Source organism: Epinephelus lanceolatus, chromosome 4, assembly GCF_041903045.1.
Source record: "Epinephelus lanceolatus isolate andai-2023 chromosome 4, ASM4190304v1, whole genome shotgun sequence".
NCBI classification, from domain to species: Eukaryota; Metazoa; Chordata; class Actinopteri; order Perciformes; family Serranidae; genus Epinephelus; species Epinephelus lanceolatus.
In genome coordinates this window covers 44,734,782-44,797,885 of record NC_135737.1, presented here as the reverse complement: position 1 = coordinate 44,797,885, position 63,104 = coordinate 44,734,782, and the positions used below count along the sequence as shown (strand labels likewise).

The following is a 63,104-nucleotide window of genomic DNA, read 5'->3' as shown; positions in this document are numbered from 1 at the left end:
AGCCGTCCATGCATGGAAAAGCAGATTTGAAACCACTGTAAAAAATTCTGTTATTAAGACAAAAATCTGAAAATACACATATTGCATCTAGACAGCATGGAGATGTTGGTAATTTGTTTGTAACAATGACTGATTTGCTTCATAAGTGAAAAACTAATGTTTACAATTGCCATTTTTACACTGACTCCAATTGTTCACATTAGAGCAAAATTCAAAATGCTGTCAAAAATTCAGTTTTTGAGATAAAATTCTGAAATTTGCCACACATCATCTACCATGAATGAATTTTGTCATTTTTTCATGAACATTGAAGATTTATTTAGCAAGAATTTGCATGTATATGTTTACAGTACCGTTTACAGTCAAACATTTTGATGCACTGTAGGCTCAATTTTTGATAAATCAAAAATCTGAGAAACATAGTTTGTGTAGGACAGTCTGAAGGTGCTCTGTAGCAAGTTTGGTGTCAATTGAGCAAAAATTGTGGGAGGAGATAGGTTTAAGAGGTTTTACAGTTTTTGAAAAAAAAAACAGAGTGATGAACTTCAGAATTTTTAATAGGTTTAAATGTACAACAGTTTCTTCAGTATTGGGGCTACAGTTTGATGGAAGTTGTGAAGTTGTAGCACGTATGGTTGATTTGTTATGAATTTTCAAAGTTTTGAACTTTAGACGGTTGCTGTAGCGCCACCATCAGGACTATTGGCTTGAGTTTACAGCTGAGGATATCTGGCATGAGACTGGACCTTTGTGCAAAGTTTGGTGAATTTTCACCCATGGGAAGTATGATAGAAGAAGAAGAAGAAGAAGAAGAAGAATACCTAGATTACAATAGTTTAGCTGCCTGGACCCTAATGATATAACAACTACAGATGGTATTACACATGATTGAGAAAATAGATGATCATGATATTCCGTCCATCCATTTTCATCCATTTATCCGAGGCCAGGTCACAGGGGCAGCAGGCCAAGCAAAGTACCCCAGACGTCCCTCTCCCCAACAACCCTTTCCAGCTCCTCCTGGGGGACCTCAAGGCGTTCCCATGCCAGACAAGATATATAATCCCTTCAGCATGTTCTGGGTCTGGGTCCCTCCTATCGGTGGGACGTGCCGGAAACATCTCTAACAGGAGGCATCCTGATCAGATGCCCGAACCACCTCAACTGACGTCTTTCGACATGATGGAGCCGATGTCCATGTTCCTCACCCTATCTCTAAGGCTGAGCCCTCACACTCCATTATATCGTCACTCATGAATAAGACCCGGAGATACTTGAACTCCTTCTCTTGGAGCAGTGACTCTCCCCCTGGACGGGGCAATCCACCAGTTTCCAAACAGCGAACTATGGCCTCAGATTTGGAGGTGCTGACCCTCATCCCAACTGCTGCATGATATGGGAACAAATTGCACAAGAAGAAAAGTAGATCTGTTAAAACCTGGAGTACGTTAAAAAGCAACCAGTTGAAGAAGTGTAGCAGGAAGCTACCAGAGCTGACGCACAGACGGGGGCAGAGGTCGACTGGAAGTTTGCTCAGTATTGCTTTATAGATAAAAATATAGCAGTGCTGTCTGTGAGTGGTCAATGACGTCCATCCCATCAGATAATAAAGAGTGCAGTGATGAGTCAGTGACTTTGTGTTTGTAATAAAGCAGAGAGACGGTAAACTGAATCAAGGCTTTGTAAAATAGAGGAGATTGCATGCGTACACAAAAGGTCACTGTAATCAATCACAGACAGAAAAGTAGCTTCCACAAGTTTCTCACACCACTGAAATTAAACAAGATGGATTTCTAGAAGCACATGTACACATTTGGGGCTCAGCCCGGACCTTTGTCAGAGGATCCTCCCCGGCACATTTTATTTTTAAACTAGCTCTATTTTTGATGCTTTTCAATCCACTCTGGCGCCTTAAGCTGTTTTCACACCGTTGTTCGGTAACTTGCAGCCTCCAGATATTTCAATGACGGGGAGGTATCGTGGGAACCCTATCAGTAAGTAAGTCAAGTTGTGATCAAGTGCTTCAGGTCAAGTCATAAAGTGGGTCGGTGAAATACCAGTTGAACATCAAGTCAACAAAATCTTCAAGCAAACACCTGATAGCACAGAGGTCTGATTTCATTCGGACTTGGCTGATTATCGTTCGTCACCAGGAAACTCAAGAAGTTTGTATGTTGAATTTTGGTGTCTGAATTTGACCAATCCAATTTGCATGACCAGATGAATCTAGGCAAAAATTTAATTGTGGAATTCCATGGCTTTTCCAGGTTTTCCATGACCTTGGGAACTATATATGTCTATACTGAGCATACGACTGGATAAATAAGACTTGCATTGTATTGCTTGGGTTGTGTGAGAGTATGTGAACAGATCTTTTGATAAAATTTTGTAGTTTTTGTTGTATAACTCAGTCCCCTATGACTTACATCTATTTTTTATTTTATCTTTTTATTTACGAAAAGGGACAGTGTGCATTAACCAACATGTTAACACATGTAAATCCACCCAAACTAGATGAAAGGCTCGTTTTCATCGGCAGTCCCTTCACCGGCTATAAAAAGGCATCCTGGAAAAATTAAAAGCAACAGTAAAATACAGAATGTAAAACAGGTCAGAACATATTGTATTATAGCAAAAATCACATCACGTATAAAAATGTGTTCAGGAACGTCAACAACCAACACACCCAGGGTACCTTTTTATGACGTATGTGGATGTGGAAAGTCCATGACCAAACACGATATGTGACGAGGCCGGGTCGTACGTTTGACACCCCTGACCTAAGGGATCTCTCTGGTGTGAACATGATGAGCATGTCAGCAACAAAAGATGGAGCTAAACCATTTAAAAACAATACGGACAGACAAGCGAGGGAGTTCAAGTTTCTCAGGGCCTTGTTCATGAGTGAGGGTAGAATGGAGTGTGAGATGGATCGGCGGTTTGGAGCAGCGCCGGACCGTCGTGGTGGCAAAGACAAAGCTTTCGATTTACTGGTCCATCTACGTCCCAACCCTCACCTGCGGTCATGAGCTCTGGGTAGTGACTGAAAGAATGAGATCGCAGATACAAGCAACCAAAATGAGTTTCCTCTGTGGGGTGTCTGGGCTCAGCCTTAGAGATAGGGTGAGGAGCTCGGAGTAGAGCCGCTGCTCCTTTGTGTTGAAAGGGGTCAGTTGAGGTGGTTCGGGCATCAGATCAGGATCCTCCCAGGCGCCTCCTGTTAGAGGTGTTCCAGGCACGTCCCACTGGTAGGAGGCACCGGGGCAGACCCAGAACATGTTTGAGGGGTTATATATCTCGTCTGGCCTGGGAACACCTTGGGGTCCTCCAGGAGGAGCTGGGAAGCGTTGCTGGGGAGAGGGACGTCTGGGGTGCTTTGCTCGGCCTGCTGCCCCCGTGACCTGGCCCCAGATTAGCAGATAGAAATGGATGGACGGATGGGACAAAATCCCGTTAAAGATAAATATTACATGTAGTGTTATCAAGAATTTTCTCAGTTTTTGAATTTGGCACACCAGAAAAATCGTTTGTAATCGATACATTTGAGTAACCGATATACGGACAACCATTTTTTGGGGTGAATTATTCCTTTAACACTGAAACACAGAATACAAAGGTTTGACCAGACACCAGTTCACACGCACAAACATAACAAAACAAACCACAAACAGCAATTCATCAGTTTATATTTACTTTTCAAATTTATTTTTAAATCTTTAGTATCTTATCTTTTAGTGTGTTTGGTATAATTATACATTGGTTGGGTGCATACAGTAAGTCAGGACTGATAACAGGAGTGCATCTGTAAATCAAAGGACAAACTAAGGATCAGAGGAGTATTCCAGGTAGGAGGTTCAACAAACTCTGAGTCTAACCCTGAACTCTGAGTTGATTTACCCTGAGATGGGAAACTCTGAGTTACCGGTTCCAGAACAGCTGATCTGAGTTAGTTCAGTCAATGCTGAGTATGTTCACTCTGAGTTAAACCGACAATAAAAAGCCATCATCAATGGAGCTCCGACTCCACGATTCACCATGGCAACAGGTAAATAAAAGACAGCGCCTCCATTTTAATTCAGTGGATGTAGAGATATTAATGCATGTGCAGCAGACGGTGCACGTTTATCTTTAAAAGAAGAGCCTGAGTCAGAGCGAGGAAAGTGTCAATAAGTTAACCATAAAGTTAATAAAAAAGTTTTATTCAGAGTTGTCCGTTTATTCATCATTTATCAGACTTACATAATTCTTAATGAAGATAAAGTGATGGAATCTGACTGTGTATCAGGCTGTAGATACATTAGGCTACATTATATTAATTATACACAATAATATATTTGTTCAGATTTAATCTGATGGGGAAAAACACAGGAAGCAGCAACTGAAAAATAGGAAGATCTAAAACATATAGGCTAGGCTATAGATCAGAGACATAAAGACATGACTGTAAACTCACAGTCTGACCCAGTAATAATATGTTTGGTGATTTGTACTTGAAAAGGCGTTGAGGTTAAAATACAGTAGATTTTAAAATGTTGCACATCTATTTGTATCTTGACTCAACAGCATTCAGTGACTTTATTTCAGCTACAAATGTAGTAAATGTAAAGACAGTGAGATGCTGCACCATTGCTCACTCAGAAATATGAACATATAATCCCCAATATTAGGCTTTAGGAATTATGTTCCATCAGTGCGACCAATGACATCAGTGATAGAGATCATTAGTCACTGATACTACGTGTCTATACCGATTTTTAAAATTTAAATAATTAGACCTACACATTATGTGCAATAAACATTTGGAAACTGCTCTAACAGACTGACAGTCTGATCCTTGTGCACAGTGTTATAAAAAAAATAACAAGGTTTGATTCTGAGCTGAGGATGAATTCTCGCTGTGTAATATTTGAATGTAAAGACAAAAACCGATGTCCAAAGAAATGATTGATTTGCATAAATTCAGTAACTTCAGACAGTCCTGAGTAACAAACTAATATGCAGCAGGATTTAGACTGTGACGGACGGTAAATCTCCGCTAATTAACGCGCTTTGATACAAGCTTTGACACGGACTGAATGAATGAGGAAATGAAACAGCGTGTAAGAGGGAGGAGACAGAGAAACTCAGGGTTTATTGTCAGCGAGCAGGTTATGTTCACAGAGTCTGTTACCATGGTGACTGACTCAGAGTTTCAGTTACCTCTCTTTCTAGAACGGATAACTCAGAGTTTCCCTCATCTCAGGGTTAACTTACTCTGAGTTTTCACATAACCCGCTTTCTGGAATACCCCCCAGGTTTGAGTAAAGCTTATACACACAGAGGGAGGAGACCTTTGGGTGCTGCTGGGAAACTTTTAGAAACGGCCCGACGACCGCCGTCCGCCGAGGACTCTGGCAAAGGAGGCATTTCTCTAATAACTCCACATGAATCTGCTGTATTGCTCTCCAACAAGGCACGTGAACAAACAAATACTAGAAGCTTTTTCTCCCCAAATGTTTCACATCATCAAACCTGACTTGGCTTGAATCGCTCATTTATAACACAGAACACAGGCTGTACACACGGACGTCCCTCCTGACAAAACAACATAACATTCATAATAACATCATAAATCATACAAACAGAATCGCTAGAAATCAACAGGGTCTTTGGCTAGTTTATGTGAGGTGCAGTAGCACAGTCCTGTCTGGGCGCAGTGCACCCGCCTCGCCACCCAGAGCCATGCAGGGAAAGAGTTGTGTCATTGAGCCGGGAAAAAGAAACAAGAAGAAAAAAACTTGGAAACATTTTGGAGCTCCTCTCGAAGGTTTTCAATGACACAACTTTTTCAGGATCAGTCTTTGGTCAGAGTTACAGAAACATCATCTGTAGAACTGATGTACGGGAGGCCTGAACCTGAACTGGTGTGATGTTTTATAAGGATGCAGAAATATTTGACCGTTTAAGTTGAATCACAATTGAGGTGCTATTTCAGAAGTTTCCTACCCTGAAAAGTCTCCAGATGGTTATAGTTCCTGGCAATAAAGGAACAGTTCAACGTTTTGGGGAAGTGCACGAATGCACCTTTCTTTGCTGAGAGTTATATTAGAAATTAACACGACTTTCATATCTGTATGAAAAATACGAAACTACAGTCAGGACACGATTAGCTTAGCTTAGCATAAAGACTATGAACAGGAGAAAGAGAAAGTCAAGGCTGCAGTACAGGCAGCTGCTGCTGGAACAATATTCAGTCAGAGGATTTCTATCTACACTTAACTCGACTCATTCTCGCACTGAGTGTCATGGTTTTCATACATCAATATTCAGCTCAACTCATGAATAAATTAGTCAAAGAGAAAGGCACAAGCGCCGGGCGTCACGGCAAAGACCTGCTGCGTGCTCTCAGCAGAACAAACCACAGAGCGACATGAGATCTGGTTCATGTATGACGTTTATAACATGTCTTTGGTCTCACCTTCTGTTTGTTGTCGTCACTGGGCACGTGCAGAACAAACAGGCCGTCGCTGAGGGAGCTGACGGAGATACCTGCAGACGACAGACAGTTTTAATGAGCACCAACACCGTCCACATTAAACAGACACACCCCCCCTTCGCAGATGATGACCAGCTGTTGACCTCTGACCTTTCAGAGCGCCGTAGTCGATGCGCTGTTTGAGTTTTCCCTCCTCTACGATGACGGCGCTGTTGCCGGTGAGCAGCAGCTGGCGGGGCCGAGCCTTGTAGCCTTTCCTGTCGTACTTGGTGACTGGCACTGCGTACTGGGAGCACAAGGATGACGGTCAGAACAGTCCATGAACACACACGCTCACACACGGCTTTTAAAACACTCTTTGTGTTGTGACGCTGCTCCACTAACCTTCATCTTCTCAGTGCCCAGAGCCTGCACCACTTTGGGGTTGATGTCCTCGCCATCTGAACGAGAGGAGACACGCTGCTGTAATCTTTCACACAGTGAGCAACATGAAGCCGGGACAAGTTTCACAACTCATTTGTTGCAGAGGGAAAAAAGTCTTACTGAGTCTGGTGCTGACGAACAGTTTGGGCACGCTCTGTGGGTAGTTGTCCTTCTTGTCCTTGAAGATCTCGCTGGCGATCATCTTCTGCTCCATCTGCTCAAACAGGTTAGATGTCAGTGAAGCAAACAAGAGACAGCCAGCGTACAGAGAGTGTGTGTTGACAGGTGACGGAACAATGGGACAACACTCACCTGGTGTTTCCACTCAGGACTGATCTTCTTGCAGTAGCTCCACACCATGTTCTGCATGCACAGCTTACGCAGATGGTCTGACGCCTAAAGACACAGACAGAGTGTTTTCACTAAAGCTCTGCTGCAGAAACAAAAATCTGTTTCTAGTCACACACACAGTACGTGGAGTTATTAATACATACAGGATATGTGAGTAGCCACTGTAGCAGGTTTATCTGCTATAGACTAATGACAGCTGCCCAAAAATGAAGCCAAACATCTCTGTTGCCCCCTGGTGGCGGGCTGCAGTATAGATCATAAACCCCTTCCCCTCCATGTAAGCAGACAGGACATGAGCCAAACTACAAACCCTTTTTTTGTTTGTAGGTACTTCTCATCACGCTGCTGTTCATTTGTTCATCTGATAGTTTGGTTTTCATTAGTTATTCGATGCTATAAAAAGAGGTTTGACGTCATGATTGACAGCTGTGTGTGCTAATCTGTGCGCTCGAGATTGGTCGAATGGGCGTTTGGGCCGGATGTCGACACCATGGACTGCACAGACTCTGGCTCTAAACGACGTCAATAGCACAAGACGGCAGCAGCTGTATCCAGGATATTTTTGCCTCATTTTTGTTCAGTGGGAGGAAGTGGAAACATGTTGCACAGTTTTTAAATGCAGTCTATGACAGTGGTTCCCAACTGGCTGATCATGGTCCAAAAGTGGGGTGCAACCGTGTCAGGTGTGAAAAACAACGACATTAACGTTTTAGAATTATAGTATCTGTATATATATATATATATATATATATATATATATAGATAATATTTGAAAAGAAATGTGACATATTAATCAGATTTCAAATAATCTATAGTAATATGGTCATAATATTAATGGAATATTTTTATACTAAATTATGATATCCTGCAGTCCTCAAAATATTTTGCCCAGTCTCCAAAATATAAAAGAAGAAATTTTATTTGCAATATAAAAGTAAAATATAATAGTGAATATACCAAAACAAAATATAAGGTTTAATCCATAACTCTCTTCCAGTGGGGGAGGACGTATTACGATCCTTGTCGTAAGTAAAAGAACTAATACCACACTTAAAATACTCTGTTACTGGTGAAAGCTCTGCATTGAAAATGTTACTTTAGTAAAGTATGTGAGTACAATCAGGGAAATGCACTGAGGTATTAGAAAAACTGTAATCAATTTAATTAAAAAAAAAAAAAAACTGAACTAATTAAAAGGAAAAGCAATAAGTGCTCATATTTATGAAGCTGGAACCAAACGTGTTGCATGAAAAATGAGTTAAATGATAATCAAAATTAATATTATTAGAAATCACTAATGTCACTAGTAGCTAAAGTTATTAAATAATTGCAGTGAAGTAAAAAGTACAATATTTCCTTCTGAAGTTTGGTGGAGTAGAAATAGAACGTGGCATGAGATTAAAATAATCCAATCAAGTTAAACCAGCACTAAGTAACTTTTCAACCTTCATAAAATATTTTCATAACTTTTGTGATGATACATCGACTTACAACTAGTTGAAAGACACCTCTGTCATGGCCTGAGGGGTCTGTATCGCTTTCACTGGCACTAAGCAACTTCGAGGAGGGTGGCTGTAACCCTGCCACACAAAAAACTACAAATGTGCTGACTGCTTTACGGCATACGTCACTTCCCCCTTTCCCCATTCGTTACAAAGACGGAAGTCGATGCGAACGCCTACGCGCAATTACTGCTATCATGGCAGAAGCTGCAAAACAACCAAAGAAACGAAAAGTTTTGTCTGAGGAGACAAAAAAAAAGAAAAAGCAACAAACTCAAAAGTACTGTTTAAAGAAAAAACAATGCGATGACTGACTGAAAATATGTAGGTTCCTACTGTGGAAAGATCAGTCACACTGAATCATTGTGGTATTATCGTGTCAGTTTGTATGTACGTGACAGCAGTTTCTGATGATTGTTATGTAATAGTTTCAGAGAAAACGTGATTCTTGTCGTGTTTTTGTTGAGTTGACTACAGTGATTGCAAAAGAAGTCAAACCGCATTGCTTGCTCTAAATAATCAGTAAAACAAAACCCGTGTGTGCAGTGTGCATTGAGTCATGACTTTTCATAGTCCTGCTTATCAATAGCACCTTGCGCTGAGTGTAGCTAAAATTACAGGGGTTGTTGCATGTTTAAAATTCTACATGTAACGTTTATTTAGTCAGTCCTGAAGGGTCTGTGTGTAGCTCACTTCAGTAGCACCAAGCACCTAACTTTGAAGGTTACAATCTCAGTTAGCCAGTAAACTTGACATCTTCAAGTCAGTCTGATAACAAGATATTTTTGTTACTGTTATGTGTGTCTATTGGACATTGTGTTGTGTACGCTGTTGTTCCATATTTATTTTTTTCATGTTATTGTCTTTTTATATTTGATGTTGTATTGCTAATTATTGTTATTCTTATCTTATAATTCTCTAGTATAACATAGAAGATGCATTTTATTACATTGTGTGATGTTTATATGGTGCCTTTATTTCCAGTGTGTATACTTTTGTGTTTCTCTTGCATTACTCTTGATCCATATAAATTTCTTACATGTTATTTCTCTACAGCTATCAAAAGAAGCAAGTAACTTCTACTCCCCACAAGCAACACCTCCAACCGCTACAGCCTATAGTTTCCAGCTTTACAGAAGAGTCGGACCATGTTAGGTACTTTGTGTTTCCCAGGGCCTGCATTTGTTTGTTTTGGGCAGCGTTTAGTATTTTTCAACATGTCCTATTTTCTGTTTTGACTCAGGGGAGAACCGATAGAGGGGGTCCAAATGCTGGAAGAAGGCGCTGGGGCAGAAGAAGTTGGTGTATTAGAGGCCAGGTGAGATCTTGTGAGCATGAGCCACTGGGTGATGATACCCAGGAAAAACCATGGATAAAACAAGGTAATTCTAATCTATTTTCAGGGGGTGTTTATGTTGCTTTGCATGCAATTTTATCCATCTCACAATTAGATGTGTGATTACAGGTTCAGCAGCTCACCAGGCTCTTGTAGCCATCGTCGTCGACAAGTGATTTGATTTGATTTGATTTCTTATTTATTTCGAACGTGTAAACAGAAATGTCATCAGAAAAAAATGCAAACAAAAGATTCTCAACACAATTTCGCAATTCGGTTTACATTTCCGAAAAGGAGTGGGAGGAAGTACATACTTATTTAATCCCACCCCCTATCCATAAATCCATTTTTTGTTAATTAAATACCTTCCCATTACAATAATTAACAACATAAACTTTTCCCTTCAATTAACAAAGTTTTACAAAATATTTCAAAAACATAAATTCACAGTCAACATATACTAAAATACAATTTTACAAAAGAAATGTGAGGTAATCTAAGAAAATAACTAGCACCATAAATAAATAAGGCAAACAATATACAAATATACTGCTAAGGATTGTCGTGACTGTACCCTTTGAAAATCATTTCTTTATATCTTTTTTTAAATTGCTTCATGTTTGGACATTTCTCGAGCTCCCCATCAAGACTGTTCCATAACTTTACTCCCCAAACAGAAATACAAAAACTTTTCCTGGTAGTACAAAAACTTGGGGTTTTAAAATTGAATAGCCCTCTTAAATTATAAATTCCCTCTTTTTGTGTAAACATGTTTTGAATATTTGCTGCTAGTAAATGATTTTTTGCCCTAAACATTATTTGTGCTATTTGATAATTGATCAGGTCTTCCAGTTTTAATATATGTGCCTGTAAGAATAATGGGTTTGTATGATCCTGATATCCAGCTTTGTGAATGCAGCGTATTGCTCTTTTTTGAAGAATGATTAATGGCTGTAGTGTAGTTTTGTAAGTGCTGCCCCAGACCTCTGCACAGTAACTTAGATATGGTAAAACCAGTGAACAGTACAGAATGTGGAGTGATTTGTGATCTAAAACCTGTTTTGCTTTGTTTAATACTGCAATGCTTCTTGATATTTTGGAGTGGATATGTTTGATGTGTGATTTCCAGCTGAGTTTTTCATCTATTGTAACACCAAGAAACTTATATACAGAAACTTGCTCAATCTTAATCCCATCTACCACAATATTTATTTGGGTACCTTTTCCCAAGTTCCCCAATAACATGCATTTTGTTTTGGTTAAGTTTAATGATAGCTTGTTTTTATCAAACCATGTTTTTAATTTGCACATTTCTGAAGTAATATGTTTTTGTAACTGACAAACATCATCTCCGGAACAAAAAATGTTTGTGTCATCAGCAAATAAAACAAGTTTAAGTGTTTCAGACACACTGCATAAATCATTAATATATAGAATAAACAATTTAGGGCCCAAAACTGACCCCTGGGGGACACCACAGGTAATGTCCAAACATGAGGAGCAACAATCACCCACCTTCACAAACTGCTGCCTGCTAGACAAATAACTTTTAAGCCAGTTTAGCACAACCCCCCTGATGCCGTACCTTTCCAACTTTTTGATTAATATGCCATGGTGTATGGTGTCAAATGCTTTTTTTAAATCTATGAATAACCCAACTGCATACTGTTTATTGTCTATGGAGTTTGTGATGTCCTCTATTGAATCAGTTAATGCTAGTGATGTAGATCTATTTGCCCTGAATCCATATTGACTGTCACTGAGTAAGTTATGCTTGTCTATGAATTTTTCCACACGATCATTGAAGAGTTTTTCGAGTATTTTGGAAAGTTGAGGGAGTAGCGAAACAGGTCTGTAGTTTGTGAAGTGGTGACTGCTGCCAGATTTGTACACAGGTATGACTTTGGCTATTTTCATTTTGTTTGGAAATGTACCGGTTTGAAATGATAAGTTACAGATATGTGTGAATGGTTTTGAAATTCCCCCAATGACCTTCTTGATCACCGTCATATCAATATCATTATAGTCTGCAGACCTTTTATTCTTACATTTTTTCACAGTATCTTCAATTTCTCTTTCATCCACAGCAGTGAGGAACATTGAGGAAGGATTTCTTTTTATCCGTTTTTCAACATCAACATCAGAAGGCCCATGATCAGGGATTGTCTTTGCAAGTTCAGGTCGATGGTTGAAGAATGTGAGGAAGTTCATCAACTTCAGGTATGCACTTTTCCTTTTATCAACACTAATGTCAGTGTGTTTGACTAAAAACATTATAATGAAAATGCTAAAGCTGGTATAACTTTTGCTTTTATATCAAATGTCAATATCTATCTAATAAATTGTACTCTGGTCTGTATACAATGATTTGTATATGTTTGTTCTCATACTCTACAGGACGACATCGGATCTGGAAAACTTCCAGAATCACATACTCATGTATGCAGGGAAGCGGTTCTCCTACACTCCAGCAGTGTATCGCACGCGGACTCTGCTTGCTGCGATAGACTACAGCTGTCACAATGGCCGCGCCCCAGCACGAAACCAAGATGGACACAAGATGTAAGTTGTTAGCATATCTAAGGACAACTCCTGAATGGAATCTCATAGTGTTTGCCTGATAGTTGTAAAACAAGAGTGTTGCAGTATTTGTGCTTCCTTTCAGTTACAGGCGATACTACAATAAGAAGTCCAAATCCTGGAGTGTCTACACAGTGAAGGAAAAGAAGGATTACTCCTACGTTCCAGACCTGCAGAGAGGCATTCTTAGGAAGAGGCTGCAAAGTGGAGGTGGCCTTCCCAAGAAACAGACCCTTAGGCCAGATGACCCCCGGAATTTAGGGGTTCTGGCTTCAGTACAGCCGCCCCCAACAGCTGAGCTAGTTAGGACGCATGTGAAACGTGGTGAAGGTGTTCCCCAAAGTGAACGCTGAGGATCCTGCCTTGTCTGTTTACATAAATGCACATGCATACATCATATCACTCTGACTGGCTAACTACAGACACATAATCACAGCTTTACCTGGACCCCCACCCACACTGTCTGCTGCTACTGCACTCATTGTAATTATTCTCAGTAACGTCTAACATTGTCACACAGATTATTCAGTGTTTCTTATTTTAACTGTCATAGTTTATTTTTATCCTGCTCTATTTATCCATGTACATGCATCACACTCCTTTTGTTTTGTTTTTTATTCACAGTAATTTTTTTCAACTGTCATTGTCGTTCATTTACTACTACTGTAATACAGTGTTGTTGTGCTATTTATTTATTCAAATCATACACATATCCCGTCATTGCAATAATACACATTGCATTTATGCCACTCTTTTTTTTCATGATATTTCTTGCGTAACACTGCATGTGCCTGGAAATGTTTTTCTTTTTTCTCTAGGTCCTATGTTTTATTCGTTACTTGCTTTACTGTGAAGGGACAAGTGGCAAAATAACAATTTGAATGTGCTGAATGTGACAAAGTACTTGAATTTTGAAAACTGTGAAAGAGGGTGTATAAATAAAAGTTTGTCTTGTTTTGCACAAATGTATTTATTTTCAAACACACACAAACAAGTGAACAAGTGAAAGGTAAATTCTGAACAAAATAACAAACTGTCAAAACTATTTACAGTACACTCAAACAATGACATGCTACATTAGTCTGCGGACCTGGAAACCGGTGTACTGTCCCCTTGGGTCTGGAAAAGTGTCCCTTATTTTCCAGACACAACAACTCGGTATTACTACCCTATTTCCTACGCCCAGGCGGCCATGCTGCCAGAGCACAAACTGGCGATAGGCTGTATGCTAGTGATGGGCAGATGAAGCTTCATGAAGCATTGAAGCTTTTCATCCAATTGGTTCAGTCAAGGGCAAAGCTTCTTGATGCTTCATTTGCTCTACTAGGCCATCTACTGGACAAAAAAAGCTATTACAATGAGTGGTTTGTATATATACTTTAACTGAATTGTATAAATCTACTCTCCATTATATTATATGTACTGTTACTATAATGGAGAGTAGATTTATACAATATACTCTCCATTATATGTACTGTTACTATAATGGAGAGTATATTGTATAAATCTACTCTCCATTATAGTAACAGTACATATATGATGCACCTATATTAATATAGTGTGTGTTTTTTACACACTATATTATATTTGTATTATTGTATTTTGTAGATTTACACCTTAACGTTTTTGATATTACAATGGTCACAAGGGAAAGTAGAAATCATAAAATAGGGGGTGAGGACAGTGGATGTGCTTTTGTAACTTGGGGTTGGGGAAACACTTTTATTCATTTTTGTTGAGAAATAATTTTTCTACAGTTGTAGGACTTAGGTGATTTCTTTTTTTAGAAATTATTTCGCCTGCTTTTGAGAACACCCTTTCACAAGGCACAGAGGATGCAGGGGTGCTCAAGAAGGCCAGTGCAAGCTTGTGCAAGTGTGGGTACAGGTGTTTTTGTCTGTCCCAGTACTCCAGAGGGTCTTCTCGTCTTCCAATATTTGGTTCCATCATGTACCGCTGTACCTCGACTGTGGCATCAGCTGTGACATTTTGTCCTCTGGCTTGCATCACTGTGTCATCAAGATGACGCCACAGTTTGTTGCCTAAAACAGAAACAGAGGCTGTAAGTTACAGTTGTTAATTTAAATGTCATTATATATATATGTGCAGTACAAAAAAAATATATATATATATACACACACACACATTACCTTGGGTCACAGGCTGAGAAACTTCTGATGTGGATGGTTGTGGTGGTGGTGGTGATGATGAGGAGGATGAGCTGCTGTTTCGAATGACAGCAGCACATTCGGTTGTGAGCCTATTCACTGCCTCAGCTGCTTTGCTGGGGCTGAAAAAGCCAATGCTTTTGAACCGAGGGTCAAGCAGTGTGGACAGTGACATGATGCTCATTGATTGTAGCTGATAAAGCCTTTCTCTTAACTGCCTCCTCAGATGGTTCACAATTGAAGTGCTGTGTGGAGTTTGAGCATTTCCCACTTCTTCTTCCAGTGAGTGGTCCAACATCGAAAGAAGTGGAATCACCTTGGAGCCAGAAACCCTCTTCTCCTCGGAGAGCTCCACAGTGGCATCGTTAAATGGAGCAAGCACCCGCAGACACCCAGCAATAATGCCATACTCCTCTGATGAGAGTGGGGTGATGTCGGTGCTTAGGTTGGCCAAAGCTGCTCCCACGGGTTCTCTTAGTTCAAAGACTCTTTGTAACATGTGGTAGGTGCTGTTCCACCGAGTCTCCACCTCTTGTGTGAGTTTGAGTTTTGGCCTCCCCATTTGCTCCTGTACCTGTGTGAGCCTCTCCTTTAAAAACAACAACAAAAACAATTAACTGAACTGCCGCAGCAGCAGCAGCAGCTCAAACAAAGCAGCATAATTAAAGAAACTGTAATGAAGTCAAGGAACATACCTTTGCAGTGGTGCTGCTCCTGAAATAGCCCACCATTTTCCGCAATTTGGCCCGGATGTCACACACCACTGGGTCGTGGTCAAGGGCCTTTTTCACCATCAAATTCATGGTATGGGCTACACAAATGGTGTGACGCAGATGCATCTCCCTGGCACATGCACCCATGTTTGCTGCACCATCTGTGACAAGGCATGTTACCTTGTCGTTGATCCCCCACTCTACCTGTAACAATTGAATTTTTCTTAATGGGTGATGCTGCTGGTTACACTTGAATTTCCTCATCTGAGGATTAATAAAGTACATCTTATCTTACCATGAGGGAAGTTTTTACCCTCGCCAAATTTTCTGCTGTATGGGCCTGAGGGAAATGCAGTACCCCCAAAACAACTGCATTTAGGGAGCTACCATCCACAAAATGGCAGGTGACAGCAAGGTACACATCCGTGTTTATGGAGGTCCACATATCAGATGTGAGGCTGACTGCGGATGCCTTCTGCAAGCTGGCTTTGGCCTTCTCCTTTGTTTCCTTATACTTGGCCTCCACCATGGCTTTCAAAGTCTAATGGAAAGAAAACACAGTTATGGGGGGAACAAAAAAACAAAACAAAAAAAAGCTTCATATGCTTACATACACACCTTCCTTGTGGGGAGAACATAGTTAGGGTTCAGTGCCTTGACAAACTTCTGAAAGCCTTGGTCCTCCACAATGCTGAAGGGCTGAGTGTCCTGGAGGATCATGTTAACCAAGTGCTCATCGATTTCATTCTTGTCTCCTGAAAAATGACACATTAGTATTGAATGACACTTGTATCATTAACCACACAATAAAATGTTCAATGTCGATAATACCATTATCATAACAATTTAATTCTATTATTTTATGCTATGTTATCATTGCATTTTCAAATGGCTCACCCGAGCTTGGTCCACATCCGTTGTCCTTGTTCTCATGCAGGGCTCGGTAATGCCTCAGCATAGATGAGGTGTTGTTACTATATCCCAACTCCTTGGAACATAGCAAACACTTCACCTTTGAATAAAAGAAGAAATAGTGACAAATAGGCCTACAGTTATTGATAAGCAAACTTAATGCATCTGTAGTAATGTTAGAATTAGCTTACCTTATTGGGAGTGACCAAATCGAAGTGTTCCCAAACAGGGGAAATCCTCCTCTTCCTCGCTGGCTCCATCCTACCAAACTCTCCAAGCTGTCCTACTCTCCTAACTCTCCAAACTATCCAAACTATCAAAAGCTCTCCTCTATCACAACCACAAATTTTGAATGAAATCTATGGGGTTTATATAGCTGTCAAATACTCGCGCCAAGATCTGAACCACTTCCCGAACCAGTCACATGGTAGAGCCGGCCAGCGAGGCTTCGGACGTCACCAATGACGTCACTCGTCTGAAACGACACAAGCCTCGACGCGCGCATCGCGGAAACACTTCCTGAATTACTTGACACACGCTTCGAAGCCTCGGCACAGCAAGTCACATCACTACTGTATGCCTGTTTTGTCTTTGCTCCGCTCCAGGCTCTTGTTCATCTTCTATTGCAAAGATGTCATTCCAGGCAGCCCTTGCCATTCGCAACACCCCTTCATCCAGTATGTATAGCTCCATGTGGGCCATGTTGCTGACACAGTTCTCAGGGGTTTGCCCACAGCAGAGTCTCTCCAGGTCAGTGTTCATTTCCTTACAGTTTGTGCAGGAGCACCAATGTAGGTCCCCTCCACCTGGGACTCTCTGACGATCAGGGTCCTCCAGCAGGTCCAAAATGTCAAACATCAGGCCAGGTAGTCTTGTAAGGACCATTTGTAGGAGCTCATCCCTTTGATTATGGTCCAATGCTTGTATTCTGGCCTGCATCTCTGCGTTTCTGCGTTCGTGCAGATCCTGAACCCTCTGCTGGGTCTCGGGGTTCAAGTCCTCTGGTGTCCTACTTCTTCCCCTCCCTCTCCCTCTGCCTGCACCTACTCCCCTCCCCCCTCTGCCCCTGCCTCTGCCAGCACTAGTGTGTGGGGGCTCAAACTCAGAAGAGGTGGAGGTAGTGTCCGGGACAGCAAATTCCTGATAAAACAACAGACAGAAATGTTACGTTACAAATGTAAAAAAAATTTGATGTTCAATAAGCATCAGAATCATATTGAACTTTATTGCCAAGGACATACAGGAATTCATCTTGGCTTTTAGTAATTCAAAAATGACAGTGACAATAACAGACTCGCATGGAGTAATTTTAGTAATAAATGTATGTATAATTCTCCATATAGAATCCTAATAACAGAATTATAACAGTAGAGGAAACAATACAATGTGAAGAAACTGTTTAGAATGAACAGTAGTACTTTCCCTGAGAGACTGAACTGTATATTCGTGCAAATTGTGCAGGGTTGATATTCAGGCAATGCGGCACCTTCCTCCCGAGATCTGTACGTGTGTTTACTGTGAAATTATCCAACATAACGTTTTATTTATCTGTTTCAAGGCTCTAAACTCGTCAGCGCGGACTGACGAGTCGGGTGAGGGGGGCGGTGGGGGAATACGGTACAAAACCAAAGTTAAACGTTTCTTATTTTCAACATCGTCATATGATATTGTTTAGCCACAATTAGATTCATTACCTCATCGCTATTCATCCTTCACACAGCCACTGGAAACAGAAATGTAGTTCAATCCAAACGCTGAACGCAGAGCGGAGTCGGTGTGATTTAAACACGACACCAAAACAATCTAGTTGATAAACAGGTCTACAGATAAGAGGGAAAAAGGTGTAGATTTGATTTTAGGGTGAACTGTCCCTTTAAATTCTGGACTAAACAATGGAGGCAGGTGGGGGTGAGAGTGTGGACGCTGAGGGAGAGAAGAAACTGGTGTCTGACCGTGATGCCTTCGGCCTCGTACTCCTCCTGCTCTGACTTGAGGGTGAGCTCGATGAAGAGCTGCTGCAGCTTCTCGTTACAGTAGTTGATGCAGAACTGTTCAAAGCTGCAACAAACAACGACACACACAACAACACACACAACCACTGAGTGAAAAAAGCCATCAACATGTTATTGGTGTTCTTACTAACTCACATTACGCTGGTGGTGAGTAAATAACTACCCATAATTCATAGCATGTATGAATACAGGTTACATAAACACTGTGTAGGTTCAGACTGGAGGTTAACTATTAACCAAGCTCCACTTACTGGTTATTTTCTGGAGCTTTAAGCTACATCTCAGCATATGCCAGAACAAACGTGCTGGTTGGCCGCCAGCTGAAGTCTTTGCAGTGTGTTAATGTGCAACTTTTTGGCCGAGACATGGCGATTAAGGCGACGCAGCGGGGGGCGTTCATCACCACTAATTGTGGTGTCGGGGCTTTTAGGTTGCTCAATAACCAACTGAGGAAACTTCAGCAGGCGATGAAGGCCATGAGATGCAGCTGAAAGCTCCAGAAAATTCCAGAAAGTCGACCTTGTGCAGATTTTTTTTTTTCAAATCAAATTGTGTTTTATTTCATTACCTACAGATTTAGAGGGACATTTTAACTTTTGGTTACATTTAAATAAGCGAAGGTTTAAATGCAGCATTAACATAAATCCTGAACACTGTACCTGTTGTTCTGGAAGACCTCAAAGCCGTAGATGTCCAGCAGGCCGATGACTGAGCAGTTCTTGTAGGAGTCATCCTGTTAGAGAAGCACAACAAAACTTCAGATCTATGCTCACAAATTTTAATCAGGATTAAATAAAATGTGCATTAAAACAAAATTAAATTTCACTCCAACTTTTGCAAATTGACATTGACAATAACATTAGTATACAGCCTGTATATTGGTCTAACCTGGCATGTAATAACTGACACAGTAATTATACTGTTTGAAAGTGAAGTGTGTACAATTTAGGGGGATTTGGTGCTTCGCAGCCAGCTAAAACTTCTTCTGGTTAGAATTCCTTCACTGTTCATTGTTCAGGAGGTTTGTATCAGGAGCTGAATGATCCACAGAGGTCTCCTCGCAAAAATAAACAGAGCAATCAATGTTTCTTTTACACTTTTTGGCATCTTGGAGACGAGCGGCTCGCCCACCACATGCTTGTCTGCTCACCCCTTTTTTCTCTGACAACTTAATGTATCATCACCTTTTTCTGATCCAGACATTTGGGAGGTTTTTACCGTGAGGCAAATTATCCACAGAGGTCTCTTCTTCTCCAAAACAAATGGAACCTGTGCTTTAAACAGCGTTAAACACTGAATAAAGCAGTTTCACGATACACATCAGTGCATCTCTGAAGGTGTTTGGCAGGTCGGTGTTGGCAGCTTGTCCACCACCTGTTAATGTGAGATCACTTTTTAGCAGGAGCCGAATTAGGCCTCTTCCTCTCAGAATGAAACAGACCAGGTGATTTAAACTGGTAAAAACACTGAACAGTGATCACAGCCTGGCCACAGAGACTGACAGACACAGGCAGACCTGGCTGCCGAGAGAAGACAGAACACTGACGCTGCTCGCTGCGGAGAGACTTCTTACTATGGTGGCCCTAAAAGGCCAGTATTTGTTTGTCTGTTCTGGGCTACTGTAGAAACATGTAGGTGCAACATGGTGATCTTCATAAACAGAGACCTGCTCGCTATGTAGATATAAACAGCTCATTCTAAGGTGACAACAACACACAACAGTTCTTATTTTAAACACTAAAGGAAACACACTGATTATATTACATTCCCTTTCTGACAATATTTCCCCCTAAATCCTGCAAACTGGACGTTTAATGTTGAGTTATGTTCATGATGTGGATTTGTAAGCGTCCACAAGGTGGAGCTGTACTGTAACAGAATAAAGAGGAGACGTCAACATGCTCTGAACTACAGTGTTGGATAGTGTCTGGATCTAGTTTGAAAAATGTAGTGAGTGATTTAACATCAGAAAAAATACAGTAAGTGGAAATGTTTCAGACTTTACATCCTTCAATAGAAGTTTTTCAGGGTCCCTGCTATGTGTGTGTGTGTGTGTGTGTGTGTGTGTGTGTGTGTGTGTGTGAGTACCATGTATGCCAGTGAACTGTTGATCTTGTTAACCAGCCACGTGAAGGTGTGTCCGTACACCGCCTTGGACAAAGCATCCCAAGCCGATGACGCCTGTTCCAGGTTCAGTGGGCTCACCAGCTGATGAGGACACACACACACACACACACACACAGAGTCAGGAGGAGTCGAGACAGACAGACGGACAATAACAGTGTTACACAATGGATAAATGGCTGAACAGTTGGCTAAAGATAACAGCTGAAATATTAACTGAAAATGATGGATAATTGTCTGAGACAGATCAAAATAATCAATAAATTATTAAAATAGTACTGTAAAAGTAGTGGATAAATGGTTAAAATTTTTAGCTATGAGTAATAGATAAACTGCAGCTAAAGATAATGGGTTAACAGCTCAAATGGTGGTGCAGCAACTGTCAGAGGAACTCCAACACACCATCATAATTTCTACTTTACTGCTGAGAATGTTAAATGTTGTTAATGCTAAAAGTGATCCCTCCTCTCGCTTAAAGTAAGTGAAGGAAGCTTCATAAATAACTCAGCTTTCAGTGCTAGTGTGAGAGGAACTGTGAGATGCTTGATAAATACCAGCCTGGGCTTTATATATAAAACAAATATCCCATCTCCCTCCAGGCCTGTTAGGGGTGTTCATGAGCCTGCTCGGGACTGCATCTTACCCTGGTCAGGTACTTTATCTGTGTGTCAGAGGTGATGCAGACGGTGCCTTCCTCTCCGCCGTACTGCACATTCCCCAGGTGGAGCACGCTGGCAATTATGTTCAACAGCTCCTGCAGGGAGAGAAGATGGAGGGAAGGAGGGAGGGGTGGAAGAAATAAGGATAAGGGAAGGAAAATGAAAGATAAAGTGTGACAAAGAGGCGGAGAGAGAGAGAGAACAAAGGTGAAGAGATGAGAGGCCGCAGCACGATAAGATTACACAGGTCTGTAGTTGCTGCCTATCTTTACGACTGTGACCGACTTCTGGGCAGATAAAGGTGGCTCTGATTAAAATAAAGTTAAGACTGGAGCAGGACACGAATGTGCACCGACGATCAGAGCAGGGCCGCAACACTCTCACACCTGCTCCGCACTTTATGAGCAGTGTGAGATCTACAAGGCTCTGGATGCAAGCCCAGACTCATGAGCGTGTAGGAAGACTCCCACGCTGAGCACAAATAAGTTCTCACCATATAATAACACACACACACACACACACTGAGCTCTGTCCAACAAACACTTTCAAACACAAACATCCACAGTGTCAGTCTGAAGCAGAAACAGCTCGGCCCCCTCAGGCACATGGAGTACTTCACTGTTCATGGTGCAACCTGTGGTGTTGGGACACTTACACACATACTGGGAGAGCTGGAATGTTTGTTCAAGTTTATCTGAGGTAAACTTCAACTTTTTAAAAGAATGTAGTAGTCGTCAGATGAGTGTAAATGCAACATATTTCATATATAAGCTTCATAAAATGTAGCTGAAAGTAGGGCTGGGCGATACGGACAAAAATGTATATCTTGGTATTTCCTGTGCAATGGACTACATGTTTTCAGCTGCAAGTCAAAGCCTCATTTGAGACGTCACAAGCACTTTTATAAAAACAGATCAAAATCAAAATAAAATGCAAAGAGAGATTTTATTCACCTGTTTGAAAATATGCAGCTGCACCTCTAAAACACGAGGATACAACATGCTAACATTATTAGCACAAGCCTATGGCATTTTACATTGTATTAATTAGCCTAGCAGCTAGCAGAGATTTCCTCTGCTCATATGAAGCCAGCATAAATCACACACAAGACTTAAAATGCTATTTTAGTGGAGGCTTTATTGTCTTCACAATTTATTGTTTCTTATCTGTGAAATTAAAGTAAATCAGTTTTGTTTCCACTGAGGGAAATGGTTTCAGCTCACAGAAACAGACAGGAGGTCTGCGTCACTGCGGCGTGTAGTTACATTTCTGGGGAGGTGCACATCAGGATACGGCTCTGAGAGGTGTTGCAGGAGAACTTGTGAGTGAGAGATGCACACTGGCATGTGTCATGTAACGCAACTCGACCCTATATCGATATAACTGGTGTATAAATTTATATCTTGCTTGAAAATATAGCGATACATCGTACATGGTCTTTATATCACCCGGCCCTGGTGGAAAGGTTTCAAAGCTTCCACCTCCTCTGTCTTCTTCAGGGAGAAAGAGACTCGTGCTCCAAGTTTCTCAAGTTTATGCATCGATAATTGTTTTATAATTGAACCCCGAATCGTAATTGAATCAAACCGTGAGGTGCCTGGAGATCTGTGCTACTCTGAGTGACAAACAAACATGTCAGGCGTGATTTACGCAGCTCACACTTGGTCCTCACCTCCACCTCTTCCTCGCTGAAGTTACCCTGTGGAAAACACACACACACACACACACACACACACACACACATAATATGTTTATCACCTACATCAGTGCTTCCAGTGCGTTTCAAGCGTCTTTGAAGCATCCGCATCTCTAGCGTCTCATTTCTGGAACCAAAGACTTCCAAAACAGCTCCGGTCATTATGAACTCTATTAAAGGTCTGGTGTGCAGGATTCAGTGGCATCTAGTGGTGAGGTTGCAATACTGAAACTTCTTTAATGTGCCAAGCAACTACGGTGGCAGAGATGCTAATGGTCTGATCTAGAGCTAGTTTGGTTTGTGCGTTCAAAACAACATAGTGCTTGGTATGTAGATAAAAGCAGCTCATTCTAAGGTAACTAAAAGACATCAGTTCTTATTTTCCAGTGATTATACACTAAAGAAAACATTATATGCCCCTAAACTCTACACACTGACTCTTTAAAGTAGCAGACGCTTACTTTGACCAGGTACTGGTACTGCTGAGGGTTCCTCTCCAGGCCCAGGTGTCTCAGCAGGTCCTCCTCTCCTCCCTCGATCAGCTGATAGAAAATGTGGAAGTTCCGCTCCCCGTGGTTCTGGTGCACCACGCGGGACTTCTCCAGCAGGTAGTTGATGATGTGGCCTCCAACTGGGGCGCCCTGTCGACGGGATAAAGGCCAGGGAGGGAAGGGAGGGGGGGAGGAGGAGGAGGAGAGGGTAAGGCTGGGGTACTGAAGTGTGACGTAGGTTTGATATCGCATGCAGGGATTTGGTGGTCCATAACATAATTTGTGTATCCACAGAAAAGGGATACAGGAGGGAGGAGTGATTAAATACACTCAATTAATATCTCCATGCAGCACAACAGAGCAGAGAGCTTCTTACAGTTTTGTTTTCACTATGTTGAGGTGACAATATTTTTGGTTATTGCAACAACCTCCTGCTGACAGGAGACTTATTAGACAGTGTTAACCCTACTGTAAAGTAGCTGCCACTGTGAATCAGACTGTCCCACTCACCTTGAAGTCAAACTGAATGTCCATGTACTTGCCAAAGCGGCTCGAGTTATCGTTACGCAACGTCTTGGCATTGCCGAAGGCCTGCAGAGAGGATAGAGAGCAGAGAGGAGTGATGATTGACGGATTAGGAGGTGGACAGATAACAGGACAGAGAGGAAGAGTGTGATAAAGACAGGAGGGCAGATGAAGAGGGAGCAGCAAAGAGGAAGCCACAGGCGTTAGAGTCCCTGCAGTGTGTGTCTGGGACAGTAGCACAGATTACAGGGCACAGTGTACACACACACACACACCTACACACATCTGGAACACATCTGGCAGAGACATGCCAGACTTCTAAACAGGCGCTTCTGCACCTCTGTATCACCTTCACTCTCCAAACATGCTGGCCTTTAACCACAGAGACATTCATCACTCTCTGCTTTACAGTTTTGCGCTAATGTCCCAAAAATATTTCAACTGTATGTGTGAGCGAGGAGTGCTCATGATGCTCATGATGCTCATGATGCTCAAATGTTCCTATGTGAGTATCAAAATACATCTGTCTGCATGTGTTAAATCAAAGTTGGTTTTTGAGAGCCATAACAGTACGAATATGGAAAGCATTCCCATGTAAACTGAGCCACGTATACCAAAAAGATACAAAAGTTTTAGTGCTGTTTTTGTGTGGCTGTCGTTGTGGCGGGAGGATTCAGACTGTGGGACATTCATACGCTTTAATGAACTCCAGCATCATCAAAATAACTACACTGTATCTGACAGTAGAGGTGACAAATACTGACCGCAAGCTCCACTATCTGACTCAGGGTTCGCACATCTTCATGGACAACATTTCAAAACTTTTCCATGACCTTTCAGCACCCATAATAAAGTTTTCATGCACTTGACCCTCAGTAGTCCGACTGAAATAGTTCTACATCTAATTTCTCAAGGTTGGACCAACACACCCAGATAATGTGACTCCTGCATGTCATACAGTCAATCAGACCCAAACTGGCCGAGGCGCTCTGAGCATGCTCCACAGTTTCCACCTCAGGCTTTGACCCCGAAGTTGAGTAGCATTGAATGTGTAACAGAAGAAGAAGACGGTAACAACATGGAGAAATCTACATCCAGAGCTGTGCACTTTTTGGACGGACAGCAGGATGATGCTTGACTGTTTGGTCTGTGATGTAATTGGTCAACTGGAAAAGGTCCAATACTAACAAGCTGAAAGGGGGCATATCTCCACCTATCGTTGTGGACTCGATGTGGAGTGGGTTTCGATTCCAACCCTGGCCTTTTTCTGCATCTGTCATCCCCCCTCTCTCACGATATATTTTGAAAACTTTTAATGATTTCTACTAATTCCATGAGCTTTCCGGGTTTTCCATGACAGTGGGAACCCTGTTTAGTTCTGTCTTTGCTGACTCTTCTTACGTCAGACTGATTCAGACTGCAGGATAGGGATGTCACGATTACTTGATTTCACTATTAACCGTGATTTTAAACGCCATGGTTAATTATTCGTAAAGATTCCTCAACACTGTCACTCTCCAAAGATTATGCCGGGACACGGAACCATATACAGTAGGCAGATCAGCGCAACTCTCACGGAACGAAAACAAAGTTACACAAGCAGTACAGTTGAATAGGCGTCTCCGAGTGATGAAGTATGGATTATTTATGTCTCAAAGGGCAGCTATAAGTCAAAAGCTAGCTAGATGGGTTGTTTTCCTGTTTAAAAATTCTCTTCTCAGGTCCAAAAGAAATGTTCAGAAACATTTTTGTAATATAGTTAACAGAAAGTCTGTAAAGAAATACATGTAGCATTTGAAACCTTTTTTCCCAAAAGGGAAATCGTGCTGTGGATGTTTAACACAGAGGTGATTTTTGTTTAATTCCAGTGGGAAACTAAATCTTGTACTTTTTGGTTACTTTTCTTTGTTGTTAAATTATTTTTGTTATGTTGGCAATAAATGAAACTTAAAGATCTGTAAGAAGTGTTCATGTGATTTTATACATTTATTGTGTGAAATTAATTAATGCATAATAATCGTGACATCCCTACTGCAGGACATTCATACGCTTTTATAAAATCCAGCATCATAATCAATGAATGTAACTAAAAACACTAGTTATTAATCTGTTTTTAAGGCCTGTGGGCACTCATTCTGACTGTAAGTGAAATCAAAGTAAAACAATGCCTCTTTAACAAACTGGCTACTTTTGAGTAGCTGCTGGTTATACTGATATCTGAGACCATGAAGACAGGATTGATAGGATGATAGATTTCTGTTCTGCATTATTCATGGTGAAGACATTTAAAATATTTGCCTCAGCAGCCCATCACTCAAATGCAATATGCTGAAACACTCTCTGTCTCTCTGTGTGGTCAACAGACCGAGCTTCACACAGATTAATGAAGTGCCGTGGCATCTCACCTCCAGCACGGGATTGGACTGCAGCAGTCGGTCTTTGACAGTCTGCACGTGCTCGCTGGCCGGACAGGTGACGGCGTAGTACTGCAGGATCTTCTTGGACGCCTCTGTCTTCCCGGCGCCGCTCTCCCCAGAGATCAGGATGCACTGGTCCTTTCTCTCTGTCCTCATGGAGCGGTACGAGTTGTCCGCCACTGCGTAGCTGGAGGAGTGGAAGGAGACACGTGGTCAGGCAGATGTTCAGCAGCAAGAAGAAGAGTTTGGAAAACTGAACAACAAACGTGTCACTGAAACAGGCCTCGGACTGCAGATCGGAAAACAAATTAAAGGGAAACTGATTTTTTTTTTAACCTGGACCCTATTTTCCCACGTTTGTGTGTCTGAATGACTCGTGGGAACGAGTTTTTAAATTGGTCCAGTATTGAGAGAGAGGGTCACAGACAAAACGGGTCAAACTGTGTCAATTTACGTCCACTAAAAAGTGCTTGTTTTTGCCACCAAACAGTTCAGGTTTATCATTATGAGTGTCTTACAACAGGGAGCTTGTTCTGGTCTGTTTTGTGTCCAAGTCTTTCTAAAGCACAGGTCTCATTCTAGTATCTCAGGTGACTTGTTGCAGAAAGAATACAGTGGAAACATTAGTGAGAATTGGAGAGAGGAGTGCTGGTAATTGTGTGTTGTGTTGTGAGTATAGAAAGCATATTTATCTAAATTATTTTTAACATCACGGCTGGCGACATTTCAGAATGAGACGACTCCTTTAGTGAGACTTGGACACAAAACAGACCAGAAAAGTAAAAGGTAAGGAAAACATTTCATTTCTCTGTAGGGTCCATTTTTGTAATGCTGTAACACACTCATAATAACAATCTGAGCTTGTCAGTGTCAAAAACGAGCAACTTTAATGGACGTAAATTGATGGGCTGCCTCGAGTGGTTCAGTACAGTCTATTAGGCTGCTACTGGCTAGAGAGGTCTTTCCCAATATTAGAACAGTTTGAAAGACTAATGGAAGCAATGGTTATTGAAACGGGACGTGTTTTGTGAGGTCATCACGACCTTGACCTTTGACCTTTGACCTTTGACCATCAAATTCTAATCTGGTCCCTGGTTTGTGTTAAATTTAAAGAAATTCCCTTGAGGTGTTCTTGAGATATCGCGTTCATGAGAATGAGACGGATTTAAGGACCTTTGACCACCAAAATCTGATCAGTTTATTGTTGAGTCCAAGTGGACGTTTTTGCCAAATGTGAAGAAATTTCCTCAAGGCTGCAGAACATTATGATGTCACAGTGAATTTGACCTTTGACCTTTTGGTATAAAATGTCATCACATCATCATTTTAGTTAGACATTAGTGTGAAATATAATCTATATAATGATATAATGATCAATGATCAATATAATGATTAGCATAATGAATTCTTGAGTTATAGGCAAACACATGTTTTGTGAGGTCGCAATGACCTTTGACCTTCAACCACCAAAATCTGATAAGTTCATTCTAAGGCCCTGTTCAGACCAACGATTCACGATGAACAAACACGCCGTCTGTGGTCATTTTGACTTGACCATCTGACTTCACTACGAGCTGATTGGCTGTTGAAACAGGTGACGTGAGTTAAAATCAGCTGCCGGCGATTTGACCAGCTGAGTTGAAGGTGACACCATCACCCGGCTTGAGCCGAGCTCAGACAGTCATTTCACACTGCTGCAACTTTTCTCTTCAACGTTATAAAACAGTTTCATCTCATTCTGAATCTTTGCTCTGAACTGGCCTTAAAATACAAGTGAACGTTTGTGCCAAATTTGAGGAAATTGACACAAGGCCTTCATGAGATATCACATTCATGGGATGAGATGGACCTTTAACCACCAAACTCTAATCAGTTTATTCTTAAGTCCAAGAGGACATTTGTGCCAAATTTGAGGAAATTTCCTCAAGGTGACATTGAAATATTTGACGAGAAATGGAACGGACTGGTAGACGGACACCTTGAAAACATGCCACAGCTATCACCGATGCAGAGGCATAAAGGGAGGGGGGGGGTCCACACTCAGGTCAGAGGAATTCCCTCTCATGGGAGGAAACAAGGAAACCTCTCGCCTGGTACCATCATTTGCTTACATTTCTCTCCACCTCTCCCTCCTGTTTCTCTCTCCAACCCTCCGCCTCGACGTGCCAATATACATCTTTCTTTCCACTCGGAGGGAGAGAAACATTTGGCCCTTCGCTCAAGTGTTGAAGTAAAGAGAGAAAAAAAACCCACCAGTGGTTAGAGAGCGGAGAGAAAGAGCTAGTGAGAGGATCTGAAATGCTTCGATGACGCCACTTCACTTCTACATAATGCTCCTGATTGTGTTGGAGCTGTCCTGTGGGGTCTGGGGGGATTTAACTGGGAATTCTCTGACCATACCTGTGGCAACCTTTCAAACAAACAGTCTGCCTCGAGCCATGACGTCTCGCAAACAGTCTGACTGACAGAGAAAAGGACGGTCAGAGCATGAGAGCATTACGTAGCCGGCTGACTGTGAGAGCAGCGTTCAGAGCAAATATTCCCATGTGCTTTAAACATACAGACTGTGACAGCATTTTAGGGCTGTCAAAAAAAATTTGAAGTTCTAAATCTATTCGAATATATATAGTTTTTATAAGTTAGAACCTACATTTGATAATTCGAATATCATTAATAATTCATACTATTAATAACGTCGTATATCACGGCAAATCCCGTTCGGGCAGAAATGGCTCGCACACAAGCCGGGCCAGAGAGGGACGCAGACCCCCAAATTCCACCAGATGCGTGTTGGTTGCGTCTGTGCACGCAGTGGATAACTAGCGCAGCCGTTCCGCAACGGACCCATATCCAGTGGCATTCCTGCGAGAGACGGAGGGAGAGGCACGGACGGAGGACCCACTGCGCCAACACCACCCACTGCGCTGTCCGCGATGTGTAACCTGTTCAGGGAGACATACAGAGAGAGTGGTGCACCTGCTGCCTCCCTGCCTACCCTTTTTGAAGAAGAGATGAAACGTTTCCAGAATGAGACACCACTACGAGACGACCAGGATCCACTCTTGTGGTGGAAAACTACAGGTGCACGTAAGTATCCAAACATTGTGGTCAGAACAGGTGTTTTCATCCGAGTGTCACGTTCATATTGCACTAGAAATATGCATCTTATTTATATTTGTGTTTTTTTTTAATAAAAAAAAAATATATAATTATAATAATAATAATAATAATAGCAATTAATAAAAAAAGTTATAGTAAATTCGAATATTATTCAAACTCTACTAAATTAATTCCAAAATATTCAAACTCAATTTCATGGTGCTTTTGACAGCCCTACAGCATTTAGAGGGCAGGTGCAACAAATGTTATGTCATCCTCGTGTAAAACGCTTCATGAAGCATCAACAGACTCCTTCTTTTAGAGCGCTGGAGCAAAAACAAGGCAACAGTAAACATGTGGTCACCATGAATGATGCAGGTAATGTTTGGGCCAATCAGGAAAACCTGTTTCACCTGTAACAGCACAGCGGTGCAATGAATCATTTCTCCCAGCTTTGACTCATCTGTATAGTGATGCATTCATGGTCAGGCACAAAAAGAACGACACGGCAGGTTGTTTTTAATGACTGTATGTTCTGGAGATGGGTGATCTGCCGAAACCAGCTTCCTTCTATCCATGCATCCATTTTCATCTGCTTAAACAGGGCCGGGTCCTGGGGGCAGCAGGCCAAGCAAAGCACCCCAGACGTCTCTCTCCCCAGCAACACTTTCCAGCTCCTTTTGGGGACCCTGACGTGTTCCCATAACACCTCTAATGGGAGGCATCCTAATCATCCCTGGGTGCCTCAGATGACCCCTTTTGACGTGAAGGAGCAGCCGCTCTACTCCGAGCTCCCTCCGGATGTCCGAGCTCCTCACCCTATCTCTAAGGCTGACCCTGGCCACCCCACAGAGGAAACTCATTTTGGCCGGTTGTATTCGCAATCTCATTCTTTCAGTCACTACCCAGAGCTCATGACCACAGGTGAGGGGTGGGACGTAGATGGACCAGTAAATCAACGGCCGGCACCTGCATCACTGCAGACGAAGTGCCAAACCACAAATCCATCTCACGCTCCATTCTACCCTCGTGAACAAGACCCTGAGATACTTGAACTCCCTCGCTTGAGGCAGTAACTTTCTCCCAACCCACAGGGGGCAATCCATGGCCTCAGATTTGGAGGTGCTGACTCTCGTCTCAGCCACTTCTCACTCCACTGCTAACCGCCCCAGTGCATGCTGGAGGACACGGTGTGATGAAGCCAACAGAACCACAATTCCAAGGTCCCCAGACCGGACCCCTTCCTCCCACGGCTGCGCCTCGAGATCTTGTCCATGAATAACACAAACAGGATCTGTGAAAAGGGACAACCCTGGTAGAGGCCAACACCCACAGGGACCTCATGGCTTGTCTCAACGACCACAGTACCCCGTAATCCCGCACCAGTCCAGTTGTACTTGTAATGCACAGCATCTGACCAAATGTCTCCCCTTTTATTCCTGAGATATGAAGTTGAGTAATGGCCAGAAAAGGGTTTCTGCCGAACATTATGATGTCACAGTGGCCTTGACCTTTGACCTCCAAAATCTTATCAGTTCATCATGAGTACAAGTGGACGCTCAGCACCAGATGTGAAGAAATTGCTTCAAGGTGTCGCACTCACAAGAAGGGAACAGAAATATTGACTCTGGCCACAGCTATCTCCGGTGCAGAGGACGAAGGGGGTACATTACTGAAAAAGGTTTGAGAAGGACAGGTGTGAGGTGTGCAGAGGTCGTGTACTCACATGTGTGGTGAGACCTCGTAAAAGTTGACTCCACGGTATCGCTCCATGTGGTTCTTGGTGTAGATCTCCAGCTCTCTGTACGGGTTGACTGACACCAGCACTGAGCCGATCTACGTCTGACAGAGAGGGAACACACAGTCACATCACCTGACCAAGACTCTGCTGTCGTGGTGTAATCACTGTTAGACAGGACCGAGGCCTCTGATACAGATTCTACAGATTATCATCTTTACTCCATACCTTACTGGCTCTATCACCTTTTTACTGGTCCAGTGTGTGTTTGTGTTCATCAGTATCATGTGAGTGTTTCTTTCAAACTTCACCGCCTGTGCTTTTGTTGAGTAACTTTGCAGTGAGTACGTTCACATTCAGATGAGACCAAACATCTGTCTGCATCATCTACTCCTCTAAGTGAAACATAAAACTGCTTATTGTCGTAAAAATAGAAATAATCCTGATCAAATGCAGTAAACCATTTAAAAATCAGAGGTTACAATGGATTAAAGAGAAGCTTATATGTCAGTCTGTTGTGTTTAACTGCTAATGGACGACACAGACGTCACTTTCAGACAAATCTCTCACCAAGACAAACAGCATTTATGAGCATATATATTTCCCTTTCTGTGTGTGTGTGTGTTCTGGTTTTAAAGCTTTGGTCCACTTTAAATGTTACAGTGTGTATTTAAATGAACCAAGTCGGCATAAAAGGCAGATTTGTCACTGTAACTCTGGACAAAGGAAACAAACTGTAGGTGTGATTTTGTGACAAATTATTACTGTTTCTCTGAATTAATCTGTCTTGTTTAAGCTAACCACTTTATCTTGACAGGAGGAAACACTGGTTCATATGTCAGCCAATAAATAACAAGAAATCGCAGTAGAGAAATACAAAAGATATGTTTACGGTTATTTAGAAGCAGAGTCTCCACTACATGTGGCATCAAAGAGCAGTGACACGTTGATTTTTAAAAATATTTTGACCAAAAATCCTTAATAATCAAATTTAAGGTAATTTTTATGTTAGAAGAAAAATGAAAAGGAAAAATATTTAAATTGTAGTTCTGTATGTTTTGCACTTATCCTTCAATAGAAAACATCAAGAAAAAAAAATAAAAATAAAATATTTATGTTGTAAAAATTATTATCAGCCGATGTTTTTCTCTCAAATATCAATATCATTTTTCTTGTTAACATTTTTGTGTCTTTCAATAGCCTTTTTATTACTTATCAATTATGGACAAAACGGTACAAGGAATTTGTACATTAATATAACGTGTACTTAGATTGAAGTGTATTGTGTTGCACTGACACGACCCTCAACCTGTAATTTATAATTTTCTTTCCCCGTTTTTATTAATTTGCTATTGATTTTTCTGATTTATTAATGTACAATTATTATGATTATATATTAATTTATTAACTAATTTATTCATCTTTAAATTCATACTTTTAGTGTGGGGGTGGATTAAATGTGTGTTAAATACTTGTACCGAGATTTTGTTCTGGCATGTTTGTGGACAAACATATGTAATCATACTGGATGTGTATGTCTTTGTTTATTGTTGTTGAAATCAATAAAGATACTGCTGGAGAAAAAAAACATCAATATCAACCAGATAAATCCATCATTAGTGGAGCCAGACAGTTAAAGCCCCGCCCTCCTTGCCACACCCACTCACATAGATGAGGTTCTCTTTGAAGCGTTTGCGCAGGTTCTCTATGAAGGCCGCCTCGCTGGTGTAGTTCTCCAGCAGGACAAAGTCCTGCACGCCCACCCGGTCTCTGGCTGTCAGGGCCGACTCCATCATAGCCCGCACCCCGTCACTAGCCACCACCTGGAGGAGGACAGGCAGAGAGTGGGCGGGGTTAGTGACTGAACAACATAACCTAGAGTACATAACACTTCATCAGTCAGAATGCTCGTCACATGTGAGGAGGAATTAGAGAGATGAAGAAGGGAGGCACCAATGATGAGTAAAGGTTACACATTACACACACATAATCCATCCTTATTAGGGAGGAAGGAGTGAGACAACAAGGAGAGACCAGAAATTAAAATCATAAATCAGTGCTGCATCGAATACGAGACAAATGACGGGTAAAAAACATTGAAGGCTGTGTTTCCCCTTCTTTAACACTCCACCAATGAAAGAGGCAGGTACACAGAAACATAACAGGTAGATGCAGGGAAAATGTGCCTGAGTTGTCCGTCTCACTCACGTCTGACAGGACAGGTTTGCTTCTATTCTAACCAGCCCAGCTCTCTGCACAGGCTGCACAGCATCTTGCATTTTCCTCAAGCTCTACTTGTGTAAATGTGACCCGAACATTATCTTTATGATTCAAGTCTATTTTCTGCGCATAACTGCAGTGATTACGTAATTCGCTCTGAGTGCTGCCAAAACCCACTGACCTACAGTCAATACTGAGCCTGAAGGCATCCTGAGGAGATACAGATGGAGAACTGAAGCTGCAGGGCCTTGAAATAAACTCAGAAGATATTAAAGGGACACTTCACCCCAGAATAAAAAAATATATATTTTCCATTTTACCTGTGGTGCTACTGATTAAGATTGTTTTGGAGTTGCAGAGCGTTGGAGATATCGGCCTTAGAGATGTCTGCCTTCTCTTAGCTTGTGTTGCTCAAAGCGCCAAAATCATACATTTGAAAAAAACTCAACATCAATGTCTCTTTGTAGAAATCATGTCGGAACCATTTTCTTTCTACCAAACTACACCTGCTAACCATATCCCTGCGCAGAAGGAAGCGTGCATCTACTCATGGACGAAAGACTCTTGCTCATAAGAGTGCAAATGCAAACATTAATGGCCTCCTCCTCGGCTGAGCTGTAATGTTTTCTAGCTTAGTGGTGCTAGAAGAGCTAGCAGTAGATACACAGCAGTGCAGTGGTTAGTATTGTCGCCTCACAGCAAGAGGGTTCCTAGTTCGAAGACCCAAAACATTTCCTTCGGGTCGAAGGTGAAGTCTTCAGATGTCTTCAGATGTCTTGTTTGTCTGACCAGCAGTTGAAAACCCAAATATATTTAGTTTACACTGATACAAAACAAAGAACGGCAAATCCTCAGAAAGTGGAACATGAGAACAAATGTTTTAGCTTGAAAAAAAAAGTTGCCGATCACTTTTCTGCCAGGTGACTGATGGTTTCAGATCTAAATGTGAGGCCAAATTATCAGCTGTCATCATCTTCCAAAAATAAGCTGCATCCTGGAACCAAATGTGTGCCGGTGTAACTATGAGTTTGCACATCATTAAGTCCTTCCTGTCTCATAAGTTCTCACACCTTTCAGGACTCACAGAAAGTCCCAACAGCTTTTAACCCTACAATGGAGCACATTCAGACTAATGCCAAGAGGCACAGTTTGAAGACTACAAGTCAGTCACAGACTACACATTCATTCAAACACATACGACTAAAAAAAGAAGAAATTTAAGTTTTCTTTAAAACAGCTCAAAGTTATCTAACCACCTCTAAACGCTGAGCCAAACCAGATGTGGGGGAAATTTATCACTTAAACCGAAGTGCCCCACCCACGATGCACATATCTGAAAATATACAGCACATATTTAGAGGCAGAAGTTAAATTGCAACACTTATATCTCTGAGCCCATCGACACATTTGTCCAGGAAGCCGTGCTCTAAAATAGAGACTTGGGTTTTACGCATTAGGTTGCGAATGTCGGCCACATCCATGTTTAACATGTACAGAGTTGGACAGAACTAAGACCAGCTCGACTTTGTGCTGAGGGTAGAGGCAGGGACACTGAGTACAGCAGGTGTTGTTGTTGCACTGAGCGGTACAGTAGCCTGGGTCTCTCAGGGGACAATAAAGAAGAGACGCAGAAACAGAAGAGAAAGCTTGAGGGACGAGAGGACATATTAATTAGTGCTGGGTGAGACAGTGGGGAAAAATACAGAGGAGAGAGGTGTCAGAGCAGGCAGAGAAAATAAGTGGAGAGGAGAGAGGAGGTGATGGATGATGCCAGGTTGTGATTCAAGTCTGGCACTGGACTGGAAACTTAACAATACTCCCTGAAATTCCACACAGCAGCGAACTCAACAACACTGAGCCCATTAAATCACTGCATCGCCTGTCTTTGCACTGCAGAACACACGTGCACGACATCTTGATCGGATTTAACACAAGCGTGCGTGAATACGTTGAATCCTGGGAGAATTCGTCACACATTAGGAGAAGCTATGGGACACTGGTGTGGATCTTGGACACCGCAGCACTTAATGATCCTAATAACGTTAGCTAACGCAGCCCGTTCTGTTTATGCTCTTTAATTAACTGAACTGCCCCTGCACTTTATCTTTACTGCCTTTCAGAGAGGAGCGTGGCCCGGCTAAGAGGGAGGCTGTTAGAGCTGTCTCACCTCTCATCTTTATGACCTGTCCATGACTCCAGCTTTCATCTGCGCCCCACTTTCACTTCTTGACCCAGGCTGAGCTCATGTGTTGGTGTGGACACGTCCTCACAGGGACATAATAGTGGCACAAATCCAAAGTGGGGTCAGTTTGATGTCAGCTCTTGAGAAGAGAAGCCTTTTGCTGATTTTACAAGACACTAAAATATACAACTCCAACATTCCCCCCACACAGAATTTCAGAGTTTGATCAGTGTGACCGTGACACTCGTATAATATGCTAAAGAAGCTAACAATGCTAACAGTGGATCGTAAATGTGAGAAAGTCAGCGGTTAGAATCGTCAGTCAGGTAGGAGGGAATAATAAATAATAAAGAATAAAGTTTTTGCCAGCGTTGGTCTGTTTGTCTGTTTGTTTGTCTGCAAAATAGTTATGAACAGATTTTGATGAAATTTTCTATCGTCTGACAGCCTCAGCAGCAATTCCAATTTCTAAAGACGGTGAAAATAGCGCCATCTGGTGGCCGGACAGCACAACTTGTTCTACTTGCTAAATATTGTTGTAATTCTAAAGTTGAAATAAATGTTCTATGTGAAAAATACAAAAAACATATTATATTCTGTGTTGGTACAAAATAGGTAAAACAATAGCGATATCTATCGCGATAGACACGTGATCAGTATCAACAGAAAATACGTTCGATAAAACGTCTGACAAAACAGGAAGAAAATCCCGGTCCTGAACCGCAAGACATTCTGGGGGATGCAGTTCCAGCAAGGGCTTCAGCCTCTCCTGGCGCTCCCGCCCCAGCTAAGCAAGTTTAGTTGCATGAACAAACTCACTCACTCCCTGCTGGTAACGTATGTAACGTTCCAATAACCGGTTGAGTGAGACACAGACTAGCAGTTTCATGTTTGGTTGTGCCTTCGTGACTCGTGTCTACAACTCATAATAAAGCAGTGAAAGGAGAAAATGAGTGTGTCAGAGCATGAGGAAATGAGGAATGGTCAGTTTTCCAGTTTGGCAGAACTTCGGATTTTATAAATCCGACAAAAGTCAGACCAATGTTGTTTGCAAACTGTGCATGGTCGCCGTCCCTGCCAAGACTGGGAATACAACGAACCTTTTTTATCACCTCAGCTGCTCTCACCCGTTGGAGTACAGCAGTATCAAACCACCATCAACTGCTGGTACAAGTGAAACACCACAGAAGCGGCAGCAGACTACCATGGAGAGGTACTCGGCAGCAGTGCCTTATGACAAAACCTCCAAACGTTACAAAGAAATAACGGAGGCAGTTGCTTATCACTTAGCTAAGGACATGCTACTGCAAAGCACGGTTGAGAAGCCTGGGTACAAGAATCTTATCCAAGTTCTTGACCGCCGATATATTCTACCAGGCTGAAAGCACTTTTCCAATACGGCTGTTCCTCACCTTTACCTGATGTGCAGGGAATCTGTAGAAAAGGAGATGATGACAGCAAAGTATTTTGTCGGACATGTGGTCAAGCCGTACTTGTGAACCATACCTTAGCTTGACTACTCATGTCATCAACCATGACTGGGTTTTGAAAACACATATTTTCCCGAAGACCACACAGGGGAGATAATAGCAGATGGCTTGAAGGAGGCTCTGTTGTCCTGGAGTCTGACTGAGGAAAAAATGGTGTGCATCACCACAGACAGCGGTGCAAGTGTAGTGAAGGCTACTTCACTTAACAACTGGACACGGCTGCAGTGCTTCGGCCATCGTTTGCACGCAGCAATCGGTGAGTACTATGTTAATAACAATAATGTATAGCACCTTTCATACAAGAAATGCAACTGAAAGCACTTAACAACAGAGTTACATGCACCAAGTGCTTCACGATGAATAAAAACATGTTAAAAATCTTTCTTTCTGTATCACTGTTTATTTCCTAACTTTTGGAATTGGTGGTAACTAGTATTATCTTTTGAAAATTAATGACTATGATTTCATGTTAATGTTTAACTTTATTAGCCAAACAACTTTACTTTTTACTTACACTGGTGTTGTTGTATTTCTGCAGGTGCTGCAGGGAAGGATAAAAGAGTGGAAAGAGCTGTTGGTGTGTGCAAGAAAGTGGTCTCTGCCTTCTCCTACTCGTGGAAGAAAAAGAGGGAGCTCTCTAAAGCTCAGGAACGCCTCCATCTCCCAAAACACCAGCTGGTCACAGAGTCATTAACCAGGTGGGGCTCAAGACAGAAGGTGGTGTCAAGGGTCCTGGAACAACAAAAGGCAATCGCTGAAGTTTTGTCTGCAGACAAAAACAGCAGGCACCTGATCCCAATGTGGCAGGACATTGACGTTCTCGAGTCACTTAACTCCTCTTCTGGAGTTTACAGACCCCCTTTCTGGGGAGTCATATGTGACGGTCTCCTTCGTGAAGCCAGTGCTCCACCTGTTCCGAACAAATTTGCTAAAAATAAATGAACAGGACACCCAACTCATCAAAGACCTGAAGACCAAGATAATGACCTATCTTGATAAGAAATATGCCGACTCTGCAACAGATGATCTCCTTGACATGGCTGCCTTGGTGGACCCTAGGTTCAAGGCACAATACATCAGACCAGAGAGGGTAGTGGACATTAAAGAAAGAGCAGTGTCTGAGATGATGGATGAAGACCCAGGCCAATCACAGGCAGGGGCTCCAGAGGGAACAGCAGACCAGGGTGCAGAAGGAGGAGCTGCCGCTGAATCACCTCTGCCACTGGGTGTGAAGAAGCAGCGGAAATCGTTAGGCAGTTTCTTCAAAAAACAAAGTCAAGAAGATGAAGATGATGCCTCACCTCTCACTGGTGGGTAAAACGTTGAAAGTGAGCTGGAAAGCTACATGATGTGCCTTGATGCAGACAGTGAGTCTGACCCCCTGGAGTGGTGGAGGTTACACAAGCGCAACTTTCCAAGAGTGTCCCAACTTGCCAAAAATACTTGTGCATCCAAGCCACCAGCACCCCTTCTGAAAGAATTTTTAACACTGGGGATAATATTGTCACCTGTACCAGGGCAGCCTTAAAGCCTGAGAAGGTGAACATGCAGTTTTCCTTGCTCAAAATCTGCAGTGAAGCCAAGGTTGAACGGTGCTTGCTTGAGTTATTTTTTTCATGTACATGCTGGTTTGATATTGCCATAATAACTGGACTGGTTAACAGGTTTGTGTCATGTCAGATGTTCAGACAGTGACTACCTCAAGTTTATTCTAATTTCTATGTTTACAAAATACTTTGCACTGTGCACAAGATAATTTGTTAGAATTTATTTGTGTATATTGTTACATGTACTTGTATGGCCTTAAAGCCTGAGAAGGTGAAACAGTTTACCTGGCCAAAAACTGGAGTGAAACCATGCTTGAGTTGTTTTTGAGTTATTTTTTATATTTTTATGCTGGTTCTGACTGTTTGTTACAGGTCAATTATGTTAATCTCTGTTAATTTCTTTTTTTCCAAAGTACTTTGCACATTTCTTTTTTTAAAGAAGTTTAAGTATTTATTTAATGTTTACATTTGCACATTAACCAGTACATTTATTTATTTGACTGTTTTTCATGGTTATGTTGACCTCTTTTTCCCCATGTTCATTTGTTCATTACTGAGGAAAGGTTACATTTAAAATAAAAGTGTTTAAATTTAACATTTTTGTCTCCTGGTCCTAAAATTCAATAATTATCGACATCGACTGATATGAAACACTTACATTGTGATACATTTTTCAGCCATATCGCCCAGCCCTAGTACAAAATAAAAACAAAATAAACACACCACAGTGTCTCCATAGTGAAAGCATATATAACCTAATAATGATAGTGATGCAAATAACCTTAATTGTGATGCAGGCTGCAAAATCTGATGCAGGGGGGGAGGGAATATCACCTACTTGGAGGAGGTCTGCACTCTCTGAGTGCTTTTCTAGTTTTAAATCAGCTCATTTTAGGCTTTTTAAATTGTTCTCTCTTCTAAATGTGTTACAAATCCTCAAATTAAATACTTCGCAATCTATTCAAATGTAATCAATTGTTATATTAGTGTTCATTATTATTATTTGGCACACTATTTTCCCAGGTCAAGAAAGTTCATCAGCTCCCCTGTTCACCTAAACTAACCTTACCAGATGACACATGCATCTGACTATTTCAATTTGCTTATTTATGTTTTTCTTTGCCTGCATCAAGGTGGACTATTATTGAGCTCTGTCTTTTAACACTTCCTCGTATACGGAATCAGAAAAGGAGCTACATGGGGAATATTTCATATTTGTCTGTTGTGGGCTAGATATGTCTCAGATGCGCACATTCACATGTGTGCAGACATGAATAGCTGAATTCCATAATAATAACGAAAAAACAGCTACAAGTTAGAGGGAACAGTGATAAAGTGGTAAAACTTGGCATTGATCCACAGCCTCAGACGGATGCGCTCAAGCGTGCCGTGCGCACAAGCTCAGTTGGTAGGCGATACTATATTTTCACATTTTTAACAATGCAATTTAAAAGTTTTGATTTTTATTGATAACCTACATTTACCAACAACATAAAGACTACATTTAGCACCAAAAAATATGTAAAAAAATAAATAAAATAATAATAATAAAAATAAATACATTAATAAGTAAATAAAAAAACGAATATCTAATACCAAATTTTCATAACGAATACCTACCATAGAAACGAATATTCGAATATCCGAATATTTGGGTACAGCCCTAATAGTCTATTGTTTTTCTTTTGAAACAGAACCTTGCTACAAAGGGTGATATTAAAAAAGCATAGTTCAAGTATCAAAAGCAAACTTTCATGCTAAAAAACTGCTTTTCACATTAAAAAGAAACAAAAGATCAGTCTTTTCTCTGTATTTTCTACACAAAACCTTTAACCTGAGTGAAACTGAATCAACAGAAGTTCAGCCTGACTTGAATATTTACAGCTATGTCAGATAATGACAAGAGACATAAGATCAATTTTGTTATTTTTAATTTGTGTAGTTGTGATCGAATTGTATAACATGAAACCAATTAGCTTTTGCTGCATGGCTTGAAAAAAAAAAACAAAAAAAAACGGGCGAACCGGAGCACCCGGAGAAAACCCGTACCACGTAGGTAGACTACACACAAACTCACAAAGGCTCAGGACTGGGAATCGAACCCTCAACTGTGAGATTGTGCTGCTGACTACCAAGGTGGTCCTAAGAGCTCTGCACCAGCTCCACTACTTCCTGAAAGGAAGTAGGCATGAGTATTTCCTGTCCTATACTATTGGATTAAGTGATTAATCAGGTGTGCGGTACACCCAGCACACAGCTGATTAATCACTTAATCCAATAGTATAGGACAGGAAATACTCATGCTGGTGCACAGCACCCATTGCATTCATGCTGGAGGAAAAAGGCCTCACGCCAATTTTTTCCTCCAGCATGAATCCTGTCACCTAAATGGGAGTGACTCTGGCCCAGGTCGAAGTGAAGGGCCTAGAGATAGCTTGGCCCAGACTGGAAAAGAGTCTGCAGATGGCACTTCGTTGCTTCGGTGGCTTCATCAGATGATGTTTGAAGGTGCTGGCTACGTGATTGATTTCTTGTTCTCCTCGGTTCATTCTCAGAAGAACAAGCTCAGCACAGCCCCAGGATTTACACAAATCCTTGAAAACAGCCTTGTCGAGTCTTTCAAAAGTTGCTGGGGAGACTTCAAAATCAGCTTCCTCAACCTCTGCCCATATCCTACTGGAAAGGTGGTCAACGATGACATAGAGGTCTTCAGATCTGACGTGGATCTTAGCCTTTTTACAGACTCTGGTGACAAGCTTGTTAACAAGTAATCTGACAGAGAGTCTGTTTATCTCTGAATCCTGGTCTGGTGGTAAGTGGAGCACCGGTTCAGCACCTGTCTCAGGTACTGTGACTGCGGGTGCTGGTGAGGTTGGCTCAGTGGCATTTAAAGCCGTCATGACATTGTCACAATGGATGCCAGCCTGATATGTCAGCCACCACCTCAGCAGTACCTGGAAACGCCACACTGTGCTGCAAGTAGCCCTCCTGATGGCCTGTGTATTTCTGAATGGCCCAAGCTGACAAAATGACTCTGGAGTCATCCCGTCAATGGTGTATTCAGAAAGGAGGCTCCTCAGTGCCTCTGTAAAGACCAGGTCTCTACCCTCTGCGATATGTTGCAGTTTTTCTAACTGCCTCTCTTCATCAGCTGGGTGTTTCTCACCACCCTCTGGTTGGAGCAGTTCACATACAGAGTCAGCAAAGGATTGCAGTGATTCTCTGCTTTTCACTTTGCTGTTTGGCGAGAAAATTTTCTTCAGATTTCTCGCAGCTCGATGTATCAACTGTTTGGCATACTGTTTAGCCAACAGAAGAGTTATCTTGGGGTTATCTGCCCTGACTGCTGCACCAGCAGACTCGCTGATGTCACTCACGACACTATCACTCTCCTGGTAGGTGTCACGCAGCAAGACATCTCGCTCAGCGTCAGAGGCATCGTCCAGTAAAATGTCTAGGATATCTCCCAGCTCCTTAGACACTATTTTCTGGGCCTGAGATTTTCTACTTTCTGAGCTGTCCGCCGATTGCTTTGAGTCAGTCTCAGAGCTTCCTACCTGCACAGGTAATGAACTGCAGCTCTCATCATGATCATCATCCTCTACGTCCACAACCTCTAGATCTCCAGGTGAAGATTTTCGACACAGGCAAGCAAATGATGTAGTTTTCCTGATGAATGACTGCATCATGGATCGAGCGTACTCAACCATGTCATTAAGTCTACGGGAGGGAGTCACGTGAGACATAAACCGACTCTCTGCATCTCTGCTCGTCGTGATGGCGGAGTTGACGCTTTTAGATACCTCCTCGGACATGATTTTAATCAAGCTCTGTGAGCTGATGTCAGGGTCTGCAGTGTCTGTTCCCAGAGCTTGAGCAAAAGCTTCTGGGACTGCGTTGCCCATCGTGGACGCAACATGTTCCTCAGATATCTTTGTATTAGCTGTCAAATTGGCAGAATGGGAGTCTATAAGATATACCACCATATCTAACAGTAGCTCCGCCAGCCTAAGTGTGATGGCATTATCTGGTCTACCATCCCTAATCACTAGAAGCTGAGTTCCTGACAGCTGCTGCAAAAATCTATCCACAAAAGGACGAAATTGGTCCACTCCAAACTGGGATGTCTCTGCCATTTTATCTAAAACGCCAATGACGGTCTAGAACAGCACGTGCAATGCGATGCACGTCTTATAAAATTCAGATCTGCACCCCTATTTACCAAGTCACAGTCGAGTGTAACGTGATGTCACAAAGGCATATTTCAGAAAGACATTCTAAAAGCTGATGACATCACCAAGCAAATCTGCTTAACTCCTCCCCCTAAACAAATGACTGCAGCTTAGCAACCGTTGCTAAGCACCGGCAGCACACTGTGTGACATTAAAAACAGGTGGAGATTCACACCAGCTGGCTCCTGATGATCAAACATCCCAGAGACTGTCATTCTGCTGCAACAGCTGACTAAAAATGAGGAGTTTTTGTCTTCTGTTCTGACAGTGAAACATGTTCAAAAAATGCTCACTGTGATAATTAACTGTACAAGTGGTTCTGGCTTTTGGATGACAACAACAGAGCACCAGCAGCATACAAGTTACATAGCTAACACGCTAGCTTGGCACAAGTTATAGCTCATTAATTGTTTCTCATGGATGATATTAATGGAAAAATGTTCTTAACATTTCTTGCTGCTTTTTTTACCTGCTCTCTCCGTTTGACTCTGGTGACGGCCTTTTGTAGCGTCAATTCCGGGTCCATTTGCAACCGTTCAGATAGGCGTTTGTCCCGCAGACTCAGCACAAGTCTGTCCCTCACCATCTCATCACGTAGAGCCCTGTAACAGCAGTGCTCCGCCAGGCAGTGCAGCGCTGTAATCAAACTGTCGGCCGTCTCGCCCGTTTCTTGAAGCCGCTGATTAAACTTTACTGTCTCAAAGATCACATTCCTGCCATTCTCTTCTGCTTGCGTCTCCAATCCAGAAGCAACGCGGAATCTGTCGAAGCGTTTAATCCATTTAGGCCAGTCTTCAGCCTTCAAGGTGAACTTTACCAGCGGGGAGACTTGAAACCCGGCCATGTCGCCGCTTTGTTTCGCTAACTGTGGCTAGGCTAGGTAGCTCCGTAGATAGTCTTCCGGTACTGCGAACTTTAGCCTGACAGGCTGGGACCTTTATACAGTCTATGGCTGGGACCTGTCACTACAGTTGACCCACGTCTTCCGAAGCTGCTGGAGCATCCGTGGGCGGTGTTGTTGTCTCGCTAATGTTTGTTTAGCAGCAGGCTAACCTGGGGCCTGTATCACAAAGCAGGATTAATGTCTCAGCGAGGTAACTTCAGGGTTAACCCTGGGTTTTCGGTCTCACGAAGCCGGTTCAGTTCTTATCGGGGTAGATCACCATGGTAACTGAGGCCCAATTCCAATCCGATCCCTTACAGCCTCACTGACTTAGAGGCGCGTTCATGTGAAGTGCGTGAGTGTGTGAGGGCTGTCCCACTGTCAAATCATCAAGTCAGTGACTCAGTGAGTGAGCCCTTTATGCCCCCTTACCGTAGGTCAGCATCGATGCGGACTTACGGTAAGGAAATTACCCACAGTTCATAGTGTTGTGATGTCAAATACAGCCCTGCGTTCCAAATCGCATACTTCTACTATATACTTTTAGTATGTACTGCAGCTGCCCTTAAAAAGTATGTAGTGTAGTATGCAGTATGCATACTATTGGGACACACTACATCCGCCATCACATCGCTCCCTGAACTCCGACCCTCTTGCTCACTTCCGCCGCCGTCCGTAGCGCCACATTTGAATATTTTATGTTGTTGTACTTCGGAGATGCAGCAAATCTCTTCTCGTCAAGCTCGCCAGAGCTGTGCATACCGTTGGAGGTGCCAGAGAGCTCTGTTGCTGTTATGTTGTCATGTATGTTGTTGTTTCTAATAAACAGTCCCAAGCCTATTATTAGTGACCGGTCTATTGAACTAGTCACCAGTAGGCACATTAACCCCCTTCACACACAGCTCTCTGTTGCTGGCAGATGTTTGTTGTTAAATATATTTACAGCTATGCAGCTGCTGGCACTATATTCTGTCTGCACGTGAAGCAGCCTTACATTCACATTACTTTTATTTGTAGTTTAACATACCTGCACATTCTTACTACATTACTTAATATGTGTTTGACTTTTACTATTCATATATTTACTAGTCTATACTGCTCATACCTGGCCCATAGTGTATTCATATTTAGTCATATGCATTCATTATTTATACCACACTTACCCCACTGCCTATACTGGTAGAATCTTCTATATTGTAGTCATAGTTGAACCCTAACACTGATTATACTATAATCACAGTAAAGTTGAATGTTGTAACCGTGTTCTTGCAAAACTGTATGATATGTGACAGTATATAATCAGATCATTGCAGTCCTAATATGTAGTGTCTTAGTATCTCAAATTAAATAAACCATGTATGAAAGGAAGTGTGGGCGTTGGTTGTACGCGCAGCTCAGTGTGACGTAACTTCCGCTGCGCAAAGGATTGTGGGTCAGAATGGCCAAAGAAGCATGCTGACATGCATACTGCGAAATGTGACCGGATGTAGTAGAACATCCTGGTACTTTTGGCATACTGCATCTGACATACTATGTATTGGGACACACTAATTCTTTTTCTGGCATACTAAATAGTATGGTAGTATGGGTATTGGAACGCAGGGCAGGAGTTGCCCTCGGAACACCGGAAGTGTTATAAAAACAAACGAAAACACGGTTGGCAGATATGCAAATGGTAACGTTATGGAAGGAGAGCGAAAAAAACAGATAGCCTAGATAAACAATGAAACATTACATTAACAAGGATTTAGGATGGTACATAAACACACATGAAGTCATATCTATCTATCTATCTATCTATATATATATATACATATATATATATATATATATATATATAGAGAGAGAGAGAGAGAGAGAGAGATATTCTTTGTGTGTGGAATATATGCTGACAATAACCAATGAATGATCACGCCCAGAGCCGCCAATGTTAACAACATTTTGTAGAGAGGGGGATAAGTGCTGTCCCATTCCTATTTGTAGCATCCGGAGCCCTTTCAGACTCTCACACTCAATCACTTACAGCTGACGTCAGTTAAGTCAGTGAGGGTTCAGGGCTTGAGTCTTTAGGGGCCGGATTGGAATTGGGCCTTACTCTGAACGGCTATCCTGCTCCGGAGCAGGGTAAATTCAGGGTTGAATCTGATCCTATAAAAAGCACCACCCACTGGCCAATCAGCTGTTCGGAAAAAAATGACTCCGCTGACAGAAATGCAGCCCAGTCATGACGGGAAGTTTAAAGTCCGTGTAAAGTGAGAATAAATATGTCATCTGAGTTTGACATACCACAGAAAAAGTTGTTGTAAGCTACCCTGTCAAATTTGAACGATTAAAAAAATCGCCAAATGTATGAAATTAGGCTTCAAAGTTGTGTAAAAATCAGCCTCTGTCTCTGCTCTCAAACGCTGTGGGCGTGTCTGCCGAATGCGCGGAAACCCCGCCCCCTACCACGTGTCACCTGTCAATCAAAGTCACCACCACTACCAGGAAAATGGATGCATCTCCGAACTTTCTTCTCCAACCGCAGCCTTACATGTTTGAGCCACCAGAGCCAGAATGCAGCTCTGAGCCAGAGGACACTAACCCCCTTGAGAGTGGACCTCGGTCCTCTCAGTCTGCAACAGAGTGGTAATTTTATTTCTCCCCATTATAATTAGCAATGTGTGTAACTGTCTATTATAACCCAACGATAGCTTAATTAAGCTAGGCTATGGAATTTAATTTAATTTAGTTTATTTGATAGGGACAATGCTGGTTAACATAGTAACACTTCCACTCGTTACAAACAAGTCAATGTGACTGATGTTCTGCATACAGAGATTATAGCTAATGCTAGTTTCCAACTCCCGTCCCTAGTTAGGCTTTTAGTAAAAGAAAAAAGATAAGAAAAAAGACATCAAAATTACATACCAATACAATAAAATGTACAGTACGTCTGAAATCATACCAAGTCATGACCCATTAAAAGTGCATGCAGCTCTGATTTTGTTTCAGCCAGACTTTAACATTTTTATTAAAAATCCTGATGTCTCGGGTTAGTTTTATTGCGGTCGGTAGTGAGTTCCACATCTGGGGGCCCTTTATAGAGAAGGCTGATTGCCCAAAGGAGGTCTTACGGCGCAAGATTTTACAGTTACCACTTGCTGTACCCCTGGTGATCCTATCACTATTTTGTCTGCTAAAAAGACTGCACAGAACATCTGGTGCCGAGTTCTGCAAACACTTAAAAACCAGTTTAACAGAGGAACATTTTAGGAAATTACCAAAACTAAGCAAATTGTACTGCTTCAAAATGTGACAGTGATGCCACCTTATAGGTTTCTTGGCCATTATTTTTAAGGTTTGATTATACAGAGATGCAATTAACTTAATTGTAGTTGGAGAGGCCTGACTCCACACTGTAACACAATACGAGATATGAGAAAAAATCATGGCATGCATATAAAGCTGTGCCGCTTTGATTGGTATATGATGTCTAATTAGTTTGAAGCAATTTAAATTGTTTTTTATTGTTTTTGATATCTTTTTGACATGTTTGTCAAATCTGAGTCTGGAATCCAGAACTACACCCAAATATTTAAAATCCTTTACCATCTCAATTTCCTCTCCCTGCAATGTTATGCAAACTTTTTCTGATTGTGGTATGTTTTTGATGGAGAAGCACATGGAAACTGTCTTTTTCTTATTTAGGGTGAGCTTGTTATCATAAAGCCAATGACATACCCTGCTCAAAAATGAAGATAATATCTCCGCTGCCTCACCTGATGTCTTAGCTGACGCGTATATGACTGTGTCGTCTGCATAAAGCTGACAACCAGCTGACAACCAGCTCCCAGACAGCTTTCAGACAGGTCGTTAATGTAAAGACGGAATAAAACGTCTTCTGTCACTTTAGCACACTGTGCTTAGCTTAGCTTAGCCTAGCCTCTACAGCCAAGCATCAATCTAGCAGGCATCATCATTTTTGGCATGTTAATGAATATGAGGCCCCACCATCATCAATATTAGACTAAAGTAAAAATTTAGCTCATGTATTATTAGGCCTACACATACCTGCAGGTCTTTAAACTTTTTATGAGGATTGCTTACTGTCATGGCAACACACAACCTTAGTATCAGACTATCCTGTAATCTGCTCAGATAACTGTATGATTGTTCGTAACACAGAATTCACATCTATTAAAATTCAGCTTAGTCACATTGTGAATGATACTGTCCTTACACAGGTGCACCTGTGAAGAATGCATTACGATGCCCACGGAGGAGCAGAATGTTTGCTGCAAAGAATTGAATGCAGTAAGTCAATAACACATATGAATACACAACCAGTAGAGTACTGGATATCTAGCACTAAGACAGCACATATCACATATGCCAACAGGTTCAGAATAGATGTGGAGAGCTGCCCGAGGAGCCGAGGTGCATGACCCTTCATCCAGGCCTTGAACCCGTGTGCCTGAACCCCTACTCCCTTCAGAATGCACTGAATGTGTACCAGGCAGACCATGGGCCTCTGGACATAAAGGAAAGAGCTGCGTAAGTTAGACAATAAAATATATTTTATTGACTTTAAATGTGTAGAAATCACATTTGCATTGATCAAATGGCAGACCTTTCAAATGCAAAGTTTTAGGACTCTAGTGCTAAGTTGCACAAGTTATGCTTTCATTAGTGATGTTGATTAATGTACTCCACTGGGAAATATAAGTATGTATATTTTATGTATATAAAATGTAAGTATGGCACTATAATAAAAATGTGGAATGAGGATCAATGTAGACTAATATAAGTTTCTGTTATATACAGACCATGTCTATTATGTGATATTACACTTAAAATAAACCAGCTCTATGATAATAATGCACAGATTGCTTTCATGTGGTGCTTTTATATATAACATCGGACAGCGATCTGGAATGTAATAAAACAGATGTTTTAATAAAGACTGGTAGAAACAGGCATGTTTCAACACTAAACCATCATACGTGAGTACACTCCTCCCATTTCTGCAAATATTTCGTTATATCTTTTCATGGGACAACACTATAGTAATGACACTTTGATATAACTTAAAATTCATGTTTCCCTAAATGAACCGAGCTCCCCAGAGCTTTTTTTAGAGCTGTTTTAGGGAAACATGAATTCCAAGCAGAGCATGATCGCCCCTCTTTGGAAACTGAGCCGCAATGCAGTTTTCCAACATGATAATACCCCAAAACACACCTAGTAGATGACAACTGCCTTGCTGAGGAAGCTGAAGGTGAAGGTGATGGACTGGCAAGTATGTATCCAGCCCTAAAATCACCTGTGGGCCATCCTCAAGCTGAAGGTGGGGTAGCGCAAGGTGTCTTCACATCCATCTGCTCCATGATGTCATCATGGAGGAGTGGGAGAGGATTCCTGAAGCAACCTGTGAGCTCTGGGGAATTCCATGCCCAAAAGGGTTAAGGCAGTGCTAGATAATAATGGTTGGCACACAAAATATTGACACTTTAGGCACAATTTGGACATGTTCACTGTGGGGTGTACTCACTTATATTGTCAGCTGTTTAGATGTTGTTGGCTGTGTTTTGAGTAATTTTCAGAGGAAGGTAAATCTATACTACTACACAAGCTGTACACTGACTACTTTAAGTTATATCAAAGTGTCATTTCTATAGTGTTGTCCCATGAAAAAATGGGAGGGGTGTACTCACTTATGTGAGATACTGTATATGATGGTGAAAAAGATCAATAAGGAAATTTATCTGAACACAAACAATAACCTGTAATTATAGGTCAGTACTTGAGACATCCTGTTATGATGGTCCCCTCTTCTACCCATTGTTTGTACAGTGCTTTTTTATCAATGTCACCAGAAACCAATGGATGATAAGTCACTTGGACAATTACATGAAATTTTAAAGAGTAAAAAACTATCCATTTCATCACACATCCATACAGGCTACATGATGACACATGCTGCAGGTTGATGAATCAGAATGTCATCTTCTGGGATCCTGTTCTGTAAGACATTATAAAAAATGGAGAGAAAATTAAGACATGTAGAATTCTCATGTGGCTTTACTTTTTCTTTTTCATCACAGCCGTGCTAGATACCTGGCCTATCGAAGTTTTGTGTCCTGGTGCTGGGGATACCTGGGCAAAAATAACCGTGTGGTCATACCCTCCTGTGTTGTGCGCCGCATTCATGAAGAGTACCCTGATGAAGATGGGGAATACACAGGTTTCAAACCACCAATATAAATATAAAACAATAATAAATAAATATCATATTGTATTGTGTGCTTGATATTTCATGAAAGCATTGAACAATTATTTTTTTTAGTAATGATATGTTTGTAAGTGTGTCATAGCTGACTACAATTGAGGCTAGTGGGGCTGTAGTGCAGGAATGGGCTGGAGCAGGAAGAGGTTTAACAAAGCCCAAACAAGTAATTATATAATAAACAATAGGAAAGAGTCATCATAAGAGTCATCATAACATGAACCCATGACCCACACTAACCCTAATGGGTAATGATCCGACCCTCTTCTCTATCAGTAACTGCCACATCTGCTGCACAGTCCGATGGTGGGCCACCTGGTGCTGGAGCTGCTCCCACCCCACCTGGACAGCTGATCCTGGACACATGTCTGGCAATTGCATCTGCCTTCTCAGGCCGCTCATACTGTGAGCACAGGAATCCAGGAACAGCCACTGCTCTCAGCTCAGCTGCAAAGGTCCCAGGTTCATGGATGACCTTGTTAAAGAGGAGGTCCATAAGCTCTGAGACATATTCTAAAACACAGAAGACAGCACAAAGCATTTATAGTTCGTTAATTCATGTGGGCTCAACTGTTGACAATCTATTACCAAAGTAACTGCAATTACATTTTTTTTACTTTGAATTCTTGTTTACAATTTTGACATGCTGGCAAATGTAGTCCAACACCATGTCATTCAGGTGGTGCATAAATCTCGTAGTAGTAGTAGTATGTTTTGAATCGTTCACAGATGAAACAGACAATTGATAATTAACTAACCAGTAGCGTATTTGGTTTTCACCATGGACACAACATGTCCCCCTCTCTTGGCCTTTGGAAATTTGATTTGGAACCAGAGTTCTCCTGCTGCAGTCCTTGCTTGTGAACGCCCAGAATTTTCATTGAAATGAAACGCAGCCAGGTAAAGCCTGAAATGAGAAGCATTTGGATGGGATTATTTAATTCAAATAGTTACTAAAGGGTTGAAAACTAAAATTTTACAATGTTTGTACCATAAGTCCTATGTAAAGCAGACTTCTGAATACAAATTTCTATGTGTAATAGTACCACTCTAGAGCACAGTTAATACAAAATAAAGGAGAGACCAGGGCTGCACTCCAGTATTACATTTTTATATTGCCACAGAAACAAATACCCAGCGTCAATGGTCTAGTTGTGAGCACATGTTGAGTGTTATGTACTGCATAATATTGACAATATGAGTATATACAATTTACCTGCAGAGCATCCCTAAGTAGGAGAATGCCACATTTTTTGGTGCAAACCGCAGAATGAGACTGTGGAATCCCTCCAAAGTCGACGTCTGATACAGAGGACTCAGCTTTTTAACATCACCAAGGATGCGCTTGTTGAACAGGATTTTCTCAATCTTGTAGGTGGCCTTTGTCGCTAGAGCTGGAAAGATAATATTAAATAAATAATAGCTTAAGAGTGCATAGCAGCTGAAAGTATAATATGTAAATCTAATGAACTGCTTTAACATAGTGCCATACCCGGATTCAGCCACTTGTTTTTATCAGTGGAAGGTGGGTGGAGACACTTGGGGAACAGTGGATTTTCGTGGACATGGACATCCTGGATGTAGTTTAGAAGGGATGTCCATTTTGCCACCGTTTCCTCTCCACTGGATGAACTGGATGCTGACCAGTAGAGGTGATTTGACACACTCTTTTGCCATTGTTGGATCTTCTTGCAGTCCTTTTCTTTTGCAAGTGCATCCATTTTCTTGTTAAGTGCTGAGAACAGTTTGAAAAGATGAGATGCGATATTAACGTTGCACAGTATTAGCTTTGCTAAATTTATTTCTATAGACGATATTTTTTAAATGATCTTACCTTTACATAAATGCCAAACATCACAGAATTGCTGAATTTCTGGTTTATGCTCCCGGAGAAATTTTTGAACTTGTGTGTGTCGGTCCGTCACCAATGAGGTGACTTTGACACCAGCACTTTCAAGGAATCCAAGACTCCGGATCAGCCCCTCTTTCTCCATCCGTACACTGCCTCCAACTTCATTGCTCTGTGGATCAAAGGTCAGCGTGCACTAGAGTTGCCTCCGATAATGCCTCCGATACTGCCTAAAATGCGGCATCAGGCATCGTCGAGTACACCCTGTGACCAATCCAATACCACGTCATTACGCATACGTACGCTATCGTTTGAACATCACGATATGCGCATGTGCGATAGTCACATAGCAGGACATGCGATGTTTTCTCTTTTTTTTAGAACATGTAAACTTTTGTTTTGCTTCAGAAAAGCAGCTCTGAAGCTGCGCTCGTTGCTCCGCTCTGCTCGCCTCTCTCTGTCTCCCTGAGCACGCAGCAGCCCCTCCCCTCTCATGCACGCGCTGCAGTCACACACTGAAAATGAGCGACATGCAGGAGGGAGAAACGGTAAAGGAGGATTTATGCCTGGTTCACACTACACGACTTTTCTGCCCGTTCTGAAAGTCACTATGTCACATTACACGGTTGTGGAGTCATAAAATCGTGCCGTGACTTGGCCGACAGACATGACAAACTACACGATGGTACTCACCAATTATCCCCGGTTGTCTTTCACGACATGTGTGATGTCATCGGGTTATTCTTGTCCTATTTTTATTACTTTTACTATTATTTGAGTCACTGTGTGTGTTCATGTGCCAGCCGACATGTTGTTGTAGTCACCTAAAAGTGTCAGCAGATGGCAGGAGCTACATTTGAAGCGCCATACGTAAACTGTCAAGTTACTGTATCTTCCACAGGAAGTTCTGACAAATGTTTCAGAATAAAAGCCTGTTTAGAAAATGGAGGGATTCTCTCAGCCAAGGTTATAAGGGGCTTTTAATCTGAAACGAGTTCAGGAAGTGTTGAGTTTGAAATAACGGCGTCATGCATTAACTTTATCAAGGCAATGGGAGTGGATAAATAGTAAATACATAAACACACAAAGGAATTAATAAATAACGTACCGTCTATAATGTAGTCTGTTTCAAATGAAGCTGGTAGCCTCTGCAGTTGTGGTGAGTTAAAGCCCCTCCACTATTTTTTAATTTTCTTACTTTAAGTCATCTGGTGGAAATTCTTGTATTTTTTAATATCGCAATATGGATTGCAAAAAAAGAAATATATATATATTGCGATGTCAGTTTTTTTCCAATATCGTGCAGCCCTACATTCTACTGTAGCCTTTAAAATGTCTTTTTTTACCAAATTGTGTGGCTGCACTTTAACCTGTGTCTTGATCTGTGTCAACACTGGATAATAATAAAAATAATAAAAAGTTTTGTGGCATTCATTCTACTATTATGTATTTATTTCTTAATATTTTACATAGAGTTTTAGGAGTTGAGACATACAACAATTCATTTAACACCACTCTACATGCCAGAAGTTTCCATCCAAATTGGCTCAAAGAGAATGTACCATATGGACAGTTCCAAAGAGTAAGGAGAATTTGTGACCAAGACGAGGTTTTTGAAAGTGAATCTAAAGAAATGATATCAAGGTTTGTGGAACGGGGTATAAAAACATCACTCTCCAAAAGGCCTACACTAGAGCTAAACACACTGATAGGTCATCACTACTGAAAAGAAAGACTAATAAACAGACAAAAGACAGACCAGTATTTGTCACTATGTACAGTACAGAGGCTGAACAAATTAAGCAAATCATAAGAAAGAATTGGGGTATCATTGAGAGTGATGATCTTCTGAGCCAGGTTTTTCCTGAACCACCTTTGCTAAGTTTTAGAAGATGCCCTACCCTGCGAGACAAACTGGTCCACAGCTACCTCAAACCAGATCTAGTGGTTGTTACAAATGCCACCACTGTAATCACTGTGCTAATGTAATGCAAACCAAAACATTTCAGGATGTTGTATCCCAAAAACAACTCACCATTAACCAATTTGTAAACTGTAAAACCTCATTTGTCATTTATAGATTGGTATGCCCTATGTGCAAAGTTTTCTAACTAAACGACGCTTACAAGACTGACTGGCTGAACACAAATATGCAATCCGCACAGGCAACATAAACTATCCCATGGCAAGACACTATATGGAACATCATAACAGTGACCCATCCACCTTACAGGCTTGTGGGATTGATCACATTCCACTGTCCTTGAGGAAAGGGGGTAGACTGAGACAGTTAAATCAGAGGGAAACCTTTTGGATTTATAAACTACAGGCCACTAAATATCCAGGCCTGAATGAGGATCTTGACTTTAGTGTGTTTATTTGATTGTCTGCTTTATGTTGTTTGAGTTTACTCTCTGCATGGTTTATTTTTTAACCTGACTGTAATGTGTTTTGCTTGTTGACCTTCTATATTCATGTTTGACCTTCTTGAGAAATGTATGATACTTATCTCTGACTGTGTTGTAAGGATGACATCTGCTGGATGCTTTTATGTAATGGCAATTGTCACCTGACCAGCACTCCTGCCAGGTGGAGGTTTCTGATAGGTGGACTTATGCTTTAAGAAACTCTGCTTCCTGTTGAGAACTGTTTGACTCCCTGATGAAGGCTTAATTGCAGAAACGCGTCAGAGTTTTTTTAAAGGGAAATGTTACCAAGCCATTAAAATAAAGGCTTTTTAACTTTGTTCAACTGAGAGTGCCTTGGAGTCTTCCTTGTTTTCTCAGTCTAAAGATTCCCTTCCAAAGAACACCTCAACAAAACTTGTCTTGAGTCCAGGAAGCGTTCCTAGACTGACATTTTGTGAATTCATATCCCATCCATTTTTATTTTACGCACAGGTATCGGACAGGTACTCGGTATCAGCAGATACCTAAGGTTCAGGGATCAGAATTGGTATCGGGAAGGAAAAAGTGGTATCGGTACACCTCTAGTGTGCACAAGACATTTGGTTGCTCAGATTAATATTTTTGGTTCAAAATATGTAGTATGTGCAGTCCCACAGCAAGTTCAACAATGTGGTACAAAAATCAAATTTGTCAGAACATTTTACTTCTTGCAGTGTTTTATACTAAAAAAAAAAAGTTTTTGGACACAACATGGTCCCTAGTAACATACAGTAGTTGTGCTGATACAATCAAGAGAGTATTTTTTTATAATATATTTACCTGTACAAGCTGGATATCAACTATTTTGTTTGAGCAAAGATCCACCATAGACTATGAGCCATACTTCGCACAGTGGCCTGGACTGTCAGCCCTCATATCACCACCAAGGGACACAGTGTCTCTTTCTTTCAGTCCTTCAAGCAGGTCAGTCTGATGTGATCGCCATTTATGTAGGACGGATGGCAGAATGAAGTGGCGCACATGATTTTGATGGGTCATCCTTGTGAAGGTTTTCACATGCATTGCACTGAGCACCTGAAAGTAACATTAGAGTGTTCATGTACGTAGTGTTCATGAGTGCATATTTCCCACTGCAGCACCATGGAGTACACTATGTCACAGAGTAAAATAAGATTTTACGTGGGAGCAGGTGGACAAAAAAGATGAAGCTGTTGGAGAAGGCACACTTTTTTAGATAAAGTCATTATATCTACTAACCTTATTAGTCTGCACAAATGATGAGCCTGTGTAATAGACAGCAGCTGACAATTGTAGATTCCCCGCAGGATAGCTGCCCAGAAGTGGCTGACTCCTCCATACTCTTCTGTAGAGGCAACTCTCATACAGGCACTTCTGAGTAACAGAGAGGAAGGTTCCTTTTTCAGCTGTGTCTATCTTGCATGCTCTTGAGCAGGTGGGACAGTTTTTAAACAGCTCAAGCAGGCAATCTTCATACACCAGGTACTTTGTGATGTCCTGTGGTGTCTTTGTTGGTGCTCTTTTGACAAACAAAAACCACAAGAACAATTAATATTTGTTACAAAGTTATTATTTATATTTTCATATATTATTTCTCACTTTCACAGTTAATTTACAAAAAAAGAAGCAAAGTTAACTTACTGGTCACTGATGGTGTCATCCAGTGATGATATGCTGGGGAGATAGCTGGAATCATCAGGATCTGCACTGACTGAGGTTACGTCAGATTCCTGAAGAGAGGGACATTCCAGGAGACAGCGTTTTGCTTGTGGGCCATCATCTCGACCAGCTCTGCGCTTCTGTGGTGTTGAAGAGCAGAGTGGGGGAAACTGGGATGTGTTGTTGCCCACAGCAACACTCCTTGTTGCCACTGTGGCTTGAGAGCCTGGAAAATATACACTGCATTATTTCATAAACCATCCATGACATTTTCTAGTTTTAATATTAATGATAACATGTGTAACTTGCTGCCTGTCTTCAATGACTAGGCTCTAGGTTCTTAAATCAGCATTAACAGCATGAGGTGTAGTCCATGAGTGTTTTCTTTCAACAAATATATTGTGCATACCTGTTATCTGTCCGTTAACATCATAGACATTTCAACACACCTGTAGTCTTTCTGTTGTACAGTGTTCTTTTGGACAGTTGGGTGGCCACTGTCCTTCTCCCCACATAGCAGTCTGTTTGACATCCAATTTCTCTTGTGGCCTTTTGCAGGTCATCACACTGGCATGCTGTATCTCTTGTGGTTGGCAGGGTCTGCTTTATGAAAACAGGTAAAAGTTGAAAATTGTTATCTATAAACTGAAGTTACCAAATCGTGGACTGCAAGCATTCAAAATACTCTTAAGTTGTTCCAGTAAAATTATGTGACAATTAATATTTGGGACCTATTTGAGGCAAATTTAATCAATCTCAGTATCAGAACATATTTATATTAATTATAGTAAGAAGCCACATTATTAACAATTAACAACAATGATACATACAACAACAGTAAATACAAATAAAAAAGAACAACCACTAATTAATCTGGTGGCGTTTCAATGGACTGCCTGGGTTATTGCAAATAATTTAGCAGCTAATATGCAGGAATATCAACTTTTTCCTGTGCACAGTGAACACAGCCTGCCCCCCCAGACAGCCTGGACAACCAGACTGTATCCACTGACTCTGTACCCTGCCTCATCGATCGAGGTGGTCACATGTAGATTCATTTATATAAGTAACCTTGCAAACCAGTGTTACACCGAAATCTGTGACCGTCGGAATCTGTGACCGCAGGCGGAGATGTTGCACATTGTCTGCGTGTGTGGCCATCAACAATGGCAATGGAAAGTAGATAGATGTTGTAAATTACTTTTATTATAACAACGTTTTGTGTGATAATGTATGCACTGTTTAATAAATGAGTAAACATCGACACAGGTGCTCTGTTATTGCCTCAATATTTGGACAGATGTATTTTCATTTCAAACTTCAACTGTAAAGAGCTAGATGCACAGCCATCAGAATATGTGACCTCACTGAATCTGCATAATAATGAGTTTAAACCTCAAAATAACTGTTTTCAATCCTTCTGTCACCCTCTCACATTAATATGGACATATACATTTGTATTTGGGATCATCACAGACATAGAAACACAGAGGTCACATATTCTGATGGCTGTACAGCGGTCACAGATTCCGACGGTCACAGATTTCGGTGCAACACCGGTAAGACAGGCGCAATATAAAACGGAATAATTTTGCCATTTTAAATTTTATTTATAGCACACGTGGCATATCCACTCTTACAGTCGGTAACGGATATTAGATATTGCCAGTGGGAAGATGTGGCCCCGTTTGAGAAGTCGGCATTACGGATAATTTGTGCACTTAGGCCTAATTATTTAGAAGTAGTGAATTTTCATTACAAGCACTATTAACATGAGGATGACGCTAAAATCAGCTTGCACGATGTAAATTCACATTAATGGGCTCACCACCTTCAACATGTCACCATTACTCTGGACTACTAATGACTAAATAAGTAACGTTATCAAAATAAAGTGCCGCTCATTGGTGTGCACATTACGTTACCGACAATATGGCGCTTGATGTTGGCGGGCCAAGCTGATGGAGTCTGGAGGTCAAGTCGGCATTATGGATAATTGACATTAGCTCTTTTGTAGATAACCGGTTTATTTTCAGTGCATGAACTAATACATGAAAACGAGTAAACGAGTTTAACTGTGTAAAGAGAGTTAGAGGCACACAAGGTAACTTACACTCATCGGTGGGATCGTGACGTTACAGCCGACTGTGGCACCTGATGTCGGCGCGACTGACGGATGAAGTCCGGGAAGGGAGACGGTGGACTCAGCCTCATTCACCAGTAAAACTGGTTTAGAAGTAAAGCCCAGTTGTTTTTGATGACAGTTGTGAAAACTATCCGTGGTGAAGTGGTTGCTGCAGAGGTGGCCGTTGGCGGTGATCTTCAGCTCTCCAACAGTGTGGCGCCTCACGAAATCAATCCATCGTTTCCTCAGCTCTTCACTTTTTGGGAATTTAAATAATGACACAGAGCCATTATTTAAATTATGGCATCCAGGGAAGATACACGAACGTGGAGCAGGCATGGCTAGCTAGCAAGCAAACAAAATACAGGCTGTGGTAGTAGCGGTGCGGTAATAACTCAAAGTGAGCGGGACATCCACTGACAACAGGGCGCGACCGGCCTTATATAGTAGGGGAGGGGCCAAGGTCACCCGGGATACGGCTGACGTCACGGCGTATCCCTTTTTTGCAGAGTCAGAAAATCGAAAAAATTGAGAGGATGACAAACAGTTTAAGGCTGTGACTCCACAAATCGGTAATACACAATCCCAAACTTTTCACGTTTTCTGTAACAATTTTCCAACATGTATAAGGTGTTTAGAAGCAAATCACTGTATTCGCTTTCCACGGACTTTCAAGTCTCCCCGCTGGTAAAGTTCACCTTGAAGGCTGAAGACTGGCCTAAATGGATTAAACGCTTCGACAGATTCCGCGTTGCTTCTGGATTGGAGACGCAAGCAGAAGAGAATGGCAGGAATGTGATCTTTGAGACAGTAAAGTTTAATCAGCGGCTTCAAGAAACGGGCGAGACGGCCGACAGTTTGATTACAGCGCTGCACTGCCTGGCGGAGCACTGCTGTTACAGGGCTCTACGTGATGAGATGGTGAGGGACAGACTTGTGCTGAGTCTGCGGGACAAACGCCTATCTGAACGGTTGCAAATGGACCCGGAATTGACGCTACAAAAGGCCGTCACCAGAGTCAAACGGAGAGAGCAGGTAAAAAAAGCAGCAAGAAATGTTAAGAACATTTTTCCATTAATATCATCCATGAGAAACAATTAATGAGCTATAACTTGTGCCAAGCTAGCGTGTTAGCTATGTAACTTGTATGCTGCTGGTGCTCTGTTGTTGTCATCCAAAAGCCAGAACCACTTGTACAGTTAATTATCACAGTGAGCATTTTTTGAACATGTTTCACTGTCAGAACAGAAGACAAAAACTCCTCATTTTTAGTCAGCTGTTGCAGCAGAATGACAGTCTCTGGGATGTTTGATCAGCAGGAGCCAGCTGGTGTGAATCTCCACCTGTTTTTAATGTCACACAGTGTGCTGCCGGTGCTTAGCAACGGTTGCTAAGCTGCAGTCATTTGTTTAGGGGGAGGAGTTAAGCAGATTTGCTTGGTGATGTCATCAGCTTTTAGAATGTCTTTCTGAAATATGCCTTTGTGACATCACGTTACACTTGACTGTGACTTGGTAAATAGGGGTGCAGATCTGAATTTTGTAAGACGCGCATCGCATTGCACGTGCTGTTCTAGACCGTCATTGTCGTTTTAGATAAAATGGCAGAGACATCCCAGTTTGGAGTGGACCAATTTCGTCCTTTTGTGGATAGATTTTTGCAGCAGCTGTCAGGAACTCAGCTTCTAGTGATTAGGGATGGTAGACCAGATAATGCCATCACACTTAGGCTGGCGGAGCTACTGTTAGATATGGTGGTATATCTTATAGACTCCCATTCTGCCAATTTGACAGCTAATACAAAGATATCTGAGGAACATGTTGCGTCCACGATGGGCAACGCAGTCCCAGAAGCTTTTGCTCAAGCTCTGGGAACAGACACTGCAGACCCTGACATCAGCTCACAGAGCTTGATTAAAATCATGTCCGAGGAGGTATCTAAAAGCGTCAACTCCGCCATCACGACGAGCAGAGATGCAGAGAGTCGGTTTATGTCTCACGTGACTCCCTCCCGTAGACTTAATGACATGGTTGAGTACGCTCGATCCATGATGCAGTCATTCATCAGGAAAACTACATCATTTGCTTGCCTGTGTCGAAAATCTTCACCTGGAGATCTAGAGGTTGTGGACGTAGAGGATGATGATCATGATGAGAGCTGCAGTTCATTACCTGTGCAGGTAGGAAGCTCTGAGACTGACTCAAAGCAATCGGCGGACAGCTCAGAAAGTAGAAAATCTCAGGCCCAGAAAATAGTGTCTAAGGAGCTGGGAGATATCCTAGACATTTTACTGGACGATGCCTCTGACGCTGAGCGAGATGTCTTGCTGCGTGACACCTACCAGGAGAGTGATAGTGTCGTGAGTGACATCAGCGAGTCTGCTGGTGCAGCAGTCAGGGCAGATAACCCCAAGATAACTCTTCTGTTGGCTAAACAGTATGCCAAACAGTTGATACATCGAGCTGCGAGAAATCTGAAGAAAATTTTCTCGCCAAACAGCAAAGTGAAAAGCAGAGAATCACTGCAATCCTTTGCTGACTCTGTATGTGAACTGCTCCAACCAGAGGGTGGTGAGAAACACCCAGCTGATGAAGAGAGGCAGTTAGAAAAACTGCAACATATCGCAGAGGGTAGAGACCTGGTCTTTACAGAGGCACTGAGGAGCCTCCTTTCTGAATACACCATTGACGGGATGACTCCAGAGTCATTTTGTCAGCTTGGGCCATTCAGAAATACACAGGCCATCAGGAGGGCTACTTGCAGCACAGTGTGGCGTTTCCAGGTACTGCTGAGGTGGTGGCTGACATATCAGGCTGGCATCCATTGTGACAATGTCATGACGGCTTTAAATGCCACTGAGCCAACCTCACCAGCACCCGCAGTCACAGTACCTGAGACAGGTGCTGAACCGGTGCTCCACTTACCACCAGACCAGGATTCAGAGATAAACAGACTCTCTGTCAGATTACTTGTTAACAAGCTTGTCACCAGAGTCTGTAAAAAGGCTAAGATCCACGTCAGATCTGAAGACCTCTATGTCATCGTTGACCACCTTTCCAGTAGGATATGGGCAGAGGTTGAGGAAGCTGATTTTGAAGTCTCCCCAGCAACTTTTGAAAGACTCGACAAGGCCGTTTTCAAGGATTTGTGTAAATCCTGGGGCTGTGCTGAGCTTGTTCTTCTGAGAATGAACCGAGGAGAACAAGAAATCAATCACGTAGCCAGCACCTTCAAACATCATCTGATGAAGCCACCGAAGCAACGAAGTGCCATCTGCAGACTCTTTTCCAGTCTGGGCCAAGCTATCTCTAGGCCCTTCACTTCGACCTGGGCCAGAGTCACTCCCATTTAGGTGACAGGATTCATGCTGGAGGAAAAAATTGGCGTGAGGCCTTTTTCCTCCAGCATGAATGCAATGGGTGCTGTGCACCAGCATGAGTATTTCCTGTCCTATACTATTGGATTAAGTGATTAATCAGCTGTGTGCTGGGTGTACCGCACACCTGATTAATCACTTAATCCAATAGTATAGGACAGGAAATACTCATGCCTACTTCCTTTCAGGAAGTAGTGGAGCTGGTGCAGAGCTCTTAGGACCACCTTGGTAGTCAGCAGCACAATCTCACAGTTGAGGGTTCGATTCCCAGTCCTGAGCCTTTGTGAGTTTGTGTGTAGTCTACCTACGTGGTACGGGTTTTCTCCGGGTGCTCCGGTTCGCCCGTTTTTTTTTGTTTTTTTTTTTCAAGCCATGCAGCAAAAGCTAATTGGTTTCATGTTATACAATTCGATCACAACTACACAAATTAAAAATAACAAAATTGATCTTATGTCTCTTGTCATTATCTGACATTGCTGTAAATATTCAAGTCAGGCTGAACTTCTGTTGATTCAGTTTCACTCAGGTTAAAGGTTTTGTGTAGAAAATACAGAGAAAAGACTGATCTTTTGTTTCTTTTTAATGTGAAAAGCAGTTTTTTAGCATGAAAGTTTGCTTTTGATACTTGAACTATGCTTTTCTAATATCACCCTTTTGTAGCAAGGTTCTGTTTCAAAAGAAAAACAATAGACTATTAGGGCTGTACCCAAATATTCGGATATTCGAATATTCGTTTCTATGGTAGGTATTTGTTATGAAAATTTGGTATTAGATATTCGTTTTTTTATTTACTTATTAATTTATTTATTTTTATTATTATTATTATTATTTTATTTATTTTTTACATATTTTTTTGGTGCTAAATGTAGTCTTTATGTTGTTTGTAAATGTAGGTTATCAATAAAAATCAAAACTTTTAAATTGCATTGTTAAAAATGTGAAAATATAGTATCGCCTACCAACTGAGCTTGTGCGCACGGCACGCTTGAGCGCATCCGTCTGAGGCTGTGGATCAATGCCAAGTTTTACCACTTTATCACTGTTCCCTCTAACTTGTCGCTGTTTTTTCGTTACACCATTGCACACCATTTTTTCCTCAGTCAGCCACAATTTTCACTGTACATACACAATTTATACCACAAAACGTAGGAAAATTTGTCCTGGTCACAGAAATGTTGACATGGAATCTCTCACACGTACACATTTTTGCTGAACATCTCCAAAGCGAAGGGAGCGCCGATTTTTTTCTCATTCACTCCCATGTAAACTGAGAGGACAAATTTCTGGAAAACAGCTGAGGTGCAACACATTTGCAACTCGCTCCTGTGACCACATTTTTGACTCTAGAAATATAAAACATGACACGTGCATTCACGAGAAGTTTATCTCTCTCACCATCACTTTATTTTCATTATTGGACCAACAGTTTGGGATCAGAAGGATTTGTTCAAGCACTTCAAACTCATTATAAACAGCCTTTGCTGATCTGCTCTCTCATGAGCTCTGTGTGTGCCCCTCAAGTGCAGGCAAGTCATTAATTACCATGACAACAGCTAAATAGGGGCACAGGTCTGAATTTTGTAAGACGCGCATCGCATTGCACATGCTGTTCTAGACCGTCATTGT

At 41.8% G+C, this 63,104-nt stretch overlaps 1 protein-coding gene, 2 long non-coding RNA genes and 3 pseudogenes across 5 annotated transcripts; 3 read left to right on the top strand and 3 right to left on the bottom strand.

The window, feature by feature from the left end:
• Window positions 1-5,299: 5,299 nt before the first annotated feature.
• LOC144462799 (unconventional myosin-Ic-like) lies at window positions 5,300-44,204 on the bottom strand (annotated as a pseudogene). The gene is made up of 19 exons (XR_013491019.1): window positions 43,362-44,204; window positions 32,889-33,044; window positions 31,210-31,325; window positions 26,373-26,571; window positions 23,953-24,033; window positions 23,413-23,592; window positions 20,561-20,680; window positions 19,132-19,205; window positions 18,285-18,518; window positions 18,155-18,170; window positions 17,115-17,600; window positions 16,446-16,560; window positions 16,167-16,303; window positions 16,012-16,089; window positions 7,211-7,294; window positions 7,019-7,112; window positions 6,860-6,915; window positions 6,626-6,761; window positions 5,300-6,528 (listed from the first exon to the last, which is right to left on the bottom strand). The product of XR_013491019.1 is annotated as an unconventional myosin-Ic-like (transcript).
• LOC144462769 (uncharacterized) lies at window positions 9,788-13,590 on the top strand. Its single transcript, XR_013490990.1, has 5 exons — window positions 9,788-9,906; window positions 9,995-10,133; window positions 12,175-12,307; window positions 12,485-12,649; window positions 12,753-13,590. It is a non-coding gene; the product is annotated as an uncharacterized LOC144462769 (long non-coding RNA).
• Window positions 14,223-16,288, bottom strand: LOC117262522 (E3 SUMO-protein ligase ZBED1-like). 2 transcript variants are annotated; one of them, XM_078167350.1, is made up of 4 exons: window positions 16,167-16,288; window positions 15,531-16,089; window positions 14,818-15,424; window positions 14,223-14,709 (listed from the first exon to the last, which is right to left on the bottom strand). In XM_078167350.1, the coding sequence occupies exons 2-4, from the start codon at window positions 15,831-15,833 to the stop codon at window positions 14,390-14,392; spliced, it is 1,230 nt and encodes a 409-aa protein (XP_078023476.1). In that variant the 5' UTR covers window positions 15,834-16,089; window positions 16,167-16,288; the 3' UTR covers window positions 14,223-14,389. The 2 variants fall into 2 exon arrangements, with proteins under 2 accessions (XP_078023476.1, XP_078023477.1); XM_078167351.1 differs by having other exon boundaries at window positions 15,531-16,288.
• On the top strand, window positions 36,363-38,431 carry LOC144462800 (E3 SUMO-protein ligase ZBED1-like; annotated as a pseudogene).
• A 3,749-nt stretch (window positions 44,205-47,953) lies between the features above and the next one.
• On the top strand, window positions 47,954-50,694 carry LOC144462770 (uncharacterized). The gene is made up of 3 exons (XR_013490991.1): window positions 47,954-48,071; window positions 48,157-48,311; window positions 49,862-50,694. It is a non-coding gene; the product is annotated as an uncharacterized LOC144462770 (long non-coding RNA).
• A 561-nt stretch (window positions 50,695-51,255) lies between these two features.
• LOC144462798 (uncharacterized) lies at window positions 51,256-55,370 on the bottom strand (annotated as a pseudogene).
• Between the last annotated feature and the right edge of the window lie 7,734 nt (window positions 55,371-63,104).

Coding starts and splice junctions, on each gene's coding strand:
- LOC117262522 (XM_078167351.1), bottom strand. CDS start 15,833: ATGTACTTTATTAATCCTCAGATGAGGAAATTCAAGTGTAACCAGCAG. Junction 15,425..15,530: donor GGAGCAGCACCACTGCAAAG/GTATGTTCCTTG, acceptor TTGTTTTTAAAG/GAGAGGCTCACACAGGTACA. Junction 14,710..14,817: donor TTCTCAGCCTGTGACCCAAG/GTAATGTGTGTG, acceptor TTTCTGTTTTAG/GCAACAAACTGTGGCGTCAT.